This window comes from Oncorhynchus gorbuscha, linkage group LG25, assembly GCF_021184085.1.
Source record: "Oncorhynchus gorbuscha isolate QuinsamMale2020 ecotype Even-year linkage group LG25, OgorEven_v1.0, whole genome shotgun sequence".
Classification (NCBI taxonomy): Eukaryota; Metazoa; Chordata; class Actinopteri; order Salmoniformes; family Salmonidae; genus Oncorhynchus; species Oncorhynchus gorbuscha.
The window spans coordinates 27,994,389-28,051,176 of record NC_060197.1 but is presented as its reverse complement, the minus strand read 5'-3'; the positions used below and the strand labels follow the sequence as shown (position 1 = coordinate 28,051,176).

At 41.4% G+C, this 56,788-nt stretch overlaps 4 protein-coding genes across 5 annotated transcripts; 1 reads left to right on the top strand and 3 right to left on the bottom strand.

Moving 5' to 3' along the window:
• Positions 1-222: 222 nt before the first annotated feature.
• LOC124014491 (ubiquitin carboxyl-terminal hydrolase 47-like) lies at positions 223-11,074 on the bottom strand. 2 transcript variants are annotated; one of them, XM_046329561.1, is made up of 12 exons: positions 10,940-11,074; positions 10,578-10,669; positions 4,127-4,244; positions 3,736-3,857; positions 3,461-3,531; positions 3,254-3,376; positions 2,786-2,881; positions 2,530-2,658; positions 2,151-2,279; positions 2,006-2,043; positions 1,860-1,894; positions 223-1,693 (listed from the first exon to the last, which is right to left on the bottom strand). In XM_046329561.1, the coding sequence occupies exons 2-12, from the start codon at positions 10,648-10,650 to the stop codon at positions 630-632; spliced, it is 1,998 nt and encodes a 665-aa protein (XP_046185517.1). In that variant the 5' UTR covers positions 10,651-10,669; positions 10,940-11,074; the 3' UTR covers positions 223-629. The 2 variants fall into 2 exon arrangements, with proteins under 2 accessions (XP_046185517.1, XP_046185518.1); XM_046329562.1 differs by having other exon boundaries at positions 4,133-4,244.
• A 9,576-nt stretch (positions 11,075-20,650) lies between these two features.
• Positions 20,651-29,763, bottom strand: LOC124014576 (ubiquitin carboxyl-terminal hydrolase 47-like). Its single transcript, XM_046329735.1, has 12 exons — positions 29,672-29,763; positions 29,294-29,435; positions 29,104-29,200; positions 27,757-27,875; positions 27,530-27,600; positions 27,293-27,424; positions 26,880-26,975; positions 26,138-26,266; positions 25,808-25,936; positions 21,847-21,872; positions 21,677-21,711; positions 20,651-21,579 (listed from the first exon to the last, which is right to left on the bottom strand). Exons 2-12 carry the CDS (start codon positions 29,358-29,360, stop codon positions 20,759-20,761), a joined length of 1,722 nt encoding a protein of 573 aa, XP_046185691.1. The 5' UTR covers positions 29,361-29,435; positions 29,672-29,763; the 3' UTR covers positions 20,651-20,758.
• Positions 29,764-30,234: 471 nt separating this feature from the next.
• On the bottom strand, positions 30,235-31,137 carry zgc:194655 (uncharacterized protein LOC794380 homolog). The gene is made up of 2 exons (XM_046329078.1): positions 30,840-31,137; positions 30,235-30,662 (listed from the first exon to the last, which is right to left on the bottom strand). Exons 1-2 carry the CDS (start codon positions 30,982-30,984, stop codon positions 30,526-30,528), a joined length of 282 nt encoding a protein of 93 aa, XP_046185034.1. The 5' UTR covers positions 30,985-31,137; the 3' UTR covers positions 30,235-30,525.
• A 211-nt stretch (positions 31,138-31,348) lies between these two features.
• si:ch211-212k18.15 (probable E3 ubiquitin-protein ligase ARI5) lies at positions 31,349-46,932 on the top strand. The gene is made up of 4 exons (XM_046329076.1): positions 31,349-31,655; positions 32,428-32,528; positions 42,070-42,243; positions 46,155-46,932. The coding sequence occupies exons 1-4, from the start codon at positions 31,568-31,570 to the stop codon at positions 46,608-46,610; spliced, it is 819 nt and encodes a 272-aa protein (XP_046185032.1). The 5' UTR covers positions 31,349-31,567; the 3' UTR covers positions 46,611-46,932.
• Positions 46,933-56,788: the final 9,856 nt, after the last annotated feature.

Genomic DNA, 56,788 nt, shown 5'->3' with positions numbered 1-56,788 from the left:
AGTATAATGTTTTCGAGTTCCAATCATATCTTTGCCACGCAACAGTGATTATGATGATTCTGTATCAGAGATGTTCAAGGATCAATGGCATGAACTGAATTGGTGAACTGAACGTGGCATCAAGCATGTGTTATGGAAAGATGGAAAGTGAAAGTTTCTAAGATGTGGGTTGAATTTGAGCCGGTAGTGTGAAGCAGGGGGAGACAAAAAGGGTCATTTGAATCCAGTTTGAAATTCTATTAAATGTATGAATTACAAAAATGATTCCTTACATTATTCAGATCCGAAGTTAATGCCATTACCATTATTTCATTATCACAACCGGTGCCCACTATAGCTCTGTTTGAATCTATATACACAAGCACAATGCCAAGCCATGTCAGTCTGGCAAAATTAGAAGAGCAATTTATCACAGCTGTCTCACTAATCCTTGTTTGGTTCAATTGAGAATACCATCAAAGTTCATTACTTAATTTTTGAGATAGAACCATTCTCATGATTTTCATTCAATTCTATTTATTAGTATAATTTTAAACTTAAAGGTAACCTTTTCTCTTTCCCACTGGGTTCTTCTTTTTCTCCTCTATTCTCTCTTTGAGCTTTTCTTTATTTCCTCCTCTCTTCTCTTTTCAATTTTTTTTTCTATTTGCCTTTTCCTTATTTTTCTCTTTTCTACTCTGCCCTCCTAACATAGTCTTCCTTTCACCTTTTCTGCTCTTCTCCAATTTCCCTTTCTTCCCTTTGTCATGTTCACTCCTCTTTCCCCCTCTCCCTCTTATACCCTTGAAGCAAAAGCATGTGGTTGTTTCCTCTGGGATGTCTGTCAGTCTGTTCGGAAACATATGAACTGAACTGGGAGATTTACTGTGGTGAGTTTGGCTCATCATTGTCACATCACAATCCTCTCCTAACTTTGCCACTTCAACCTGTATTGTCTTTAACTCACCGCCATTTCTTTTTGCTGTTCTACCATCCCCAGTGTCATCTATTATTCTACCTGGCTGTGTCTTTTCTGCACCATCTCTATTCCTCTTTCTCTCATTATCATCTCCATCTCTGTCCGTCACACCCGCCTCCTTTCTACCCATCACATCACCCTCTGTTCCATTTTCCAAGACATGATCTCCATCCACAACTATAACCTCCCCTTTCTTTGCCTTATCTCTTCGCTTCTGTCCACCTTCCACCCTTTCTTCCAGTTCTCCTTTTACACCATGATACTTTCTTGTCATTCCCTCTTCCCTGCTCCCTTCGTCATTCATTTGCATCTCAACATTGGCCACTTCACCTTCCTGTTCTTTTTGTCCAACAACATCATCCCCTACTTTCTGTTCTTTCTCTCCATTAAATGAATTGTCTTTATCATCAGTAGCAGCAACGTTATCCTCTCCACTCATATCTTTGATATCGTTCATCTGTCTTATCATATCACCAACCGTTCCATCATCATTCTGTCTTTCCTCTGGGACAGCTTCTGTTCTCCCTACCAAGTCAACTGGATTGATAGAGTGATTTGATTGAACTTTTCTGTCTTCTTCTTCTTCTTCTTCTTCTTCTTCTTCTTCTTCTTCTTCTTCTTCTCTTGTTCCACTGGCTCCCATCTCAAAGGAACAGGAAGGAGTGGATTGTTGAGAGTCACTGAGTGAACATTTGTGATCGGTTTCATGGTTCATCTGACGATCTGGATAATCCACTTAGAAACGGAGGGAAATTGACAGAGTGACAGAGGTAAGTAACACAGGTTCACTGTGATTGATCAAATAGAGGAATGTTTGATCTTATGGAGAAGTAGAATCACATGAATGACATGGATAAAATAGAACCACATAGATAAAGACAATTCACATTTGTTAACTTACATTTCCTGTACATAAGCAGGTACGCACTCTGGGACCTACAGTAATGGAATAATAATGAGTTACTTCAAGGCTTTTCTAATTTGACAATTACACTTAATTAAATGGACACAAGTTTGCAAATAAAGAGCACCCACATCTATATTTACCTAAAACTCTCATCTTGTTCAAATGGTTTTGAATTGAGCTGTAAGAGAGGAGCAGCAGTGTTCAACTATAACTAGGGATGGTATGCATGTTGAGGAAATAGCAGGGTAGTATATACTAGATTTTAAAAAGCTAAGTATCCCTTACCTGTGTGACGTAGCTGTCATCGAACACATACCAGTTGTGATCATCATAGGACTTGATTCTAGCAGTGTAATGTCCACCTCTTAGAATTCCCACATGGTCCACAACTGCATAGAGTTCATAATCACAGTCCTGTTCAGAGACATTGAGTAAATCAAAAGGTCGCCCATGAACAGGAAAATCCCTGAGCTTTTTCAGATAGGGCCAAAAGTAGGGAAAGGTACAGTGAGGAGGAGGGCTATAAAGGAACACACTGAAAACACATATTACAATCCTACTCTATTTTTAAAGGCAATTAACATTACTAGCTAAGTCATACAACTTAATGAAAAAGTGTTTTATAACATAATAACCTGTTCAAGGAAGAACATTTTATAGTTACCTTTGTCTGTAACATTCGAGGCACCTCCACACAGCTCTCAATTTTGACATAAGACATCCTGTTGTAGTCAAACTCAAACCTCTTGAGGAGCAGAGTTAGAATCTCTGGGGGATGTACCATCTTACATGCCTGGAGACACCAAAACACACTTATCGAAACCTCTAGAAGACCCAGTAACATAGTATTTTGACAGTGTTACCTTTTTTAGTATCGATGTAGCATATTGATTGAGTATTGATTGTATACCATTACTCACAAGGATTGCATCTGTTTTCCCATCGCAGTGGTCACAGTACATCTGATTGTCACCACTGACAGTTGAAGACTTGAAAAATTCCTCAAAACCATCTCTCTGAAAAAGCAAACAATATTGTATCTTGCACCTCCAACGTCAGCAGCCCAACGGTACAGTGTTATTTGCCTCGACCAATTTGTCACAAAATATCAAATGTTGGCATCATTATCATACAAGACTAAATGTAATTCATTTGCTTTTTTTTGTAAATACATTCTCACTGAACAAATATGCTGTTAATTCAAAAACATTTAACTGGATGTATATATATTTTTTTACAATACAAAATTTGCACATGCCAACTACAATTACATTTCATGACGACACATTGCATACTACATGCCATTTGAAGTATTTGACAGGCCTGTATAACAGCCCATGTATAACATGTTAGAGTTGCTATAACAGGTGAAAGAGATGTTTCCCTACCACACTGTAGTGGTTCTCTTCCATAGAGAGAGGCACAGTCCAAAATGGACCAACTTCCTCACTGTTCACATGACGGTCAGATATAGAACAGGTGGCAGTGTGCTTCAAATGTCCTTGAAATATCTCAAAAACACACTTTTGTCAGTCTTGTCATTTCATCATTTCTATACATTGAATTGCACCTACATTTGTTGAGCGAAGCAATACCTTAGACACATCCGGATTGACCTTGCTTAAAATCCTCTCAAAATATTCAGCAGCATCCCCTTGCTCGAACACTAAAAGCAATAAAAACAAGTAATGGTACATCCTTTGATCTAATGAATGATAGTGCTACACTCATTAAGGCAATAGGTTATACTTCAAAGAATACTATTTTCAATTGTGTCATCAAATACCGTGATATTAAAGTGCCTGTACACCCATGCTGATACTTAAAATGCGGATTATTTCTCAGCTCTGATGACTTAGGCTTGACTTACCGTTTTCAATGCCCAGTTTTGATGTGACATCTTTAGTGTGAGCTTGTGTTTTCTTTAAAGTCTCAAATAAACATTTCAGCTGAAGATCAAAAGTGTTCTGTTCAACATTATCCTGCTCTTGGCTGTAAAGGAGACATTTAAGAACAATAAATTGTCATAGTTATTAGCAACATCTCCTAATAACTTATTGGCAGTTAAGATTCATATTATTATTGTCAATAGCCAATAAATGTACTCTTATAGCCACTAGGGATAGAGGCTACTTGGTTACTGCATATCTCCAAAAGTGCATAGCTTGTTACCAGTTTTGAAAAGCTTTTGACAATTGCCAGTAAATTGCCTGGCTTTTTTTGTATTCCCAACAGAAAATGTGACAGAAGAGTAGGAGTACCCAAACCTTTCCACAGCCTCTCTGAAGCCCTTAGTCATGAAGAGGACCTGCAGCACACTGTTCAAATAACAGGTTGCCCCTTGATTGTGCAAACCATAATAGGGTATGGTTTTATTGTCTAAAATAAGGACAGAATATGAATAATTAGTGGCATGATGACTGACAGAGAGGCAGCTCATACAGTAGCTATATTGTGTTGTGTCGTCTAGGCTAGGCTAAATACTGCGGTCTGTGCATATTTGTAAACAACAGCTGGTGCACGAAATCTAAGGAAGTCTCTAGATTTTGCTCGCCTGAAGTAGAGTATATTGTGATAAATTGCAGGCCACACTACTTGCCTAGAGAGTTCTCAGCTATACTTTTCATGGCTGTTTATTTACCACCACAAACAGATGCTGGCACTAATACCGCACTCAGTCAGCTGTATAAGGAAATAAGCAAACAGGAAACCACTCATTCAGAGGAGGCGCTCCTAGTGGCCGGAGACTTTAGTGCAGGGAAACTTAAATCAGTTCTACAAAATCTCTATCAACATGTTAAATTAGCAACTCAGAGGGCAAAAATTTCTAGATTACCTGTACTCCACACACAGAGACTCATACAAAGCTCTCCCTCGCCATTTGGTAAATCCGACCACAACTCTATCCTCCTGATTCCTGCTTACAAGCAAAAATTAAAGGAGGAAGCACCAGTGACTCGGTCTATAAAAAAGTGGTCAGATGAAGCAGATGCTAAACAACAGGACTGTTCTGCTATCAGAGACTGGAACATGTGCCGGGATTCTTTCGATGACATTGAGGAGTACACCACATCAGTCACTGACTTTATCAATAAGTGCATTGAGGACGTCGTCCCCACAGTGACTGTACGTACATACCCCAACCAGAAGCCATGGATTACAGGCAACATCCGCACTGAGCTAAAGGCTAGAGCTGCCGCTTTCAAGGTGCGGGACTCTAACCCGGTAGCTTACAAGAAATCCCGTTATGCCCTCAGACAAACCATCAAACAGGCAAAGCGTCAATACAGGGCTAAGATTGAATCATACTACACCGGCTCCAACGCTCGTCGGATGTGGCAGGGCTCGCAAACTATTACAGACTACAAAGGGAAGCACAGCCGCGAGCTGCCCAGTGACACGAGCCTACCAGATGAGCTAAATCACTTCTATGTTCGCTTCGAGGCAAGCAACACTGAGGCATGCATGAGAGCATCAGCTGTTCCGGACGACTGTGTGATCACGCTCTCCGTAGCCGACGTGAGTAAGACCTTTAAACAGGTCAACATACACAAGGCTGCGGAGCCAGACGGATTACCAGGACGTGTGCTCCGGGCATGTGCTGACCAACTGGCAGGTGTCTTCACTGACATTTTCAACATGTCCCTGATTGAGTCTGTAATACCAATATGTTTCAAGCAGACCACCATAGTCCCTGTGCCCAAGAACACAAAGGCAACCTGCCTACATGACTACAGATACGTAGCACTCACGTCCGTAGCCATGAAGTGCTTTGAAAGGCTAGTAATGGCTCACATCAACACCATTATCCCAGAACCCCTAGACCCACTCCAATTTGCTTACCACCCAAACAGATCCACAGATGATGCAATCTCTACTGCACTCCACACTGGACAAAAGGAACACCTATGTCAGAATGCTATTCATTGACTACATTTACATTTACATTTAAGTCATTTAGCAGACGCTCTTATCCAGAGTGACTTACAAATTGGTGCGTTCACCTTATGACTACAGCTCAGCGTTCAACACCATAGTACCCTAAAAACTCATCACAAAGCTAAGGAACCTGGGACTAAACACCTCCCTCTGCAACTGGATCCTGGACTTTCTGACGGGCCGCCCCCAGGTGGTGGGGGTAGGTAGCAACATCTCCACTTTGCTGATCCTCAACACTGGAGCTTCCCAGGGGTGTGTGCTCAGTCCCCTCCTGTACTCCCTGTTCACCCATGACTGCATGGCCAGGCATGACTCCAACACCATCATTAAGTTTGCAGATGACACACCAGTGGGGCTTGATCACCGACAACGAAGAGACAGCCTATAGGGAGGAGGTCAGAGACCTGACCGGGTGGTGCCAGCTCAACATAACCAAGACTAAGGAGATTATTGTGGACAGGAAAAGGAGCACCGAGCATGCCTCCATTCTCATCGACGGGGCTGTAGTGGAGCAGGTTGAGAGCTTCAAGTTCCTTGGTGTCCGCATCACCAACAAACTAGAATGGTTCAAACACACCAAGACAGCTGTGAAGAGGGCACGACAAAGCCTATTCCCCCTCAGGAAACTAAAAAGATTTGGCATGGGTCCTCAGATCCTAAAAAGGTTCTACAGCTGCAACATCAAGAGCATCCTGACCGGTTGCATCACTGCCTGGTTCGGCAATTGCTCGGCCTCCGACCGCAAGACACTTCAGAGGGTAGTGCGTACGGCCCAGTACAGCACTGGGGCAAAGCTGCCTGTCATCCGTCATCCAGGTCCTCTACACCAGGTGGTGTCAGAGGAAGGCCCTAAAAATTGCCAAAGACCCCAGCCACCCCAGTCATAGACTGTTTTCTCTACTACCGCATGGCAAGTGGTACCGGAGTGCCATGTCTAGGACAAAAACGCTTCTCAACAGTTTTTACCCCCAAGCCATAAGACTCCCGAACAGGTAACCAAATGGTTACCCAGACTATTTGCATTGTGTGCCCCTTCCCCCCCCCCAACCCCTCTTTTACACTGCTGCTAATCTCTGTTTATCATATATGCATAGTCACTTTAACTATACATTCATGTACATACAACCTCAATTGGCCCAACCAATCAGTGTTCCCGCACATTGGCTAACCGGGCTATCTGCATTGTGTCGCACCATCCGCCAACCCCTCTTTTTATCATATATGCATAGTCACTTTAACCATACCTACATGTACATACTACCTCAATAAGCCTGAATAAACGGTGTCTGTATATAGCCTTGCTACTCTTATTTTCAAATGTCTTTTTACTGTTGTTTTATTTCTTTACTTATCTACACACACACACACACACACACACACACACACACACACACACACACACACACACACACACACACACACACACACACACACACACACACACACACACACACACACACACACACACACACACACACACACACACACACACACACACATACCTTTTTTTCGCACTATTGGTTAGAGCCTGTAAGTAAGCATTTCACTGTAAGGTCTACACCTGTTGTATTCGGCGCACGTGACAAATAAACCTTGATTTGATTTGAAGTAGAAAAGTAGAAAAAGCACACGCCAACACTCAGACTTCATTTACTAATGAATCATTTGTGCTTATTGAGTCCGCCAGATCAGAGGCAGTGTGGATGACCAGGGATGTTCTCTTGATAAGTGCGTGCATTGGACTATTTTCCAGTCCTGCTAAGCATTCAAAATGTAACAAGAACTTTTGGGTGTCAGGGAAAATGTATGGAGTAAAAAGTACATTATTTTCTTTATGAATGTAGTGAAGTAAAAGTAGTCAAAAATATAAATAGTAAATTAAAGTACAGATAACCTTCAAAAATGTCTTAAGTAGAACTTTAAAGTATTTTTACTTAAGTACTTTACACCACTGGTGTAGGCCTATATATGATTTTTATTTTTTATTTATTTCACCTTTTTTTTAACTAGGTAAGCCAGTTGAGAACAAGTTCTCATTTACAACTGCGACCTGGCCAAGATAAAGCAAAGCAGTGCGACAGAAACAACAACACAGAGTTACACATGGAATAAACAAGCGTACAGTCAATTAAACAACAGAAAAAAAGAAAGTCTATATACAGTGTGTGCAAAATGCACGAGGAGGTAAGGCAATACATAGGCCATAGTAGCAAAGTATAAGACTGGAGTGATAGATGAGCAGATGATGATGAGCAAATGGTGGTGCGTAAGTAGTGATACTGGTGTACAAAAGAGCAGCAAAGTAAATAAAAACAATATTGGGGTGAGATAGGTAGATTGGGTGGGCTATTTACAGGTGGACTATGTATAGTGTGGGAAAAGTAAGTCTCCAGCTTCAGCGATTTTTGCAATTCGTTCCAGTTACAGGCAGCAGAGAACTGGAAGGAAAGGCGGCCAAAGGAGGTGTTGGCTTTGGGGATGACCAGTTAAATATACCTGCTGGAACGCGTGCTACGGGTGGGTGTTGTTATCGTGACCAGTGAGCTGAGATAAGGCGGAGCTTTGCCTAGCATAGACTTATAGATAACCTGGAGCCAGTGGGTCTGGCAACGAATATGTAGCGAGGGCCAGCCGACTAGAGCATACGAGTCGCAGTGGTGGGTGGTATAAGGCGCTTTGGTAACAAAGCGGATGGCACTGTGATAGACTACATCCAATTTGCTGAGTAGAGTATAGTAAGCTATTTTGTAGATGACACCAAAGTAGTCAGTTTTACTAGGGTAAGTTTGGCGGCATGAGTGAAGGAGGCTTTGTTGCAAAATAGAAAGACAATTCTAGATTTGATTTTGGATTGGAGATGTTTGATATGAGTCTGGAAGGAGAGATTACAGTCTAGCCAGACACCTAGGTATCTGTAGTTGTCCACGTATTTTAGGTCAGAACCATCCAGAGTAGTGATGCGGGGCGGGTGAGGGCAACGAACGGTTGAATAGAAAACATTTGGTTTTGCTAGCGTTTAAGAGCAGTTGGAGGCCACGGAAGGAGTGCGGTATATGGCATTGAAGCTCGTTTGGCGGTTAGTTAACACAGTGTTCAAAGAAGGGCCAGATGTATACAGAATGGTGTCGTCTGCGTAGAGATGGATCAGGGAAACACCAGCAGTAAGAGCGACATCGTTGAAATATACGGAGAAAAGTGTCGGCACGAGAATTGAACCCTGCGGTACCCCCATAGAGACTGCCAGTGGTCCATACAACAGGCCCTCCGATTTGTCACACTGAACTCTGTCTGCAAAGTAGTTGGTGAACCAGGCGAGGCAGGCATTTGAGAAACCAAGGCTATAAGAATACGGTGATTGACAGAGTCGAAAGCCTTGGCCAGGTCGATGAAGATGGCTGCAGAGTACTGTCTTTTATCGATGGCGGTTATGATATCGTTTAGTACCTTGAGCGTGGCTGAGGTGCACCCATGACCAGCTGGGAAACCGGATTGCGCAGCGGAAAAGATACGTTGGGATTCGAAATGGTCAGTGATCTGTTTATTAACTTGGCTTTCAAAGACTTACGAAAGACAGGGTAGGATAAGGTCTATAACAATTTGGGTCTAGAGTGTCACCCCCTTTGAAGAGGGGGATGACCGCGGCAACTTTCCAATCTTTAGGGATCTCGGACAATATGAAAGAGAGGTTGAACAGAACATCATTTTAGAAAGAGAGGGTCCAGATTGTCTAGCCCAGCTGATTTGTATGGGTCCAGGTTTTGCAGCTCTTTCAGAACTTCTGCAATCTGGATTTGGGTGAAGGAGAATCTCGGGCAAGTAGCTGCGGGGGGTGCAGAGCTGTTGGCCGGGGTTGGGGTAGCCAGGAGGAAAGCATGGCCAGCCGTAGAGAAATTCTTATTGAAATGTTCTATTATCATGGATTTATCGGTGGTGACCGTGTTGTCTAGCCTCAGTGCAGTGGGCAGCTGGGAGGAGTTGCTCTTGTTCTCCATGGACTTTACAGTGTCCCAAAACTTTTGGAGTTAGAGCTATAGGCAGTGGTGTAAAGTACTTTGGAAAAAATACTTTAAAGTACTACTTAAGTCGTTTTTTGGAGTATCTGTAATTTACTTCATCGTTTATATTTTAAAAACTTTCACTTTTACTTCACTACATTTCCAATGAAAATAATTAACTTTTCCTCCATACATTTTCCCTGACACCCAAAAGTACTACTTACATTGTGAGTGTTTAGCAGGACAGGAAAATGGTCCAATTCACTATCAAGAGGACACGCGGTCATCCCTGCTTCCTCTGATCTGGCAGTCACTAACACAAATTAATCAATTAATCATAATTTGTAAATGATGTGTTGGAGTGTTGGTGTGCCCCATTTTTAATACAAGAAAATGGCGCCACCTGCTTTGCTTAATATAAGAAATGTGAAATGATTTATACTTTCACTTTTGATACTTAAGTATATTTGAGCAATTCCATTTACTTTTGATACTTAAGTATATTTAGGACCAAATACTTTTAATCAAGTAGGATTTTACAGGGTGACTTTCACTTTTACTTGAGTAACTTTCTATTGAGGTATTTATACTTGTACGCAAGTATGACAATTGGGTACTCTTTCCACCACTGGATAAAGGTAGCCTACATGTCTCTCAAACCCCAATATTTGTATGTGTATGTGTATGTGAATGTATATTATTTCAGTTGTATGACTGCCATTTGGAACTAATAAAAGAAAGTAGTTCTATGTCGAGTTCAACTGTATAACAGGCTTACCTGTGTTCACGTTCTCTTTTGGATAATAGTGTTGGTAGATCCGAAAGGGGTCCATCATGTCTAAATAATCCATACTCTCATCCACGTATGAGCTGTTGAACGGAAAACATGGGACTTTGTTAAATTGTTCGATTACACTCGTACTTCGAATTCACATCTTGAAGGTTTTACACCAACGATAGGAGAAACGAGTCTACTACTATTTGATCGATAAATATACGGACTCAAAGTTAAACAGCTGTCATTGGAAAAAAGGAACATTTTGTTTTGAGATTGATCTGTTCCGCGTTCTGAGTGTTTCTTTGACAATTTTTACATTGCAAGGTAGCGGAATAGTTTAGTGAAATTGACTTAAATCTTACCAGTATCTTTGAAAAGAAACAGCGGCTTAGAATATATATTGTTGGTGCGCTTTGGTCTATGGTTATTTGTTGTCAGCTTCGAAGAAAACGAAAGCTATTATAGTGCAACTGTCATCTCTCCTAGTCATAAATCATCACATTCTATTTCAGCTACTCCTTCCTGTCAGTCAACAGAACGATATAATGTAAAGGTGTAGCCTAATCTGCAATATTTACCGTTGTTCACTGGCCATTTCAATTAATTATATCGGCATGTCCATTTATATAATTGATAAATGTGTCATTATGTCCAAGCTACAACGGTACTATCCATCATCACATGAATAGGCATCAGTTTGTTTGTTTATTAATTTGATTTAACCGTTATTTAACTAGGTAAGTCAGTTAAGAACAAATTATTGTTTACAATGACAACTGCTGTGCAAATGCTGAAGAGATAACCGGTCAACCTACCTGTTTTATCATTGTTTCGATACTTAGTCATAGTTTGAACTTGGCAATCATTCATATCGCACCATGCAAGTCCCTGTTTTGAAAACAGAATTTACTGTTGCTATAGCCTACTACTTAATTTAAAATGATAACAGTGCTGAAAGTCATGAAAGTTCAAGTTTCATGGACTGCATTTGTTTGCTTAGATGTGCTGGCCTAGGTTTTTGGTACGTCCCAGTCATTTTGCATATAATGGAATGTTTGTCAATTATCAGTTGATATCTACACAGGACAGGGACTGTTGGGGGCTCATACAGTAAAACATTATGTCACTAGGACTTTTTTCTGGTACCAAGATTTATCAGAAACTTTGTACTCAGACAAAAAGAGATTTATTGGCCTAAAAAAGGTTGGCATACAATGTTCCATTATTATGGACTACAAAAGAACAAACAGGGTGGAAGTCAAATCAAATCAAATTGTATTATTCACATGCGCGGAATACAACAGGTGTACACTTTACAGTGAAATGCTTACTTATGAGCCCCTAGCCAACAATGCAGTTTTTTAAAAATACGGACAAGAATAAGAAATAAAAGTAACAAGTAATTAAAGAGCAGCAGTAAAATAACAGTAGCGAGACTATATCGTCTGAGATTCCCAAAGATTGGAAAGCTGCCGCGGTCAATTACTAATTATTGATATTGATGACATACAGTACAATACGATACTGAGATGCAAAGGAATGAAGGTTTGGTTGTTCACAAATTCATGAGCACAACGATTGTTATAGAATCACACCATTCTCCATTTTGGCTCAATATGATCAGAGCAAGGGTGATTTGAAGAGTGTTTGTAAATAGTACTGTTTGTTATTGGTGTGACAACTTGCAACACATGATAAATGAGAGGACAAAAGAGGTAGGATGGAAAGTTAAACTAGGTCAACTCATAGGGAAGGGAGCATGAGCCTGAGCATGAGCCTGAGCATGAGCCTGAGCATGAGCCTGAGCATGAGCCAACCAGGGACATTCCAGTTACACCTGTTATATGGCAGGTGGCTTCTGATTAAATCAAGTTTTCACAGAACCGCTTGTTGCAATTTCGATGAGGCTCTCTTGTTCAGATATCGGTAAGTGGACTGGAGGCAGGGCATGAAAGGGATAACGAATCTAGTTGTTTGTGTCATCCGTTTTGGGAAAGTACCTGCGTAATTGCCCACCCAACTCACTCAGGTGCATCGCTATGTCACATTTGACATTGTTCGTACGCTTGAGTATATTTGTACACAAAAAAATCATACAATGATGGAAAGACCTGTGTGTTGTCCTTGTTAATGCAGACAGAGAGGAGCTCCAACTTCTTAATCATAGCCTCAATTTTGTCCCGCACATTTAATATAGTATCGGAGAGTCCCTGTAATCCTGGATTCAGATTCAGGTGAGAAAGAACATCACCCAGATAGGCCAGTCATGTGAGAAACTAGTCATCATGCAAGCTGCCAGACAAGTGAAAATTATGGTCAGTCAAGAAAACTTTAAGCTTGTCTCTCAATTCTAAAAAACATGTCAGTACTTTGCCCCTTGATAACCAGCGCACTTCTGTATGTTGTAAAAGCGTTACATGGTCGCTGCCCATATCATTGCATAGTGCAGAAAATACACGAGAGTTCAGGGGCCTTGCTTTAACAAAGTTAACCATTTTCACTGTAGTGTGCAAAAAGTATTTCAAGCTGTCAGGCATTCCTTTGACAGCAAGAGCCTCTCAGTGGATGCTGCAGTGTACCCAAGGGGCATTGGGAGCAACTGCTTGCACGTGTATTACCATTCCATTATGTCTCCCTGTCATGGCTTTAGTGCCATCAGTACAGATACCAACACATCTTGACCACCAAAGTCCATTTGATGTCACAAAGCTGTCCAGTACTTTAAAAATATCCTCTCCTGTTCTGGTTTCCAGTGGCTTACAGAAGATGATGTCTTCCTTAATTGACCCCCATAAACAAAACGGACATATACCAGGAGCTGTGCCAGGCCATGTCTGTTGACTCATCCAGCTGTAACACATAGAATCACTGGCTTGTATGCGAAGCATTAATTGTTTCAAAACATCTCCTGCCATGTCACTGATGCGTCGTGAAACAGTGTTGTTTGATGAAGACATTGTCTGTATAGTTTTTTTGTTCTTTTCCCCCAGCATTGTTCCAGCCATATCCCCAGCAGAACGAAGAATTAATTCCTCCACAATAGTATGTGGCTTGCCTGTCCTAGCCACTTGGTAGCTCACCATATAAGATGCTTTTAGCCCCTTCTTATTAATGGTGTCACACCCTGACCATAGTTTGCTTTGTATGTTCTATGTTTTGTTTGGTCAGGGTGTGATCTGAGTGGGCATTCTATGTTGGATGTCTTGTTTGTCTGTTTCTGTGTTGGGGCCTGATATGATTCTCAATCAGAGGCAGGTGTTAGTCATTGTCTCTGATTGGGAACCATATTTAGGTAGCCTGTTTGATGTTGGGTTTTGTGGGTGATTGTTCCTGTCTTTGTGGTCCTTCTGTAGCTCAGTTGGTAGAGCATGGCGCTTGTAACGCCAAGGTAGTGGGTTCGGTTCCCGGGACCACCCATACGTAGAATGTATGCACACATGACTGTAAGTCGCTTTGGATAAAAGCGTCTGCTAAATGGCATATTATTTGTGTTTGTAACACCAGATAGGGCTGTTTTCGTTTTTTTTCCACGTTTCTTGTTTTTGTATATTGTTCTATTTTAATTAATCTTTATTAAAGATGTATCACAATAACCACACTGCGTTTTGGTCCGCCTCTCCTTCGACGTTTGAAAACCTTGACAAATGGTATCTGTTGCTTTTATACATGTCTTACTACTTGAAAGTCCTCTTAATTCTCGCTCAAAAAACTCCAGTGGCTTATTTTTCAAATTGTCATGCTTTGTTTCATCGAGTTGTGAGATAGTACTTTTGCACATATAACACACTGTGGCTGAGGAAAGGCACTACCCCTGTAACGATGTATGCTGAGAGTCTGGAATCAAGTTCAGGGAGTGAACTTAATAAATACAAGAACACAAACAAAACAAAAACACGCACAGGGCACCGACATGAAACATACAAAAACCATGACGCCTGTGGAAGGAACCAAAGGGAGTGACATAAATAGGGCAGGTGATGGAGTCCACGTGAGTGTCAATAAGAGCTGGTACACGTGGCGATGGTGACACGGTGTGTGTAATAATCAGAAGTCTGCCAGAGAGGGAGTATATGTGACAACTCCCAATGTAAGTCAAAACCAAATTTATGTAAAAAAATCAAACTGAAATATCATATTTACGTAAGTATTCAGATCCTTATCTCAGTATTTTGTTGAAGCATATTTGGCAGCGATTACAGCCTTGAGTCTTCCTGGGTATGATGCTACAAGCTTGGCACACATGTATTTGGGGAGTTTCTCCCATTTGTCTCTGCAGATCCTCTCAAGATATGTAAGGTTGGATGGGGAGAGTTGCTGCACAGCTATTTTCAGGTCTCTCCAGAGATGTTCGACCGGGTTCATGTTCCGGCTCTGGCTGGACCACTCAAGGACATTCAGAGACTTATCCCAAAGCCACTCCTGTGTTGTCTTGGCTATGTGCTTAGGGTTGTTGTCCTGTTGGAAGGTGAACCTTCGCCCCAGTCTGGTGTCCTGAGCACTCTGGAGCAGGCTTTCATCAAGGATCTCTCTGTACTTTGCTCTGTTCATCTTTGCCTCAATCCTGACTAATCTCCCAGTCCCTACTGCTGAAAAACATCCCCACATCATTATGCAGCCATCACCATGCTTCCCCATTGGGATGGTGCCCGGTTTCCTCCAGAATTGTCGCTTGGCATTTCATCAGACTAGATCATCTCATTTCTCATGGTCTGAGAGTCTTTAGGTACCCTTTGGCAAACTCCAAGCGAGCTGTGATGTGCCTTTTAATGAGGAGTGGCTTCCGTCTGGCCACTCAAGTTGTAGAGACATCTCAAGGATGATTAATGGAAACAGGATGCACCTGATTTCAATTTCAAGTCTCATAGCAAACAGTCTGAAAACGTACAGTGGTTTGCGGAAGTATTTACCCCCTTGGCAATTTTCCTATTTTTTTTGCCTTACAACCTGGAACTAAAATAGATTTTTGGGGGGGGTTGTATCATTTGATTTACATAACATGCCTACCACTGAAGATGCAAAATAATTTCAAACAAATAAGACAAACACACTGAATACTTGAGTGTACATAACTATTCAAACCCCCAAAGTCAATACTTTGTAGATCCACCTTTTGCAGCAATTACAGCTGCAAGTCTCTTGGGGTATGTTTCTATAAGCTTGGCACATCTAGCCACTAGGATTTTTGCCCATTCTTCAAGGTAAAACTGCTCCAGCTCCTTCAAGTCATACCACAGATTCTCAATTGAATTGAGGTCTGGGCTTTGACTAGGCCATTCCAAGACATTTAAATGTTTCCCTGCTCGCCTCCCTACCACTGAGGAAGTACAGTTCCCGCTCAGCCCAGTCAAAACTGTTCGCTGCTCTGGCCCCCCAATGGTGGAACAAACTCCCTCACGACGCCAGGACAGCGGAGTCAATCACCACCTTCCGGAGACAACTGAAACCCCACCTCTTTAAGGAATACCTAGGATAGGATAAGTAATCCTTCTCACCCCCCCCCCCTTTAAGATTTAGATGCACTATTGTAAAGTGACTGTTCCACTGGATGCCATAAGGTGAATGCACCAATTTGTAAGTCGCTCTGGATAAGAGCGTCTGCTAAATGACTTAAATGTAAATGTAAACCACTCAAGTGTTGCTTTAGGAGTATGCTTCGTGTCATTGTCCTGCTGGAAGGAGATCCTCCATCCTAGTCTCAAATCTCTGGAAGACTGAAACAGGTTTCCCTCAAGAATTTCTCTGTATCATTCCTTCAATTCTGAAACATACCCACATAATGGTGCTGCCACCACCATGCTTCACTGTGGGGAGTGGTGTTCTTGGGGTGATGAGAGGTGTTGGGTTTGTGACAGACATAGCTTTTTCCTTGATGCCAGAAAGCTTCATTTGAATCTCATCTGACCAGAGTACCTTCTTTCATATGTTTGGGGAGTCTCCAACATGCCTTTTGGTTGTTTGCTTATTCTTTTCTTTAAGCAATGGCATTTTTCTGCCCACTCTTCCGTAAAGCCCAGCTCTGTGAAGTGTACCGCTTAAAGTGGTTCTATGGACAGATACTCCAATCTCCGCTGTCAAGCTTTGCAACTCCTTCAGGGTTATCTTTGGGCTCTTTGTTGCCTCTCTGATTCATGCCCTCCTTGCCTGGTCTGTGAGTTTTGGTGGGTGGCCCTCTCTTGGCAGGTTTGTTGTCGTGCCATATTCTATCAATTTTTTAATGATGTATTTAACAGTGCTCCGTGGGATGTTCAAAGTTTCTAATATTTTATATGAACCTCTTGAGTGTAGGGGGCAGTATTTTGATGTTTGGATAAAAAACATACCCAAATGAAACTGCCTATTTCTCAGGCCCAGAAACTAAAATATGCATATAATTGCCAGATTAGGATAGAAAACAACTCTAAACTTTCCAAAACTGTCAAAATATAATCTGTGAGTATAACAGAACTGATATTGCAGGCGAAAACCTGAGGAAAATCCAAAGAGGAAGTGCCATCTATTTTGAAAGCTCCCTGTTCCATTGCATGCCTTCCCTCCATTTAAAGGGGAATCAACGAGATTCCTTTCCCTATGGCTTCCACATGGTGTGAACAGTCTTTAGACATAGTTTCAGCCTTTTATTCTGATATCGTCTTAGTGACCGCTCGAGCCTGTGGATTACTGAACATAACGCGCCAACCAAATGGAGGTATTTTGGATATAAAAAAATCATCTTTATGGAACAAAAGGAACATTTATTGTGTAACTGGGAGTCTCGTGAGTGCAAACATCCAAAGATCATCAAAGGTAAGCGATTCATTTTATTGCTTTTCTGACTTTCGTGACCAATCTACTTTGCTGCCAGCTGTTTGTAATGTTTTGTCTGCTGAGAGAGATGTCCTTACATAAACACTTGGTTTGCTTTCGCCTAAAAGCTTTTTACATTTTTTAATCTGACACGCCAGGTGGATTAACAACAAGCTAAACTGTGTTTTGCTATATTGCACTTGTGATTTCATGAAAATTTAATATTTTTAGTAATTTCATTTGAATTTGGCACTCTGCAATTCAGCGGATGTTAATGAAAACGATCCCGCTAACGGGATGGGTGCGCCAATAAGTTAACCCAACCCTGACCTGTACTTCTCCACAATTTTGTTCCTGACCTGTTTGGAGAGCTCATTGGTCTCCATGGTGCCACTTGCTTGGTGGTGCCCTTTGCTTAGTTGAGTTGCAGACTCAGGGGCCTTTCAGAATACTTATTATCCACCATAATTTTAAATAAATTCATAAAAAATCCTACAATGTGATTTTCTGGATTTTTTTTCTCATTTTGTCTGTCATAGTTGAAGTGTACCTATGATGAAAATTACAGGCCTCTCTCATCTTTTTAAGTGGGAGAACTTGCACAATTGGTGGCTGACTAAATACTTTTTTGCCCCACTGTATTTATTGGGCCATAACCCCTCCTTCCTAGGCACTTACTTAGATGAAACAACTTGATAAGTATAAGCAATTGGGTGAATGCACTTGCCTTGATAGACCATTCCAAATGAACCTTCAGCCAGTCTCTTAGACAGGTTTATAGAGTTGCGATCAATCTCCCAGGAGTCTACAGAGACAAACTGTGGATGGAGGCGCAAGACGGAAATGAAAGATCAAACAGATTATCAGCAGATCAGACCCCAATTTGAGTCACCTAAAATACTAATGTGTTAGCATCATAGTTTTTGTGGAAATAGGTTTTATTTGTTTGTTTTTTTATGTATCCGGCAGTTGACCAAAATAACTTTTCTGAGGAATCTCCAGTAGGAGGCACCAGTGAAGTTCCTTTGATAAGCTAGGAGATGAGACGCAATTTTAGCATACACATTTTAACTTTGGAACAGTCTATTTAGAAGAAGAGTTCTTGCCTCCATATAAAAATGTCAGGTCTTGTTAAGAGCATGACCAGCACCCCGACCATGAACAACAGGAAAGGCAACATCATCCACTCGTGCTATCTCTGCCTGGGGTTATCGAAATCAATTCCAATCGTGAATGTTGAAGACAAGAAAGCATAAGCATAAAATGATGTATCGGGCAGCTGCTGTAGCCTAGATAGCCGACTATATTCATTATTTCTCATTTTCACCGGCAAGTGCACTGTCAGTCTCATCAGTATCATGTGTAGTTAAAGGGGCAATGCGCAGTTGAAACAATAACAAAGTGTTGTCCCCGCCACTGTTTCAGTAAAAAAGCTTAGTAATGGGGCTGGAGAAATGTAACCACTCTCAAATGCATAGATAGAGCTATGGATGCAAGGTCTGATCAACCATGATATCAAAACGATAGCTTTAACCATGTTTTGAGGCTATGCAATTGTTGTTTACTTTTACACTATTTACAAACATTGGAGTAAAACAAGCATATATTTTTATGGTTCTGATGTGGTACGACAGTTGAACTAAGCTCATGAGACTTTTGAGTTATATTCTTCAAGAATCAATGGGTACGTATAATTTATTTATATGTCCAAAAATTGATGTAGGAACTGCAGATTGCCCCTTTTAAGGTGGTAATTGTCAGCTATTTCCATTTATGATACTTTAATACATTTGATCTTTCTCTATGGCTTTTCCTTTTGAGATTTTACCTTTACAGCCAGACAAAATGACAACTATATTTTTGATTAATTTGTTTGTTTGTATTTCCATTTTGTCATCCATTGCCATAGTGATATTTACTGGAATTCAGCTGATATCCCAGGTCAGTGTACCTTGGTCTCTGTACGCAGTACTCCACCCAGTACTAAAGTTGTTATCAATGATTTAGTCTCGAAAAAAACAGACCTAGGCAACAGCACTAGTTTATGACGGAACATTGTGTGGGACGCAACCCGTCTGCCGAGGGAGAATATTAATGATACCTAAAAATCATCTGTCTTTAAACCTGCGCTGTGAGGCTGTGATTTGACCTGCAAAAGTACAGTTTCTATATGCTTATTTAAAGATGTACGGTGGCAGTTAGCCTAGTGTTGGGCCAGTTACCGAAAGGTTGCAAGCACTTAACCCTAATTGCACTGGACAAAAGTATCTACTAAAGGGCCTCCTGAGTGGTGCAGTGGTCTAAGGCACTGCTTCGCTGCACTAGAGGAGTTACTACAGACCCGGGTTCATGTGACACAACTGGCTGTGGCCGGGAGTTCCATAGGACAGCGCACAATTGGCCCAGAGTCATTCTGGTTAGGGGAGGGTTTGGCCGGGGTTGCTTTCCTTTGCCTCGGTCGCAAGTTGAACGGTGTTTCCTCAGACACATTGGTGCGGCTGGCTCCGGGTTAAGCTGATGGGAGTTAAAAAGTGCGGTTAGGTGGGTCATATTTCGGAGGGTACATGACTTCGCCTCTCCCGAGCCCGTTGAGGCGTTGCAGCGATGAGACAAGTTCATAATTGAAATTGGGAGCAAAAAAGGGGGTGAGAAAAATGAAGTGTCTACTATAAAATGCAAGAATAATATTTTGCGTTTTTAAAATGTCAGACCAAGGATGATCTCTAAACCTCTTGTGAAGTATTTCAAGAATTAAGATGAGGACTAAGTTATTCTCTGCATACAAAGCATCTTTAATATACAGTACTTTGTAAACACTTGGACAAGAAAGTAATCTGAGTAAAGTGATGAACGATGTTGAACAAAAAAGAGGCTAATAACAGGACTTTAGTTAAAGTTAGTTGTTAAACATATATAAAAAGATAAGACGGGGTTAAAGGCAGAATTGTTCCCAAAATCAGAATATATTCCATATTCCATACATTCCTCTTCCAGTTTTCAAATTGGACAAAACAGAAACTTCAAATGTAGCCATCTCACTTCTTTTCCATTCCCTCCTCTCCTTCCCTGAAGTTCCTCTTTCTTCTTTTCCATTCCCTCCTCTCCTTCCCTGAAGTTCCTCTTTCTTCTTTTCCATTCCCTCCTCTCCTTCCCTGAAGTTCCTCTTTCTTCTTTTCCATTCCCTCCTCTCCTTCCCTGAAATTCCCTCCTCTCCTTCCCTGAAGTTCCTCTTTCTTCTTTTCCATTCCCTCCTCTCCTTCCCTGCTCCATTCTCTTTCCCTAAGTTCACCCAAAAGCTCCATCTCTTCTACACTTCTCTTTTCATTCCTTTTGCATCATTATTTTTTTGTGTCTGTGAACTGTGGCATTTATTGACACATGGGGAGTCGGGACATAGTTTACTTCTTCTTAGACATACCAACGACGCGACCACTGCGACCGATGGCCTTGGTGTGCTTGCCACGGACACCCCAGAAGCGCCTGAAACCACGGTGAGCCCTGTTCTTCTTCTGCCTCTCAAGAACCTCTCTCAGCTTGTTGTCCTGAACGTTAGCAAGGAACTGACTGTAATTGGCCTTTTCGTCCTTTCTTCTTTGCATGTCTTTCCTTCTGAGTTCATTGAACTCTTGGTGTGATGGGATGGTCTCACACCTGTTTGTAGAGCTGGAAGACTCTCCGTACTTGGTCAGACTTGTCTTTGTCTCACCGAGATGCGTTTCTCCCTTTACCACGATACCCTCGCTGTCCTTATCTACCCTTCTCACTACATCATCCTGTTCTGTTTTCTCCACGGCATTATCCTCTTCTTTCAACGGTGAATACCTGATGGGCAAAATATAGTCATGATGAAACACACGGAGTCTGCCTAATTTCCGCCATATCTCCGGACTCTGCTGTTTCTCTGTTATCAAAACCACATCATACCGTCTTGTTCCATCCACATCCTTTCTCCTGTGTCCTTTCTCCTTTCTCCCTTCTCCTGTGTGCATCTCCTGTCTTCTCTCTATCAAATCATCATCTCTTCCTGTATCTGCCTTTCCTACATTTTCCTTTCTTCTGACCGCAACATGTTGTCCCTGTCCTTTATTTCCATCAACACCGTGATGATCATCTCCACTTGTCTTTATTTGACCATGCTCTCCAACCTCTGTAACCCCATCCTCTCGGAGTGAACCGGGAACTTGGTTGGTTCCATGGTTCTCACGATCTGAAGCATGTGCTGTGCGGGGGAAGGAAAATGAAAGACATCAGTGATACAGTTTCAAGGCAATTGATAAAAAGAGCACAGTTCATAAATAGTTCATAAATGAACTTACATTTCCTGTACACCAGTAGATAAGCACTCCAAGAACTAGAGAGAGAATCATTTGTTATCATACGTATTTAATTACTAACTGGAACGCCTGTTAATGTTCTGGTTCATACATTTGGCGATAAACTTTGGATACATAACTGGAAACACAAACGCACGTGAAAAACAACATACCTGTCAATCAGTGGAGCTGGTTGGACCTGTAAGGGAGGAGCAGCAATGTGTCAAAATTAAATAAATAGAATACATTTCCAATGGCCCTAGATAAGATTCTGGCAGAGTAGCATGGTATTTTTGGTGATTCCCCACCAAATATATGCAAATATGAACTATAATCATATTTGTTCTTGAAGTGATAACACTTGTCTGATTCACTCCAGCGGTGATTTTATCATGTCAATCTTGGTGGGCAAAACAACCAATTTGTTTAGATGCAGGACAGCGAAGCCACTGCATAAATCTAAAAATGCATACAATGCACTATAACGGTGACCAGAAACTGTTAGGGTCTACATCAAGCTGTCCCAACAGTGGAGCTTATGGCTGACTTGCTTAACCCAGTTACGGCTATGGGTTCCGCTAGTGGAACGTTTCGAACACAGCCAGTGGAACGTTTCGAACACAGCCAGTGAAATTGCAGAGCGCAATTTTTTATTTTTTATATTTGAAATATTTAACTTTCATACAATCACAAGTGCAATACACCAAATGAAAGCTTTACTTCTTGTTAATCCAGCCACGGTGTCAGATTTCAAAAAGGCTTTACGGCAAAAGCAAACCATGCTATTATCTGAGGACAGCACCCCATCAAACATACACATGACAATCATATTTCAACCCGCCAGGCGCAACACAAAACTCAGAAATAACTATATAATTCATGCCTTACCTTTGAAGATCTTCTTCTGTTGGAACTCCAATATGTCCCAGAAACATCACAAATGGTCCTTTTGTTCAGTAAATTCCGTCATTATATCTCCAAAATGTCAATTTATTTGGCGCATTTGACTACAAAATGTCTAATAAATTACCTGTAATTTTGGTCCAAACATTTTAAACAACTTTCCTAATACAACTTTAGGTATTTTTATACGTAAATAATTGATCAAATTTATGACGGGATAAACTGCGTTCAATAGCGGATAAAAACAAAGTGGAGCGAGCTTTCAGGTCATGCGCCCCAACCACAACAGTACACTTGGCTATCCACCCAGATAGGAAATGGCTACTTCTTCATTTCTCAAAGGAAAAACATCAACCAATTTCTAAAGACTGTTGACATCAAGTGGAAGCGATAGGAACTGCAAGCAAGTGCCTTAGAAATCTAGATCCACGTAGAAACCTCATTGAAAACACTGTCACCTCAACAAAAGAAATCCTGGATGGTTTGTCCTCGGGGTTTCGCCTGCTACATAAGTTTTGTTATACTCACAGACATACTTTTAACAGTTTTAGAAACTTTAGAGTGTTTTCTATCCAAATTGTATGCATATCGTAGCTTCTGGGCCTGAGTAGCAGGCAGTTTACTTTGGGCACGCTTTTCATTCGGATGTGAAAATACCACCCCCTAGCCCGAAGAGGTAATAAATATGGTTTCTACTGACTCCTTGTGGATTTGTGTAACTGGATAAGAACCACGTTCTCCTTCAATAATAATGAATGTCAACATGAGTTTAGACTTTTGAACCATACACCAACATTATTACATTCATGTTCAGTAAATTCATGATGTTTGTTCTTTTATAATCAACACTTAGCTGTAAGTATAAGCAAGTGCAAGCAAATGAGCTGCGACGAGGTAGTCCTATTTATTCAGCACTTTCAAAATGGACAGCAACAGAAGTTTAGATAGATGTTAGTTCAGATAAATTCAGCAAGATGTTGAAAGAGAGAGAGACACAAACTCAGCGGTTAGCCTACCATTTGAAGTATTTTATTTGGCCTACGTGGTCTAAAAAGGAAGGACAATTCAACTACAAGGATCCACTTTTATAGACAATATACAGATGCACTGACAGTGCATTGCGCAAACAAAACAACCCTCACAATATCAACTGGAATTACAAGGGTCTATTACTGAACTTTTTGTTGAACAAAAGTATTTGAATGGGAAGAGACTGTCACTGGCAAACATGGTTACGAGAAGGGGATACTATAATATACTGTTGTTGGGTGTCACACTCTGACCATAGTTTGCTTTGTATGTTTCTATGTTTTGTTTGGTCAGGGTGTGATCTGAGTGGGCATTCTATGTTGGATGTCTTGTTTGTCTATTTCTATGTCTGGCCTGATATGGTTCTCAATCAGAGGCAGGTGTTAGTCATTGTCTCTGATTGCGAACCATATTTAGGTAGCCTGTTTGGTGTTGGGTTTTGTGGGTGATTGTTCCTGTCTCTGTGTTTTGCACCAGATAGGACTGTTTTAGGTTTTCTCACGTTTGTTGTTTTGTTAGTTTATTCATGTATAGTTTCTTTATTAAAGAACAATGAATAACAACCACGCTGCGTTTTGGTCCGCCTCTCCTTCACCGCAAGAAAACCATTACATTGGGTCTGTAACTTACAGACCCAACAACATTATATACTATCCCCTCCTCATGGAGAAAAACACCTGAGCTAATTATAACACACAAAGTAAGCAAAACAATTAAATGCATAATTCTAACATTGCCTAAAATTATGAATAAGATACTAATGAGATAGACCTAATGTAAGCAATATAACAATGCAGATATACAAACTATGGCGGACAGAACGATAAGTGCTTAAGAGGCAAGCTGTAATTTCGATTAAGACATGCGCGAGCTGAGATAGAAGTAGTCTATATACCGCCTATTTCTCCAGCACTTTTGAAATGGACTGCGACATAATTCAGAACATGGGCCGTTCTTACAGTATTCTCCCTGTACACCAAGTCCCAACAGTAGGCTAAATTAACGGGGGCACATAAGAAGACAATTAAAGCTCTTACAATGGAGGCACATAGACAGACAATGAAAGCTGTTACAATATTCGATGATGACATTTCTTTAAAACAGGCCATAGGCTACATATACGCCACTAAGGCAGAACAGTTGTACAAACAGGCCCTGCAGTGCTGCCTCACAACTGCCACACAATTTAATGCATGCTATAATTCTGGAAAACACGTACCTATTCTCCTGTTGTTGGTTGTGAAGGTTGATAGCTCATCTATATGCGGTGTCTAGCTGAGCCGCAATGTTTGATTTCCCCAGCAATCCGAGTTTAACAGCATTGTCTATATGTGATGCACAATTCTCATGTTTTGAGAGAGACAGATGTTTTAAATCCTTGAGCCCAGACTTGGACCACACACGCTCCCCACTGAATAGCAGGCAGAGGAAGTAAAATAGGGATTGCTTTGAGATTCCAAACCATTCATTGTTGAATTTGCGATTTCCGACTTGTTGTGAAATGTTCATGTCCAAAGACGTTTTATCCTTCATTTCTCTTCAAATGACAAGGATTGAAAAGGATGTGCCAGTAGATTGTCAACATGATTCATAATGATGGCTGCTTGCCAATCTTGCGAGCTAAGATTTTGAAAATATGATGTTGACATAATCAGTCTAATCAAAGCTACGGTAGATAAAACATGATTTGACGTCCTTTTACCAGTGGCCAATGACCTTGAGCCTTCTTGGATGGGCAGTTCTAATATAACTCTATGGCAGCACCCAAGAGGCTTGAATTTTCTAGCTCTCCCTGTAGAATTTGCAGTGACATAGTGTCCCCTTGAGTGACAGAACACTGAGCCAATCACGGCACAGCTAGAGAACATTACCAACCACTACGCTCCGTATTTTTCCTCTGGCTGCGCAACCACCATAGAAATCACTTAGCTAGGCTGAAACACCTACATTTTGGAGCTGCCTTCCTCAAGAAAGAAAAAAAATAGACCATGTTTGTATGCGGCTTTATTAACTCAACGATTTTTTGGTTTTTCCATTGTTTGCAAACTGACATCTGACACGTATTAATGCCACCTGCCCTGAAGAACGGGTCGCCACTGATTCATTCACAGAACCAAATAAATTGGCAAATACAATTTATGATATTATAAAAATGATGGTATAGGCTGTATTCAATTAAATAAATAAAATAACATTGCATACCTTTGTAACGTATGAGTCATTGAACTCATACCAGTTATGATCTTCAAAGGACTTGATCTTAGCAGTGTAGTGTCCACATCCAAGACTTCCGAAATGGTCCACAATCGCATAGAGTTCATATTCACATTTCTGTTAAATCAAAAGACATGCCATCAACTGTAAAAACAGACATCATGAAATATTTTATTTTTCTGATGGGCAATAAAGTGAAGGCAATATACAGTACAACAGAATTATCCGTTTAATTTAGTATGGCTACATTGCGAAGCCCTAAATGTAGACTTGTATGAGAACAAAACCTGTTGAATAAAGGTTTTGTAAGTAGTCTACCTCTGTCTGTAGTGTGTGAGGCACATCCACGCAGCAGTTGATTTTGACATATGACATGGTGTAGTAGTCAAATTCAAACCGCTTGAGGAGCAGAGTAAGAATTTCTGGGTGATATTCCATCTTGCATTCCTATAGGTGACAGAGGGAGGAATTGTAATACAATATCTTCTTCAGTGAAAAGCTTGACATCCATTTTTGAGAAGCCTTTGGTACAATAATTAAAGCTGCACTAAGAAGAAATGCTCCGCCATTTTCTGGTTGCTAAAATTCGAATAGGTTGCCTAATTTCAGTTTATGTTTCAAAATAAGCACGTATAGCGTAGAGAATAATTGTACCATCTAAACTACTGTGAAATACTGTCTTTTTTTCCATTACCAAAAATATTGTATTTTCTGTTTGAAGTTGGTGTACAAAACTGAAAGTAAAAGACACGAAAACTAAACTTAAGAACAGGAAGCATATTAATAGTGCACAGAACTACCGCTTCTTAGATATGATTTCAATGAGAAGGACATAATTTTAAATATATATATATATATATATATATATAATTTTAAATATATATATATATATATAATTTTAAATATATATCTATATATATATATATATATATATATATATATATATATAATTTTAAATATATATATCTTTATCTATATCTATATCTATATCTATATATATATATATATATATATCTTTAATTTTGTGTACTAAATGAGAATTCTAAATGTCACTACTCACAACGGTTGCATCTAATTTCTTTTCACATTCATCACAGTACATCTGGTTTTCCCCAGTGACAGTTGAAGACTTGAAGAACTCCTTAAAGCCGTCTTTCTGAAAACACAGAAACACAAAATGTTATCTTTCTCCAACAACCTGATATTTTTTCCATTAATTTGTTTTTAATGTCATATTATATCAACTTATAATATTAACTACAATACCATGATCATGACAACTGAGACAAAAAGTAGAGTACGCCTACACACATGCCAAATTACGACATGATACATTACCACGACAATTATGCTAATATTGAATAACAATAACGTAGGCTAATGGCATTTAAAGTGTTGGTTAACCCTGTCATGATCATATTTGCCATCATAAAACAATGTTTTTTGCTTTAGGTTAAGATATATTTTCCCTACCACACTGAAGGTTTTGTAACAGTCAGAGGGATCTGCTATTGAGAGGGGCAGTGTCCAAAATGGACCAAATCCATCACTCATCACATGTTTCCCTAAACAGGTAGTGATGTGCCTCAATTGTCCTTTGAAGATCTGGAGACAAACTATTGTCAGTCTTGTCATATCATAACTTATAAACATTGCATGGTTAGCTATCAGGTTTTGCCCAAGATGAGGTAAGTAAATGCAGTAGCCTACCTTTGACACTTCAGGATTGACCATGCCTAAAATCTTCTCAAAATACTCAGCCGCATCACATTGCATGTATACTGGGGGGGAGGGATGGGGGGGGACAATGAAGGGTCTTCTACTACAAATAACTACAAACACTATACTTAATACTACATAACATCACAAGCTGTACATCTAACAAAGTTGCAGAATTTTTAAATGTATTATTTAGCAGCTATGAAAGCTCAACTCACCATCATCAATGCCTAGTATTGATGAGATGCCCTTTGTGTTAGTTTCAATTTCACGTAAAGTTGTAAACAACTTTTTCAACTGAAGATCAACGGTGTCTTCTTCTTGAGGAGGCCTATTACTGTAAAAAAAGAGACTGATTTTGTTAACTTCTTAGGGCTGAAATCCCGTTAACGGGATCATTTTCATCAACAAACACTGAATTGCATAGCGCCATATTCAAATAATATTACTAAAAATATTTATATTCATGAAACCACAAGTGCAATTTAGCAAAACACAGATTAGCCTTTTGTTAATCCACCTGTCGTGTCAGATTTTTAAAATAACCTTTACAGCGAAAGCAATCCAAGCGTGTGTAAGTTTATCGATCACTCGATAAACATTATGAACACCTAGCATCAGGTAGCTTGGTCACGAAAATCAAATTAATCGTTTACCTTTGATCTTTGGATGTTTTCACTCACGAGACTCCCAGTTACACAATAAATGTTCCTTTTGTTCCATAAAGATTCTTTTTATACCCAAAATACCTCCGTTTGTTTTGCGCGTTATGTTCAGAAATCCACAGGAAAGAGCGGTCACGACAACGCAGACAAATTCCAAATAGTATCCATAATGTCCACATAAACATGTCAAACGTTTTTTATAATCAATCCTCAGGTTGTTTTAAAAATATATAATCGATAATATATCAACCGCAACTGTCTTTTGCAGTAGGAGAGGAAAAGGCAATGGCTGCCCAAACTCTCTTGCGCATACAAAACGCTGCTGGCACCCGGCCATACAATGACGCGATGTTATCTTTCTCGCTCATTTTTCAAAATAAAAGCCCGAAACTATGTCCAAAGACTGTTGACACCTTGAGGAAGTGATAAGAAAAGGAATCTGGTTGATATCCCTTTAAATGGAGCAAAGGCAGGCTATGGAACATGGAGTTTTCAAAATAGAAGCCACTTCCTGGTTTGATTTTCCTCAGGTTTTTGCCTGCAATATCAGTTGTTATATACTCACAGACAATATTTTGACAGTTTTGGAAACTTTAGAGTGTTTTCTATCCAATACTAATAATATGCATATTAGCAACTGAGACTGAGGAGCAGGCTGTTTACTTTGGGCAACTTATTCATCCAAGCTACTCAATACTGCCCCCAGCCATAAGAAGTTAAGATATACAGTATACAAGATGTTTAGTATTAATCTCAGTGTTCTGTGTAATGATAATGTTTCTATAGGATGACTCAGAGACATGTATTTAGTTAGATACATGGCTCTGGTAAGACTCAATCTATTTCTAATACTTTCACGGAGATACAGTATCCTTGGCACACAGAGTAAGAATGGAAAACCTTTCAACAGCCTCTCTGAATTCTTTTGTCATGAAGAGGACCTGCAGCACACTGTTCAAATAACACGTTGCCCCTTGATTATGCAGGCCATGGTGTTCTGAAAGGAATAAAGTTGTCAATTAGTGCACAAATGATAAGATACAGATATAGCTGCATTGTGTTGTACTTGTACATACAATAAATCACATACCTGGTCCTGGGATGAGAAGTAATGCTTTTGAGCCTCGGTAGTGTCTTGTTGAAATGTTCAGCTCCATTGTTTACAGTAGTTGCTCCAGTAGTTTACAGTATTCACAGTCCAAGTAAACGCCATAGAACACCCACCTAATGACCTGGAAATGTAAGATTTGATAAAAAAATTAATTGCTCTCAAGTTTTCCAACACCAGAATGTTTCCACTTGCATTGATAGGCTAATGAAAGAATACAATTGGATTATCAAATCAAATGCAACATTTCTATTTGTCAGTTGAGTTATCCAAAAGTGTTTCTAGTTTGTTTAGTTAATAGAGCAATACAAGAAGATCGAATGTAGGCTAGACTATACATATTATTCAATCCAAATTTACCGATTTATTCGTTTATTCTTGTAGCCGAAAAGCGTCCCTTCGAGTTGTCACCTCTAAGGAAAAACAACGACGTTGAACCGGCTTCACTTTCGATTTCGGATATTCCTGTCAGTATCACAATATAACAAATATGAACGCCTTTTTAAAATATTCCTTTTTTAGCAAAGTTGTCCTTGTGAAGGCACACTCAGAAAATAATTAAACGTTGAATTGTTTTTCAATCACATCAAACGAAACTCTATCGTTAAAGGGGCAATCTTCGATAGATACATGTTTGGACTTCATTTAAGATATATAGGCTTGGCTCTATGATTCTTGAAGAATATAACTTTAAATGCACGAGTTGATCAGATAATGCAATGTTTTAATCGTATATTGAATTATTATAGTAAGGTTTCAGGCGGCCCACCTAGTGTTTCTAATCACAATTGGACACACTGACAACTTTATGTTTCTGCATTAATTCTCTGCATGGACGAAAATAAATGAATAAATAGTCAACCAAAATATTTAAATATGGAGCCTGTAACTGTTATTTTTCCAAATGAATGAGTCAGAGAGAGTCCAGAATTGGGAGAACATTAATTTATTGTTGAATATTGTTGTTGTTGAAGACTTCCATACAGTGAAGTCACAAATAAAATAAAAATGAATTGAGAAGTTCTGGTAGCAGGTTCAGAGAATAAACTAAATGCTTTCTGGCCACATGTTATTTATATTTTGTTTAAAAAAGAGCCCATACATTTATCAACATCAGTTCCTTCGTGTGGTTTGGCAGTGAGATTAATATAACAAGACTACAGTATTAAAAAGACATCAAAATGCAGGCAGAGATTCGCTCTTCTCTCCAGTCGTCAATGTCTCCATCCCCCAGGCACCCTCATCACTAGCTGAATGACAGACTGGTTCTGGATCCCATATGAGGAGAGCACGGATGAGTCCTCCAGCTGCTTGTTTGTGAAGATCAGTCGCAGGGTCTCCAGATTGTCCCCTAAAAAGGTCAGATGTTTTAGTCAATACAGTTGATAACTAATATAATTTCCTTAATCACTGCTCAACCATTACCCCCGAAATGAAATGAAATATTTAATTGAGTTAATAATCGAATTACATTTAATGAAACTCTCATAATGATTGATGATTAATGATTCCACTGTGGAATGAATACCTGAGTTCCCCGGGAGTCTTTCAGAAATGTTATTTTTCAGTTGCAGTACTGTCATACTGTTCATTTGTTCTTCCGTATTGCTCACGTCTATTACCATTTTCTCCCCTCTGAATCCAATCACGATGACCTGGTAGATCTTTCCCATGGTTATGAATGTGCGCGAGCTGCTCAGGTGTCCGAGTTTTTCTGTCAATTGGTGTAACTGTTTGTATGTGAGAGAATAAGGAAGGCAAAATGCTCCTCCTTCTCAGATGCACATGACAAATAATAAACACACCTAACTTTTGAGTACAGAAATTAAACTGAAAGTAGGTACAGTGACTTGGGATCTCAGGGGAATTCCATCAAACTAAATGAACAATAAACACGTTTGAATCAATACATGTGGTGACTGAGATCCGCCAGCTGATACAGGTTTATCTGCATTACAACGCTGCAAATGTTGTGAGAACATCCTCAAATGAATGCAGTCAACGTCATCTACCGTATATCACGTGTCTTCTTGAAACTTGAAAGTGAAAGCTTCTGGTGTTGAATAACAAGTCCAAGGGATAAACAAGGGCTTAGAGTTACTCACGGCGGGACATGTTATTCCGTGAACGCGGTCCAGGCTCAGCATTCATTCAAGGGAGAGCACACCTGCCTCCGGTGGTTATATCATCGTCCCCCCGGGTGAGTGTGAAGAAGTAGGATTACTGTACAAGACGGTGAAGATAGAGAGCTACACGATGACAACCCAACAGCAGGAGGAAGAAAAGCGATATGACCCCGGAGACACCACGCTCAAGTTCGTCAACCGACAAGACGATTTAGATCGTAAGCAATCCATTTAATCAATAAACCAACATTATCCAGGTAAAATAAAAGAAGAAAAAATGTGGTATTCATTATTACTTAGCCCCCTGGAGGAACATAGTCAGTGGTGTAATGTGCGTAGGTAAAAATACTTTAAAGTACTACTTAAGTAGTTTGTGGTATCTGTACTTTACTTGACTATTTATATATATATTTTACATCTTTTACTTTTACTCCACTACATTCTTAAAGATAATGTACTTTTTTACTCCATACGTTTTCCCTGACACCCAGAAGTAGCTACTCGTTGCATTTTGAATGCAGGACAGGATGGATAATGGTCCAATTCACGCACTTATCAAGATAACATCCCTGGTCATCCCAACTGCCTCTGATCTGGCGGACTCACTAGCCTTTGATCTGGCGGACTCACTAAACACAAATGTTTCGTTTGTAAATTATGTCTGAGTGTTGGCGTGTGCCACAAGTAAATCGTGCCATCTGGTTTGCTTAATTAATATAAGGAATTTGAAATTATTTATACTTTAACGTTTGATACTTAAGTATATTTGAGCAATTACATTTACTTTTGATACTTTAAGTATATTTAAAACGAAATACTTTTAGACTTTTACTCAAGTTTCATTTTACTGGGTGACTTTCACTTTTACTCGAGTCATTTTCTATTAAGGTATCTTTACTTTTACTTAAGTATGACACTTGGGTATTTTTTCAACCATTGAACATGTTTTCCAGAGCTTCTCATTATTACATTTCCTCGTTTTGTTCTCAGCCCTAGATGACGACACTGAGACTCTGAAGGCAGAGATGTCTTGTGGTCATGCGGTAACCCCGGAGTCACTGACCGGATGGTGTCGCAGCCTACTGGACCAGGTAGGCCTACTCGCTATTCCTTGAAGGGGCAATCTGCATTTGAAATAATAACAAAGCAGGCACCCCTGCACTGTTTCGGTAAAAAGCTGAGGGGTTGGGCTGGAGAAATGAAACCTTTCCCGAATTCATAAACAGAGCTATGGATGAAAGGAATGACCATGATATCAGAATTATAGTTTTAACCATGTTCTGAGGCTGTACAGTGTTTATTTACATTTACTTTGTTCACAGACATTAGAGTAAAACAAGCGTAAATGTGGGGTTCTGATGGGGTATAACCAATGATGTGTATAAACCCTGGATGACTGACAGGAGCCACTGTGTTGAAGCCACCTTGCAGCCATCTTGATACTCCTCCTGAATTGTAAAAAATATTTAGGAAACTATAGAAATGCATTTATTACTGTTTACATTTGTTTTTGACACGTTTATTTTATTACAGACACCTTAATGCATTACTTTTAAATTATATTATGTGAGTTTAACAACAAAAAAGAGAAGAATATCTAAACATTTTCCTTAAAGTATATATTTTTGGTACTAATTTTACTGGGGGAAAAAACTTAAATACTTGTAATTTGTCCTACAGCATTTAATTTAAATACTGTAGGATTCCGTTAATTCCTATGGAGGTTGGGCAATATGCCCAACCGGTGGCTTCAAAGCCTATCAATGGCCCACGCATAGCATCAGCATGACAGTTGAACTAAGCTCATATACTGAGTGTACAAAACATTAGGAACACCTTCCTAATATTGAGTTGCACCCCCTTTTCCCTTAGAACAGCCTCAATTCTTTAAGGCATGAACTCTACAAAGTGTTAAGAGTGTTCCACAGGAATGTTGGCCCATGTTGACTCCAATGCTTCCCATGGTTGCGTAAAGTTGGTTGGATGTCCTTTGGGTGGTGGACCATTCCTGATACATACGGCAAATGATTAAGCATGAAAAACCCAGAGGCATTGCAGTTCTTGGCACAAACCGGTGTGCCTGGCACCTACTACCATACCCTATTCAAAGACACTAGAATCTTTTGTCTTGGCACACATACACAATCTCAAGGCTTAAAAATCCTTATTTAACCTGTCACCTCCCCTTCATCTACACTGATTAAAGAGGATTTAATAAGTGACCTCAATAAGGGATCATAGCTTTCACCTGGATTCACCTGGCCAGTCTATGAGTATGGCTACATGCACACAATAATGCGATTATTGTGCAAAGTCAGATTAATATAATAGTTAGATTACAACGTTTACATGCTTTGCAATAATCCTGTTTACAAAGACACATCTTAAATCGAGCTGCCTGATGGCACTGATACACGCAGAATATCAGCAATCAAATAAACGTTCTACCTCAGCTACCATGTTATTTTTGGGAATCATATTTGATTCTGAGTTCGAACATATAAAGTTTGTATGTGAAAACTACTTCTAAAACCCACATATATTCAGTTGTTCTGAATTCCCTTTACTCGCACTAAAGTGGGAGGCTTGCTCGGCTAGCACTACCACATGCGCAGATCAAATACACCGCTGGAATGCCAATTAAGGTGTTCAAGTGTCCGAATCATTCAAAAGCTTTTGGTTTCATTAATTTATTGCCACTGGAGCCCACCGGTGTAACTGCTAAACTGCTTGCTAACTGTACACTGTACTACATGATTGTAGCATGTTTACTAACGCGTTAGTTCTAGGAGCTATGTTTACTTGACGTTAGCTAATATGGTGATAACAATGTAGGCTGTGTGTAGCGGTTAGCGGTTATGATACGAAGGTTTAGCTTGGAAAGTTTTTTTTTTTGCCTGGTCACAGACCATGTGTTGTGCACTGAAGTCCACAAGTGAAGGGAAAGGTGAGAGGAGGAGAGTGCGTAGGTGCAAGAAGGAATTATACAATGAGCAAAATGATCATGCTGTTTGTATATGGTTACTATGAAACTGAACTGTGTTTGCTTGTGATCGGGGATGTATTCATTCTGCCGATTCTGTTGAAAAACGTTTCTTAAATGGAAGCAAACGGAACGAAAACAGGGATAAACATACCTGAGTTTGCCCAATAGAAACTATCATTTGCAACTTTTGGACTAATAATTACACCCCAGATCAGCTAGATGCAGGCAAACTTGTGCAAGGAGATATTGAATATGTCAATAGCCCTATTCGCACTGGACTAGTATTACTATAGAACTTCGGTTATGTAATTACCACAGTATGTCAGTTTTACCAAGATTCGGATGGGATTAGTTTTACTAAACTGCCCCTGTAATATTTCTTTTTCCTTCATTCAAAATTGACCGTTATGACGGAAGCCTGGAGGCTCTTCTAGGCGTGAAGGTATTTCATGTCATGCAGGTGAAAGAGGACCCAAAAGCGACTTGGCGAAAACAGAGTCTTTAATCCAGTAAAGTAAATACAAACAAAAAACACAACTTTCACTCGAAATGACGAGGACAAACTGGAGACTCGATCTTGAACAGCAGGTGAACAGCAGGTTGCCTCGGGAAGGCACTTGAACCAGACAGACTCAGACACCTGCTCACCACGCAGCATCTGAGGAAAACACGACACGACAGGGCGATACACAAACACAGCACGGTGAATTCTAGACAAGGAACCGACAGGACAGGAACGGAACACAAAGGAAGAAATAGGGACTCTAATCAGGGGAAAGGATCGGGAACAGGTGTGGGAAGACTAAATGATTGATTAGGGGAATAGGAACAGCTGGGAGCAGGAACGGAACGATAGAGAGAAGAGAGAGCGAGAGAGTGAGAGAGGGAGGGGGAGAGAGAGGGATAGAAAGAGGGAAAGAACCTAATAAGACCAGCAGAGGGAAACGAATAGAATGGGAAGCACAGGGACAAGACAAGATAATAAATGACAAAACATGACAGTACCCCCACTCACCGAGCGCCTCCTGGCGCACTCGAGGAGGAATCCTGGCGGCAACGGAGGAAATCATCAATGAGTGAACGGTCCAGCACGTCCCGAGACGGAACCCAACTCCTCTCCTCAGGACCGTAACCCTCCCAATCCACTAAGTATTGGTGACCCCGTCCCCGAGAACGCATGTCCATGATCTTATGTACCTTGTAAATAGGTGCGCTCTCGACAAGGACGGGAGGGGGGAGGGAAGACGAACGGGGGTGCGAAGAAAGGGCTTGACACAGGAGACATGGAAGACAGGATGGACGCGACGAAGATGTCGCGGAAGAAGCAGTCGCACAGCGACAGGATTGACGACCTGGGAGACACGGAACGGACCAATGAACCGCGGAGTCAACTTACGAGAAGCTGTCGTAAGAGGAAGGTTGCGAGTGGAAAGCCACACTCTCTGGCCGCAACAATACCTTGGACTCTTAATCCTGCGTTTATTGGCGGCTCTCACAGTCTGTGCCCTGTAACGGCAAAGTGCAGACCTCACCCTCCTCCAGGTGCGCTCACAACGTTGGACAAACGCTTGAGCGGAGGGAACGCTGGACTCGGCAAGCTGGGATGAGAACAGAGGAGGCTGGTAACCCAGACTACTCTGAAACGGAGATAACCCGGTAGCAGACGAAGGAAGCGAATTGTGAGCGTATTCTGCCCAGGGGAGCTGTTCTGCCCAAGACGCAGGGTTTCTGAAAGAAAGGCTGCGTAGTATGCGACCAATCGTCTGATTGGCCCTCTCTGCTTGACCGTTAGACTGGGGATGAAACCCGGAAGAGAGACTGACGGACGCACCAATCAAACGACAGAACTCCCTCCAAAACTGTGACGTGAATTGCGGACCTCTGTCTGAAACGGCGTCTAACGGGAGGCCATGAATTCTGAATACATTCTCGATAATGATTTGTGCCGTCTCCTTAGCGGAAGGAAGTTTAGCGAGGGGAATGAAATGTGCCGCCTTAGAGAACCTATCGACAACCGTAAGAATCACAGTCTTCCCCGCAGACAAAGGCAGACCGGTAATGAAGTCTAGGGCGATGTGAGACCATGGTCGAGAAGGAATGGGGAGCGGTCTGAGACGACCGGCAGGAGGAGAGTTACCCGACTTAGTCTGCGCGCAGTCCGAACAAGCAGCCACGAAACGGCGCGTGTCACGCTCCTGAGTCGGCCACCAAAAGCGCTGGCGAATAGACGCAAGAGTGCCTCGAACACCGGGATGACCAGCTAACTTGGCAGAGTGAGCCCACTGAAGAACAGCCAGACGAGTGGAAACAGGAACGAAAAGGAGGTTACTAGGACAAGCGCGCGGCGACGCAGTGTGCGTGAGTGCTTGCTTAACCTGTCTTTCAATTCCCCAGACTGTTAACCCGACAACACGCCCATAAGGAAGAATCCCCTCGGGATCAGTAGAAGCCACAGAAGAACTAAACAGACGGGATAAGGCATCAGGCTTGGTGTTCTTGCTACCCGGACGGTAAGAAATCACAAACTCGAAACGAGCGAAAAACAACGCCCAACGAGCTTGACGGGCATTAAGTCGTTTGGCAGAACGGATGTACTCAAGGTTCTTATGGTCTGTCCAAACGACAAAAGGAACGGTCGCCCCCTCCAACCACTGTCGCCATTCGCCTAGGGCTAAGCGGATGGCGAGCAGTTCACGGTTACCCACATCATAGTTGCGCTCAGATGGCGACAGGCGATGAGAAAAATAAGCGCAAGGATGAACCTTATCGTCAGACTGGAAGCGCTGGGATAGAATGGCTCCCACGCCTACCTCTGAAGCGTCAACCTCGACAATGAATTGTCTAGTGACGTCAGGAGTAACGAGGATAGGAGCGGACGTAAAACGTTCTTTTAGAAGATCAAAAGCTCCCTGGGCGGAACCGGACCACTTAAAACACGTCTTGACAGAAGTAAGAGCTGTGAGAGGGGCAGCAACTTGACCGAAATTACGAATGAAACGCCGATAGAAATTAGCGAAACCTAAAAAGCGCTGCAACTCGACACGTGACCTTGGAACGGGCCAATCACTGACAGCTTGGACCTTAGCGGAATCCATCTGAATGCCTTCAGCGGAAATAACGGAACCGAGAAAAGTAACGGAGGAGACATGAAAAGAGCACTTCTCAGACTTTACGTAGAGACAATTCTCTAAAAGGCGCTGTAGAACACGTCGAACGTGCTGAACATGAATCTCGAGTGACGGAGAAAAAATCAGGATATCGTCAAGATAGACAAAAACAAAGATGTTCAGCATGTCTCTCAGAACATCATTAACTAATGCCTGAAAAACAGCTGGCGCATTGGCGAGACCAAACGGCAGAACCCGGTACTCAAAATGCCCTAACGGAGTGTTAAACGCCGTTTTCCACTCGTCCCCCTCTCTGATGCGCACGAGATGGTAAGCGTTACGAAGGTCCAACTTAGTAAAGCACCTGGCTCCCTGCAGAATCTCGAAGGCTGATGACATAAGGGGAAGCGGATAACGATTCTTAACCGTTATGTCATTCAGCCCTCGATAATCCACGCAGGGGCGCAGAGTACCGTCCTTCTTCTTAACAAAAAGAACCCCGCCCCGGCCGGAGAGGAAGAAGGCACTATGGTACCGGCGTCAAGAGACACAGACAAATAATCCTCGAGAGCCTTACGTTCGGGAGCCGACAGAGAGTATAGTCTACCCCGAGGAGGAGTGGTCCCCGGAAGGAGATCAATACTACAATCATACGACCGGTGAGGAGGAAGGGAGTTGGCTCGGGACCGACTGAAGACCGTGCGCAGATCATGATATTCCTCCGGCACTCCTGTCAAATCGCCAGGTTCCTCCTGAGAAGTAGGGACAGAAGAAACGGGAGGGATGGCAGACATTAAACACTTCACATGACAAGAAACGTTCCAGGATAGGATAGAATTACTAGACCAATTAATAGAAGGATTATGACATACTAGCCAGGGATGACCCAAAACAACAGGTGTAAACGGAGAACGAAAAATCAAAAAAGAAATAGTCTCACTGTGGTTACCAGATACTGTGAGGGTTAAAGGTAGTGTCTCAAATCTGATACTGGGAAGATGACTACCATCTAAGGCGAACATGGGCGTAGGCTTCTCTAACTCTCTGAAAGGAATGTCATGTTTCCGAACCCATGCTTCGTCCATGAAACAACCCTCAGCCCCAGAGTCTATCAAGGCACTACATGTAGCACCCGAACCGGTCCAGCGTAGATGGACCGACAAAGTAGTACAGGATTTTGATGGAGAGACTTGAGTAGTTGCGCTCACCTGTAGCCCTCCGCTTACAGATGAGCTCTGGCTTTTACTGGACATGAATTAACAAAATGTCCAGCAACACCGCAATAGAGGCACAGGCGGTTGGTGATCCTCCGTTCCCTCTCCTTAGTCGAGATGCGAATCCCTCCCAGCTGCATGGGCTCAGACTCTGAGCCAGAGGAGGGAGATGGTTGCGATGCGGAGCAGGGAAACACCGTTGATGCGAGCTCTCTTCCACGAGCCCGGTGACGAAGATCTACCCGTCGTTCTATGCGGATGGCGAGAGCAATCAAAGAGTCCACATCTGAAGGAACCTCCCGGGAGAGAATCTCATCCTTAACCACTGCGTGGAGTCCCTCCAGAAAACGAGCGAGCAGCGCCGGCTCGTTCCACTCACTAGAGGCAGCAAGAGTGCAAAACTCAATAGAATAATCCGTTATGGACCGTTCACCTTGGCATAAGGAAGCCAGGGCCCTAGAAGCCTCCCTACCAAAAACTGAACGGTCAAAAACCCGAATCATCTCCTCTTTAAAGTTCTGGAACTTGTTAGAGCAATCAGCCCTTGCCTCCCAGATAGCTGTGCCCCATTCTCGAGCCCGGCCAGTAAGGAGTGAAATGACGTAAGCAACCCGAGCTCTCTCTCTAGAGTATGTGTTGGGTTGGAGAGAGAACACAATCTCACACTGCGTGAGAAAGGAGCGGCACTCAGTGGGCTGCCCGGAGTAGCAAGGTGGGTTATTAACCCTAGGTTCTGGAGGCTCGGCAGGCCAGGAAGTAACAGGTGGCACGAGACGTAGACTCTGGAACTGTCCAGAGAGGTCGGAAACCTGAGCGGCCAGGTTCTCCACGGCATGGCGAGCAGCAGACAATTCCTGCTCGTGTCTGCCGAGCATGGCTCCTTGGATCTCGACGGCAGTGTAACGAGCGTCTGAAGTCGCTGGGTCCATTCCTTGGTCGGTTCCTTCTGTCATGCAGGTGAAAGAGGACCCAAAAGCGACTTGGCGAAAACAGAGTCTTTAATCCAGTAAAGTAAATACAAACAAAAAACACAACTTTCACTCGAAATGACGAGGACAAACTGGAGACTCGATCTTGAACAGCAGGTGAACAGCAGGTTGCCTCGGGAAGGCACTTGAACCAGACAGACTCAGACACCTGCTCACCACGCAGCATCTGAGGAAAACACGACACGACAGGGCGATACACAAACACAGCACGGTGAATTCTAGACAAGGAACCGACAGGACAGGAACGGAACACAAAGGAAGAAATAGGGACTCTAATCAGGGGAAAGGATCGGGAACAGGTGTGGGAAGACTAAATGATTGATTAGGGGAATAGGAACAGCTGGGAGCAGGAACGGAACGATAGAGAGAAGAGAGAGCGAGAGAGTGAGAGAGGGAGGGGGAGAGAGAGGGATAGAAAGAGGGAAAGAACCTAATAAGACCAGCAGAGGGAAACGAATAGAATGGGAAGCACAGGGACAAGACAAGATAATAAATGACAAAACATGACATTTCAAGTGTCTCGGGGTAGTCTAATGTTGACCAAATGGCCTTCAGTTGAGAAAGTCAAAATAAGAATGCCTGTCAATAAGAATCATGAACTGTAATCTATGCAGACATTTAATGAACTGACATATTTCGCAATTTATCAATTCATTGGCACAATATTGTCCAATTCATTTTTTTTAAAGAGAAGTACGGCACTAGGACTGTTGATATGTAACAAAACAGATCTTTCATCTGTAGGCTATGTGCATAGCGCTTTGTTTTAAGCGTCAATTTGGTCCCATGTTCTTACCCCAACTGGGTGCAGCACCTGTTAAACTCTATAATATCCCTCAAAACACAGGGATGACTGACATGGCAGATTCAGATGGGACTAAAATGACAAATGTGGTCATTTGTGCTCGTGCACATAATTACATTACCTGAGCTCCCCCATTAAAAGTTATCCTGTCCGAATAGGGCTAATGTCTGTCACCTTGATTCCTCAAATTTCTCTCGACCTGTGTTGTAAACTTTCATTCAATTGGCTAGGTTGTAGCAACCTCATGATGGGTACAGGGAACATTTTGAGTATCAGGTAGTAGCCTAAACCTGTCGATGTTACATTGAGCTGGGTTAATGGACTATGAATGACAGTCATTCAATATGCTCTAATAGAAATAAGGTCATGCTCATAAAACATTTTATTGTCTCCCCTCTTCTTAAATGAGCCGACCGCCACTTCTGTGCATGTAAACGTACTCTATGTCATGGAAAGAGCATGTGTCCTTAATGTTTTGTATACTCAGTATATATCAGTAAACCTACTACAGTGAATTTAGGCAACCACCACCTGTGCAATGCATAAATGCTTTTGTCTGACACACGTTTTGTGCCAATTAATTGATGTTGAACATTCTCATTTTTGGAATGGCAAGTTCACTTTCTCACCCATAAACGCAAGCCAAGTGCAAGTACGCTGCCCAGCGGTTCACATCAGCAAGATGTGGGGCCTTTTCATTATGTGGGATGTCTGACATGGATGGGTAAAATAATGATTATGATCACATTTCCTCAATTGAAATATTAGACCTATGGAGACACCTATACATTTGGCAGCCAAGCATGAGTGATCATTGTAGCCTTTTATCGTCTAGACATGATGTTAAAATATCTTCACGCCTAGAATAAAAACCACCAGGTTTCCATCATAGACTCAATTTAATAAAATTTAAAAAATAAACAATTACAGGGGGCAGTTTAGAAAAATGAACCCCATGCAAATCTTCCTCTGGAATAAGGAACATGTATGGAAATTAATTACATAACCAACGTCTCTAGAAATACTATAGCTGTCTCTCTCCCCCCCTTCAAACTTTCCATGTCAGGGCCCCTTTGCATAAAACATCTTCATTTTCTACAATCAAGACAAGATAGCCAAATTGCTTCAGAACATAATAAACCACGTTTCGTGTAGTTACCTTTTGCCTTAACTTGTCTTAACTAGCTTACAATGTAGCTACAGCTAACTAGCCAGCTAGCTTTGTAGCCATGGATTGTGCACCTTCCATTGTTTAGATAAGTAGCATAAGTGTCCTTATGACCTCATAGTGTGGAATCATAATAATAAAAAATACATGCACTGCCCCTTTAAGAATCAATGGGTATATAGGGCCTATCATTTATCATAAATTAATATTAAATAGGTGGACATAGAGCCGAACTAACCATATTAATCGAACAAATTATATATTTTAATATGAATTACATCATGCATATTAAATATATTGCACTATTTTGATATCGAATGTCCCTCCATTTTCCTTGAAAACTTTTCTTCTTTGTCCTCCTAGAGTCAGTTCAAGTTTTTGTGCCCTGCACTTGAGGATGGCACCTTTGTGAAGTGTGGTGCTGAGTGGTCTTACCAGGAGGTACGTAGGCTGGCTGTTCTGACCACTGAGGAGATGGAGCACTTTGAGAAGACCATGGCAGCTTTGGCTGCTGCCACATACTGTGAATACAAATCAGTGAGTGTATGTCTCATTGTTCAAATGATTTATTTGCAAGCTTTTAAAAAAAAACTTCTGTATAGATTATTATTATTATTTTATTTATTATACCTATATTTTATCAGGGAGTCATACTGAGACCAAGGTCTCTTTTTACAGATAAGCCCTGAATTACATAAATGACAGAAAATACACACATCAATATAAAAACATAATGCAAGCAGAAAGAAAGAAACACATTCATCAGTAATAAGGTCCTCAATCAGCTTTCTGAACCTAGAACAGGCCTGGGCAATTATTCTCCATGGAGGGCCACATAACAATATATTTTGGCCATTGCGGGCCAGAATCATATTACAGGATTATACATCATGTGTATGACTATGTTGACAGATATATCTACTGTAAATCACATCCAGATATGCTACTTATTTTACTTTTTTAACATGCACAGAAATGAACCACCTCCACGTTCTCCTTTTGGTAGGTATTTTCATTATTAAACATGCAATGAACTACACTGAGTGAAAAGTACACTGTGCATTCAGCACCACGGACAGAACTCTTGTTAACGGGTGTGCACAAAAACACAAGAAAGAGAGAGAGCTCAACATTACATTTAAACAACTCAATGGGCATTGACTAGAGCAGTGAAGTCAGGTATAGTTTCTGATGTCGTTATGCACAGGACTGCTGAGAGGTACGAGTCAGTAAGAGATGATCTTTGCCTTGACTTATTATATTTCATCACTGAAAATGTCTGTTCACATACATAGGTTGACCCAAACAGTACAAACATCATCTGAGCAGGACTCCTAATCATGGGAAAGTTTTGTTCATCGAGATATGCATAGAACCTCGTCAGTGACATTATTTTGAATAGTTCTCCAATCACTGCACCAGACTGAAGATCGATAAGATCAAATTGCAGGTCTGTGGGAGCGTTATCCACATTGAAGGTGAAAGGAGATGAAACTTAAAGCATGTCATTTTCCAACACTTTGAAATCCTCAAAACGACGAGGAAACTCACCGTTCAAAGCACACAGCAGCGATGTAAACTTCTCCCACTGGTCATCTGATAAGGAACAGACTAGTAGTGTCGGAAGGTGGGTGAGATTGTGGGCTTCTACTTGGCGGGTCAGGACGAGTCATTTTCCCTTGAAGGCTTTGACAAGGCTGTACATCTGATGAGCAAAAAGGCCCTTCCCTTGTAGTTTGGAATTCAGTTCATTCATGAGGGACATGATGTCCACGGTGAAGGCAAAATCAGCCAACCATTCTTTATCTTGCAGTCGAGTTTTCATTTTCCAAAACTCAGCAATCTCTGACTTCAGACTCCACACCAAACTCAGACATCTCACGTTTGTGCGGTAAGGACATTTAGAAAATTGTTCCACAAATAAGGTGCAAGAAAACTAAAGGCTGATTTACCTAACTCAGTTGAGACCAAAGGAATTTACAGCATTAACCATCCCAGAGACCGGGTATGGTAACTCGTATGTCTAAAGTTTAGTAAAGATGTTAGGTACATTGGGACATTTTGTAAACGGGCTTTATAAATGAAAAGATAGCAATGTATCAACCAATGTATCAGTGGGCCAACCAACTTTCTGGTAGAGAATGCAGTGATGAGTACTAAACTTTTTGCCCGTAATAAAGTGCAGGGCACTGTGATAAACTGCATCTAATGGCTTTAATGGAGTGGCAGTAATAATAAAGCATAATATACATACAACTACAGAGCTATGAACAGGTGGGTGGGGACAGATCTGTCATGTTTTGTCTTATATTGTCTTGTCATTTTGCTTTTCCTTCTGTTCGTTTTCCCCCTGCTGGTCTTTTTAGGTTCGTTCCCTTTTTTCTCTCTCCCTCCCTCTCTCTCTTCTCTCTATCGTTCCGTTCCTGCTCCCAGCTGTTCCTATTCCCCTAATCAATCATTTAGTCTTCCACACCTGTTCCCTATCTTTTCCCCTGATTAGAGTCCCTATTTCTCCCCTTGTTTTCCGTTTCTGTCCTGTCGGATCCTTGTATATTGTTCACCGTGCTGTGTCTTTGTATCGCCCTGTCGTGTCGTGTTTCCCTCAGATGCTGCGTGGTGAGCAGGTGTCTGAGTCTGCTACGGTCAAGTGCCTTCCCGAGGCAACCTACAGTTTATGATCGAGTCTCCAGTCTGTTCTCGTCATTACGAGTGGAATTGTTTTTTATGCTTTATTTACCGCTCCGATTTGTCTAGGAGTATTGCATATTTCCTTTACTGGATTAAAGACTCTGTTTTCGCCAAGTCGCTTTTGGGTCCTCATTCACCTGCATAACAAGATCACCTCTTAAAACCTCTTTGGGCTGCAATCCCGTTCACAGGATGATATGACAACAGCCAGTGAAAGTGCAGGGCGCCAAATTCAAAACAACATAAATCTCATAATAAAAGTTCCTCAAACATACATGTATCTTATATCGTTTTAAAGGTTTTCTTGTTGTTAATCCCACCACAGTGTCCGATTTCAAATAGGATTTACGGTGAAAGCACCACAAACGATTATGTTAGGTCACCACCAAGCCACAGAAAAACACAGCCATTTTCCCAGCCAAAGAGAGGAGACACAAAAAACACAAATAGAGATAAACTGAATCACTAACCTTTGATGATCTTCATCAGATGACTCTCATAGGACTTCATGTTACACAATACATGCATGCTTTGTTTGATAAAGTTCATATTTATATAAAAAGAAATCAGAGTTTACATTGGCACGTTACATTCACTAGTTCCAAAAACATCCAGTGATTTTGCATAGCCACATCGATTCAACAGAAATACTCATCATAAATGGAGATGATAATACAAGTTATACACATGGAATTATAGATATACCTGTCCTTAATGCAACTGCTGCGTCAGATTTAAAAAAAACTTTACAGAAAAAGCAAACCATTCAATAATCGGAGACGGCGCTCAGAACAATCAAGTCAAAATAGCCACCATGTTGTAGTCAACATAAACCATAAATTACATGCTAAATATTACCTTACCTTTGATGATCTTCATCAGAATGCACTCCAATGAATCCCAGGTCCACAATAAATGCTTGATTTGTTCGATAATGTCCGTTATTTATGTCCAATTAGCTACTTTTGTTAGCGCGTTTGGTATACATATCCAAACGCTCGTTCTGGTCAGCGTTACGTCAGACAAAAACTTCAAAAAGTTATATTACAGGTCAAAGAAACATTTCAAACTAAGTACTGAATCAATCATTAGGATGTTTTTATCATTAATCTTCAATAAAGTTCCAACCGGAGTATTCCTTTGTGTCTTCAGGATCCATGGAACGCAGGTCGCTATCATGTGAAATGTGCGTGACCAGAAAATGGCTGACTGCCAGACACCTGATTCATTCTGCTGTCATTCAGTCCCACAACACAGTAGAAGCCTCATTCAAATTTCTATAGACGGTTTACATCTGGTGGAAGCCCTAGGAAGTGCAACTTCATTAATATCTCAAGTGGATTTCAATGAGAACTGTGTTGAGTACATACCAACCTCAGATTTCTCACTTCCTGTTTTGATTTCGCCTCAGGTTGTTGCCTGCCAAATGAGTTCTGTTATACTCACAGACATCATTCAAACAGTTTTAGAAACTTCAGAGTGTTTTCTAGCCAATACTAATAATAATATGCATATATTAGCAACTGAGACTGAGGAGCAGGCCGTTTACTTTGGGCACCTTATTCATCCAAGCTACTCAATACTGTCCCCCAGCCATAAGAAGTTTTAACTACAGTACATAGGTTTGGTCAGAGATTCTTTACTGTGTTATCCAAAAAAAGTAATTGCACATGTTCAGCTATATCATCATGAATCTCTGCATGCAGACAGTAATAGGATTTTCTAATCTCCCCCTCTTACCCTACCCTCTTTTATAACAGTGCCCTGTCTGCGAAACCTTTGTAGAGAGAGAGGACCTCACCAACCTCAGTGTCCTCTGCACAGTGTGCACTGCAGACAAAGGTCAGAGGTATGAGTTCTGCTGGCAGTGCCTGAAGCAGTGGAAAGGTCCCGCGCCACGCTCTGACCGCTGTGACAACGTTGGCTGTATCAACCAGGACCTGGAACTGCTGAAGAACTGCGAAACCACGTCTCTCCCTCAGGTGGCAGGTGTCACCGACTGCCCCTCCATTCGCGCTTGTCCCACCTGTGGCCAACGAGTGGAACACGACAAGACTGGTTGTAAGAATATTCTCTGTCCAAGGTGCAATAAAGAGTTCTGCTTTGTGTGCCTTAAGCTCACGGAGGAGTGCTTGGAGACCAGCTCATATTTCATAGCCTGCTCTGCTGGTGTTGCCCCCAGGCAGACCTCTATACCCACCTGGAATAGAAACTGAAAAATAAGATACCTCTTATTCACTGCATACTGTAAACTCTGCTTACATTGTCTCCAACAGAACACGTAGGTTGCTCCACATACACATTTCTTCTTCATATATTGTACAATGAGAGTTTGTGTGCAGTGCTTCATGTGAAGCATAATGTTTTATTTTACCATCTTATATTATAATCTTAGATATTATACAAAGCGAGTTTCAAAGTGTGTAGACTCAGAGCTTTATGTTAATTATGATTTCTATATCATCTCATCATTATTATCATGTTGCTTATGTGCATCATCATGTAATGTAATAAACTACCGGAAAAAGTAACAAACTTCATCTGTTCGATATTGATGTTTTTGTGCTCCATTAACAATAATGGAAATCAGACGGATGTCTTCATTTCGGGACACAGAGTTTTGAGATCAGAATAATATAAGGAGGAAGAAAATGTTTATACCAGTAGCAAACATCTACCCAATAATATAGTATTTTACTGGTAAAACAAAACCCTTCAACTCAAAAGGACCTTCATACTGAGCCTGTGCAGATCTTACCTGATATCTTATCAAGCATTCCATTAGATGCAAAAGGACCTTCATACCGAGCCTGTGCAGATCTTACCTGATATCTTATCAAGCATTCCATTAGATGCAAAAGGACCTTCATACTGAGCCTGTGCAGATCTTACCTGATATCTTATCAAGCATTCCATTAGATGCAAAAGGACCTTCATACTGAGCCTGTGCAGATCTTACCTGATATCTTATCAAGCATTCCATTAGATGCAAAAGGACCTTCATACTGAGCCTGTGCAGATCTTACCTGATATCTTATCAAGCATTCCATTAGATGCAAAAGGACCTTCATACTGAGCCTGTGCAGATCTTACCTGATATCTTATCAAGCATTCCATTAGATGCAAAAGGACCTTCATACCGAGCCTGTGCAGATCTTACCTGATATCTTATCAAGCATTCCATTAGATGCAAAAGGACCTTCATACCGAGCCTGTGCAGATCTTAAGTGATATCTTATCAAGCATTCCATTAGATGCAAAAGGACTAGGCTAACACCTAATGCATGAAAGATGAGCTTTTAAGCATCAGTAACACGTAGCTTTCGACATACAGTAAATCTAAGGGATATAGAAGTGGAGAAATGCTTCGTTTTAAATCAGTGACAAGAGAAATGATTAATAACTGTGTTCATTTTGTGCCACTAAACAATCCTTGACAATACAACAACAATAATAAAATATTAGAATTACGAACACGTTCAAGGACATTGTAATATCAAAGGGCCAATTCATGGGCATAAATGTGCATGGACGAATATTTAAAATGTGTATGCTCTTCTGAGACAAATATCAAAAACAGTCTGACAGTGAGGTATGTAGGCTATGCACTGGATAGGCTATCAGACATGCAGGGACAGACAGTGTAGTGCAGCGGTACTCGACTACTAATTGAGAGGGTCCAGTGACACAAATTTCCTAGGTGGCAAAGGTCCGGATGGATATCTTCCTTTTTCGGCGCTTTGGTACAGCATAGTAACAAATGTAGTCGTCTACGACTTAGAAAACATGTTATATTTCAGTGACGCAGCATCTACCCATCTGAAGATCTGTTTTGCTTCTCCTGACAACTTTCTCACATTTGTGACCAAGAAGGGGTTCTGGATGAGCAGCAGCAGTTCTCTTCCAACAGTGAAGTCATCAAAGCGTGCCTTGAAGTTATCCACAATTGGCCCAGTGCTGTCCTTTTTAGGGGAGGGTTTGGCCTGCAGGGATGTTCTTGTCCCATCACGCTCTAGCGACTCCTGTGGCAGGCCGGGCGCAATGCACGCTGACATGATCGCCAGGTGTACGATGTTTTAAAAAGTAAACTTAACGTCTATACTGATACACCATACTAGGTACGCTCATACACTTCAATCATTACAATATTTTGGTGCACTCTAGAAAACAACATATACTTAGTTTTACACGTATTCAATAATAATTTAAGGTCAATAAAGGTTTTCTGCAAAATAATGGATGTAACGGTTTTCCTCTTCCTCTTCTGAGGAGGAGTAGCAAGGATCGGACCAACACGCAGCGTGGTAAGTGTTCATCTTGGTTTTTAATAAGAATACAGAACACTGAACAAAACAATAAACAACAACGTGAAACAACAAAACCGAAACACTTCCGCGTGGAACAAAACACTGACACGGAAAATAAACACCCACGAAACACAAGTGGGAAAAGGCTACCTGAGTATGATTCTCTTTTCAGAGACAACTAACCATACCAGGCCAAACGCCAACACAACATAGAAAACGGAACATAGACAACCCAACCAACTCACGCCCTGACCATCCTAAAACAAAGACAAATCAAAGGTCAGAACGTGACAATGGAAGCATGCTGTAGTTCAGATAGAGCATGACCAGCAGGGTGGACGATAGAGTACACAACTGTATCGTCTGCATACAGGTGCAGGTAAACTTCATTATTATTATATGTATATATTTCTGACCAAACAATATTATTAATGTATACAATGTAGTTGTTTATTAGACATTTTAACATATAACACAATATCTAGGTACTAAAAAATGTTATGTGCAACATTTGAACAACAATTTAGACCCCCCTCGGGTTATGATGTACAGTTGAAGTGGGAAGTTTACATACACTTAGGTTGGAGTCATTAAAACTTGTTTTTCAACAACTCCACAAATTTCTTGATAACAAACTATAGTTTGGGCTAGTCGGTTAGGACATCTACTTTGTGCATGACACAAGTCATTTTTTGAAACAACTGTTTACAGGCAGATTATTTAATTTATAATTCACTGTAGCACAATTCCAGTTGGTCAGAAGTTTACCTACACTAAGTTGACTGTGCCTTTAAACCTGCTTGTAAACTCCAGAAATGTTATGCAGGTGAATGAGGACCCAAAAGCGACTTGGCGAAAACAGAGTCTTTAATCCAGTAAAGTAAATCTACAATCATAAAGCATAATTCCACTCGTAATGACGAGAACCGACTGGAGACTCGATCATAACTGCAGGTTGCCTCGGGAAGGCACTTGAACGTAGCAGACTCAGACACCTGCTCACCACGCAGCATCTGAGGGAAACACGACACGACAGGGCGATACACAGACACAGCACGGTGAACAATAGACAAGGATCCGACAGGGCAGAAACGGAAAACAAGGGGAGAAATAGGGACTCTAATCAGGGGGAAAGATAGGGAACAGGTGTGGGAAGACTAAATGATTGATTAGGGGAATAGGAACAGCTGGGAGCAGGAACGGAGCGATAGAGAGAAGAGAGAGAGGGAGGAAGAGAGAAAGAGGGGAACGAACCTAAAAAGACCAGCAGGGGAAAACGAACAGAGGGAAAAGCAAAATGACAAGACAAAATAAGACAAAACATGACAGTACCCCCACTCACCGAGCGCCTCCTGGCGCTCTCGAGGAGGAACACTGGCGGCAACGGAGGAAATCATAGATCACAAACGGTCCAGCACGTCCCGAGAAAGAACCCAACTCCTCTCCTCAGGACCGTAACGAAAAACGATAAAAAGGGAAACTAGGGTACTACTCTAAAAAAAAAAAAAATGAGACACGGGTAGAGAACTGAAAGCTTTAGAGCAAACAGGACCAAACAGGCCAGGAGAGTAACAACTAGGGACAGACTGAGACACAGCAAGGGCAGGAACAAGAACAGGAGAGATGCGATGGCAGGGAACAGACTGAGACCCAGCAAGACCAGGAGCAGAAGCAGAAAAAAATTACCAGACTTCTTCTGCGCGCAGTCTGAACACGCAGCCACGAAACGGCGCGTGTCACGCTCCTGAGTAGGCCACCAAAACCGCTGGCGAATAGAAGCAAGCGTACCCCGAACGCCGGGATGGCCAGCTAACTTGGCAGAGTGAGCCCACTGAAGAACAGCCAGACGAGTAGAAACAGGAACGAAAAGAAGGTTACTAGGACAAGCGCGCGGCGACGCAGTGTGCGTGAGTGCTTGCTTAACCTGTCTCTCAATTCCCCAGACAGTCAACCCGACAACACGCCCAACAGGAAGGATCCCCTCGGGATCGGTAGAAGCCACAGAAGAACTAAAGAGACGGGATAAAGCATGAGGCTTGGTGTTCTTAGTACCCGGGCAATAAGAAAGAACGAACTCGAAACGAGCGAAAAACAACGCCCAAAGAGCATGACGCGCATTCAGTCGTTTGGCAGAACGGATGTACTCAAGGTTCTTTTGGTCAGTCCAAACGACAAAAGGAACGGTCGCCCCCTCCAACCACTGTCGCCATTTGCCTAGGGCTAAACGGATGGCGAGCAGTTCGCGGTTAGCCACATCATAGTTACGTTCCGACGGTGACAGGCGATGAGAAAAATACGCACAAGGGTGGACCCCATCGTCAGTATCGGAGCGCTGGGACAGAATGGCTCCCACGCCCACCCCCGACGCGTCAACCTCAACAATAAACTGTTTAGTGACGTCAGGTGCAACAAGGATAGGAGCGGATGCAAAACGCTTCTTGAAGAGATCAGAACAACAATCATACGACCGGTGAGGAGGAAGGGAGTTGGTTCTGGACCGACTGAAGACCGTGCGCAGACCATGATATTCCTCCGGCACTCCTGTCAAATCACCAGGTTCCTCCTGAGAAGAGGGGACAGAACAAACAGGAGAAATAGCAGACATTAAACACTTCACATGACAAGAAACGTTCCAGGAAAGGATAGAATTACTAGACCAATCAAAAGAAGGATTATGACACACTAGCCAGGGATGACCCAAAACAACAGGTGTAAAAGGTGAACAAAAAATCAAAAAAGAAATGGTCTCACTATGGTTACCAGATACAGTGAGGGTTAAAGGTAGTGTTTCATATAATATACTGGGGAGAGGACTACCATCCAAGGCAAACATGACCGTGGGCTCCCTAACTGTCTGAGAGGAATGTCATGTTCCCGAGCCCAGGCTTCGTCCATAAAACAGCCCTCCGCCCCAGAGTCTATTAATGCACTGCAGGAAGCTGCCGATCCGGTCCAGCGTAGATGGACCGGTAAGGTAGTACAGGTACTTGACGGAGAGGACCGTCTAGTAGCGCTTATCAGTCGCCCTCCGCTTACTGATGAGCTCTGGCCTTTAACTGGACATGAAATGACAAAATGACCAGCGGAACCGCAATAGAGACAGAGGCGGTTGGTGATTCTCCGTTCCCTCTCCTTAGTCGAGATGCGAATACCCCCCAGCTGCATGGGCTCAACACCAGAGTCAGTGGGGAAAGATGGTAGTGTCGGAGAGAGGGGAGACACAGTTAACGCGAGCTCTCTTCTATGAGCTCGGTGACGAAGATCTACCCGTCGTTCAATGCGAATAGCGAGTTCAATCAAAGAATCCACGCTGGATGGAACCTCCCGAGAGAGAATCTCATCCTTAACCTTAGCGTGGAGTCCCTCCAGAAAACGAGCGAGCAACGCCTGCTCGTTCCAGTTACTGGAGGCAGCAAGAGTGCGAAACTCTATAGAGTAATCCGTTATGGATCGATTACCTTGACATAGGGAAGACAGGGACCAGGAAGCTTCTTTCCCAAAAACTGAGCGATCAAAAACCCTTATCATCTCCTCTTTAAAGTTCAGATAATTGTTAGTACACTCAGCGCTTGCCTCCCAGATAGCTGTGCCCCACTGCCGAGCCCGACCAGTAAGGAGTGATATGACGTAGGCAATCCGAGCTCTCTCTCTTGAGTATGTGTTGGGTTGGAGAGAGAACACTATATCACACTGGGTGAGAAAGGAGCGGCACTCAGTGGGCTGCCCAGAATAACATGGTGGGTTATTAACCCTAGGTTCCGGAGGCTCGGAAGAACCGGAAGTAGCTGGTGACACGAGACGAAGACTCTGATACTGTCCTGAGAGGTCGGAGACCTGAGCGGCCAGGGTCTCAACGGCATGCCGAGCAGCAGACAATTCCTGCTCGTGTCTGCCGAGCATCGCTCCCTGGAACTCGAGAGTAGAGTAGAGAGAATCCATAGTCGCTGGGTCCATTCTTGGTCGGATCCTTCTGTTATGCAGGTGAATGAGGACCCAAAAGCGACTTGGCGAAAACAGAGTCTTTAATCCAGTAAAGTAAATCTACAATCATAAAGCATAATTCCACTCGTAATGACGAGAACCGACTGGAGACTCGATCATAACTGCAGGTTGCCTCGGGAAGGCACTTGAACGTAGCAGACTCAGACACCTGCTCACCACGCAGCATCTGAGGGAAACACGACACGACAGGGCGATACACAGACACAGCACGGTGAACAATAGACAAGGATCCGACAGGGCAGAAACGGAAAACAAGGGGAGAAATAGGGACTCTAATCAGGGGGAAAGATAGGGAACAGGTGTGGGAAGACTAAATGATTGATTAGGGGAATAGGAACAGCTGGGAGCAGGAACGGAGCGATAGAGAGAAGAGAGAGAGGGAGGAAGAGAGAAAGAGGGGAACGAACCTAAAAAGACCAGCAGGGGGAAAACAAACAGAGGGAAAAGCAAAATGACAAGACAAAATAAGACAAAACATGACAAGAAAATGATGTCACGGCTTTAGAAGCTTCTGATAGGCTAATTGACATCATTTGAGTCAATTGGAGGTGTGTCTGTGGATGTATTCAAGGCCTACCTTCAAACTAAGTGCCTCTTTGCTTGACATCATGGGAAAATCAAAAGAAATCAGCCAAGACCTCAGAAAATTGTAGACATCCACAAGTTTGGTTCAACCTTGGGAGAAATTTCCAAAAGCCTGAAGGTACCACGTTCATCTGTACAAACAATAGTATGCAGGTATAAACACCATGGGACCACGCAGCCGTCATATCGCTCAGGAAGGAGACGTGTTCTGTCTCCTAGAGATGAACCTACTTTGGTGCAAAAAGTGCAAATCAATCCCAGAACAACAGCAAAGGACCTTGTGAAGATGCTGGAGGAAACAGGTACAACAGTATCTATATCCACAGTAAAACAAGTCCAATATAGAAGCCTCTGCTCCAAAACCGCCATAAAAATGCCAAACTATGGTTTGCAACTGCACATGGGGACAAAGATCGTACTTTTTGGAGAAATGTCCTCTGTTCTGATGAAACAAAAATAGAACTGTTTGGCCATAATGACCATCGTTATGTTTGGAGGAAAAAGGGGGAGGCTTGCAAGCTGAAGAACACCATCCCATCCGTGAAGCACGGGGGTGGCAGCATCATGTTGTGGGGGTGCTTTGCTGCAGGAGGGACTGGTGCACTTCACATAATAGACGGCATAATGAGGAAGGGAAATTATGTGGATATATTGAAGCAACATCTCAAAACATCAGTCAGGAAGTTAAAGCTTGGTCGCAAATGGGTCTTCCAAATGAACAAATACCCCAAGCATACTTCCAAAGTTGTGGCAAAATGGCTTAAAGAGAACAAAGTCAAGGTATTGGAGTGGCCATCATAAAGCCCTGACCTCAATCCTATAGAAATATGTGGCTAGGTCTGAAAAAGCATGTGCGAGCAAGGAGGCCTACAATCCTGACTCAGTTACACCAGCTCTGTCAGGAAGAATGGGCCAAAATTCACCCAATTTATTGTGGGAAGCTTGTGGAAGGCTACCAGAAACGTTTGACCCAAGTTTAACAATTTAAAGGCAATGCTACCAAATACTAATTGAGTGTATGTAAACTTCTGACCCACTGGGAATGTGATGAAAGAAATTAAATCTGGAATAAGTCATTCTCTCTACTATTATTCTGACATTTCGCATTCTTAAAATAAAGTGATGATCTTAACTGACCTAAAATGGGGACTATTTACTAGGATTAAACGTCAGGAATTGTGAAAAACTGAGTTTAAACGTTAAGGTGTATGTAAACTTCTGAATTCAACTGTATATGACATGGTGATACATTGGCTATTTTAGTATTCCTTTTTCATTTTTTAAATGTAAATGTTAATAATCCAAAAGTATATTTTGAGAGGGGAGGGAAATATTGTATATGTTAAACTGTAGAGAACAAGAACCTTTGGTGAATCAAAGAGTCACTGATGTTTTATACACGGTACTACACAAATCCAGAAGGCTCGTTCCGACAATAAACAAGAAGCTTTATAGTTCCAAACGAGGCTGTCAAGACAGGTTCGTACTGTAGTACTACACTAGTACACTGTTATGTACTACTAATGTACTCGTATCTAGGATGTTAAGGAATATCTATGGGGGGGGGGGACATGTACAAGATATAACACAGTCCCCACAGCATTTAAGGATGCATACACTGACACTGACAAATGTAAATGTAAATGTATTGTGTTATGTGAAAGTAGCATTAGTTCAGAATATGTCTCTTGTGAATATTGAGATGGGGTACATATATTGTCTTTCAATTTCTTACACATTTTTTAATAATATTTGTGAGTTGTAGACATGTTCTTCAGAGGTTATAATACGACTACATTTTTTGATTTAGTTCAACATTGAGTTGTTTTTTTTACAAGTAATCTAAGATCTTCACAACCTAATACATATACAACTTTTTTTCATTCTCTATAAAAGCCAAAACTCTAGGTTTCATTTGTCTTGTATTAATGATTTACAAATAAAAAAGTCAATAGATAATTGCATATTATGCAATTGATAATTCAATTATTTTTCATTTTTTAGCCTTTTATCCTAAATCGAGACATTAATATAAAATGTGTTACCACATCAACATCTTTCAGAATGTACCTGTTTTCAGTATAGAATGACATGTACACAGATTATATTACAACTTTTTGTGTTTTGTCTTAATGATCGTTATTTAGTAAATAGGAAACTCAACATTGTGTTAGTCTGAGAAACATTAACTAGAGAGTTGTTTTATGTTTGTGAAACCTTGAAATGTGCACAATGAGAAGTGATTTTGTAACAACACATTTTAAACTGTAATTGTAACAAATATATAGATATATCATTGTCTGTCTGAATTAGCGCTCATAAACTGTTTTCATCACTGCCTTATAAACACATTCTTGTAAGTTGGAGCTACTGTACGTGATTATATGGGGCTGTTGTACAGATTTGACGACTTGACAAGACGTTGACATTTCTGGGTATGTCTCACCTGTAACATAATAATAAATATTATGATAATAATAATATTGTTATATATATTTTTTTAAATATAATACAAATCTGTCAATCAATCAAATGTACTTCTTAAAAGCCCTTTTTTGCATCAGCATTTGACACAAAGTGTTGTACAGATACCCAGTCTAAAAATGTAAGACCCATTCATGCATACGTCGAAGCACAGCATCTAGGAAACACGCCCTAGAAGTCATAAACCTAGGATTAAAACGAGAGAGGAACCATGCTCCGAGGGCTGCGCTGAGTGGACATTTAAGGGTACATGTGCACCTTATTGTTATTCAAGATGTTTCAACGTTCGTAGATGACCATCAGGGTCAGATAATCACCCAGGTGGCTATAGAGAGGGCAAAAGTTCAACACCCAGGACTCAGTGTCATGTCTTTTTCATAGGGAGAGAGAGAGAGAGAGAGAGAGAGAGAGAGAGAGAGAGAGAGAGAGAGAGAGAGAGAGAGAGAGAGAGATTTAGTACTTCAAGTTATCACAAATGCACACTATGTAACACATTATATTAATAATTTCCTAAAAATTGACTTTCATAACTGTTGCAAAACATTGAAACGTTAAATATTTGTTATGCTGGTATACACTGAGAGAGGTAGTAGAGAGAGAGAGTAATATTACCCAATGAAATAATAGATCATCACTCACACACACAGACATGGCTTCATAGTTGTTCATAGTTTATAATCATAGTTTCTAGTCTGAGAGGTTTTGATATAATAAGAGGATCAAATAGAACCTAAGAGAGCAGAAGCTATTGCTTACAAACAGTATGAATAAAAACAATGGCTACTGCTCAATGGATAAATAGCCTTCACTTTAAAACCTCTTGAAGCTAGGGTGCACTATTTTTATGTTTGGAAAGTAAACGGCCTATTTCTCAGGACCAGATGCTAGAATATGCATATAATTGACAGATTGGGATAGAAAACACTCTAGTTTCCAAAACGGTCAAAAGTTTGTCTGTGAGTTAAACAGAACTGATATTGCAGGCTAAAACCTAAGGAAAATCCAATCAGGAAGTG

Coding starts and splice junctions, on each gene's coding strand:
- si:ch211-212k18.15 (XM_046329076.1), top strand. CDS start 31,568: ATGACAACCCAACAGCAGGAGGAAGAAAAGCGATATGACCCCGGAGAC. Junction 32,529..42,069: donor GTCGCAGCCTACTGGACCAG/GTAGGCCTACTC, acceptor TTGTCCTCCTAG/AGTCAGTTCAAGTTTTTGTG. Junction 42,244..46,154: donor CATACTGTGAATACAAATCA/GTGAGTGTATGT, acceptor CTTTTATAACAG/TGCCCTGTCTGCGAAACCTT.
- LOC124014491 (XM_046329561.1), bottom strand. CDS start 10,650: ATGGATTATTTAGACATGATGGACCCCTTTCGGATCTACCAACACTAT. Junction 3,858..4,126: donor GAGGCTGTGGAAAGGTTTGG/GTACTCCTACTC, acceptor TCTCCTTTACAG/CCAAGAGCAGGATAATGTTG. Junction 3,377..3,460: donor TCAATCCGGATGTGTCTAAG/GTATTGCTTCGC, acceptor TGTGTTTTTGAG/ATATTTCAAGGACATTTGAA.
- zgc:194655 (XM_046329078.1), bottom strand. CDS start 30,984: ATGGGAAAGATCTACCAGGTCATCGTGATTGGATTCAGAGGGGAGAAA. Junction 30,663..30,839: donor AAGACTCCCGGGGAACTCAG/GTATTCATTCCA, acceptor TGACCTTTTTAG/GGGACAATCTGGAGACCCTG.
- LOC124014576 (XM_046329735.1), bottom strand. CDS start 29,360: ATGGAGCTGAACATTTCAACAAGACACTACCGAGGCTCAAAAGCATTA. Junction 27,876..29,103: donor TTCAGAGAGGCTGTTGAAAG/GTTTTCCATTCT, acceptor CTTTTTTTACAG/TAATAGGCCTCCTCAAGAAG. Junction 21,873..25,807: donor ATGACTCATACGTTACAAAG/GTATGCAATGTT, acceptor CCTCCCTTACAG/GTCCAACCAGCTCCACTGAT.